The sequence below is a fragment of the Pseudorasbora parva genome, chromosome 13 (assembly GCF_024679245.1).
Source record: "Pseudorasbora parva isolate DD20220531a chromosome 13, ASM2467924v1, whole genome shotgun sequence".
NCBI lineage: Eukaryota > Metazoa > Chordata > Actinopteri > Cypriniformes > Gobionidae > Pseudorasbora > Pseudorasbora parva.
The window spans coordinates 26,209,482-26,267,546 of record NC_090184.1 but is presented as its reverse complement, the minus strand read 5'-3'; the positions used below and the strand labels follow the sequence as shown (position 1 = coordinate 26,267,546).

At 39.4% G+C, this 58,065-nt stretch overlaps 2 protein-coding genes and 1 long non-coding RNA gene across 8 annotated transcripts; 2 read left to right on the top strand and 1 right to left on the bottom strand.

Moving 5' to 3' along the window:
• Positions 1 to 12,295: 12,295 nt before the first annotated feature.
• On the bottom strand, positions 12,296 to 22,629 carry ddx20 (DEAD (Asp-Glu-Ala-Asp) box polypeptide 20). Its single transcript, XM_067412635.1, has 11 exons — positions 22,405 to 22,629; positions 22,112 to 22,206; positions 20,494 to 20,662; positions 19,916 to 20,039; positions 19,680 to 19,822; positions 18,723 to 18,861; positions 18,336 to 18,394; positions 15,230 to 15,312; positions 14,708 to 14,813; positions 14,242 to 14,343; positions 12,296 to 13,486 (listed from the first exon to the last, which is right to left on the bottom strand). The coding sequence occupies exons 1-11, from the start codon at positions 22,595 to 22,597 to the stop codon at positions 12,390 to 12,392; spliced, it is 2,310 nt and encodes a 769-aa protein (XP_067268736.1). The 5' UTR covers positions 22,598 to 22,629; the 3' UTR covers positions 12,296 to 12,389.
• A 10,992-nt stretch (positions 22,630 to 33,621) lies between these two features.
• Positions 33,622 to 41,208, top strand: LOC137038183 (uncharacterized). 4 transcript variants are annotated; one of them, XR_010897418.1, is made up of 14 exons: positions 33,622 to 34,170; positions 34,445 to 34,723; positions 34,809 to 34,964; positions 35,406 to 35,507; positions 35,593 to 35,868; positions 36,912 to 37,013; positions 37,105 to 37,374; positions 38,151 to 38,333; positions 38,487 to 38,581; positions 38,662 to 38,712; positions 38,968 to 39,349; positions 39,447 to 39,626; positions 40,410 to 40,555; positions 40,776 to 41,208. XR_010897418.1 is itself a non-coding variant. In XM_067412634.1 (13 exons), exons 1-13 carry the CDS (start codon positions 34,137 to 34,139, stop codon positions 40,823 to 40,825), a joined length of 2,160 nt encoding a protein of 719 aa, XP_067268735.1. In that variant the 5' UTR covers positions 33,622 to 34,136; the 3' UTR covers positions 40,826 to 41,208. The 4 variants fall into 4 exon arrangements, 3 of the variants coding, with proteins under 3 accessions (XP_067268735.1, XP_067268734.1, XP_067268732.1); XM_067412634.1 differs by lacking the exon at positions 40,410 to 40,555; XM_067412633.1 differs by lacking the exon at positions 40,776 to 41,208 and having other exon boundaries at positions 35,599 to 35,868; positions 40,410 to 40,645.
• Positions 41,209 to 42,886: 1,678 nt separating this feature from the next.
• LOC137038182 (uncharacterized) lies at positions 42,887 to 57,642 on the top strand. Of its 3 annotated transcripts, none has more exons than XR_010897416.1 (4): positions 42,887 to 43,129; positions 46,428 to 46,533; positions 46,892 to 47,052; positions 56,904 to 57,642. It is a non-coding gene; the product is annotated as an uncharacterized lncRNA (long non-coding RNA). The 3 variants fall into 3 exon arrangements; XR_010897415.1 differs by having other exon boundaries at positions 46,872 to 47,052; XR_010897417.1 differs by lacking the exon at positions 46,892 to 47,052.
• Positions 57,643 to 58,065: the final 423 nt, after the last annotated feature.

Genomic DNA, 58,065 nt, shown 5'->3' with positions numbered 1-58,065 from the left:
ACCACAGCACAATGTAATCGCCACAACACAACGAAATCACCACAGCACAATGTAATCGCCACAACACAACGAAATCACCACAGCACGACGGAATCGCCACAACACAATGGAAACGAGCCACAACACAACGAAAATCACCACAGCACGACGGAATCACCACAACACAATGGAAACGAGCCACAACACAACGAAATCACCACAGCACAACGGAATCGCCACAACACAACGAAATCACCACAGCACGGCGGAATCGCCACAACAAAACGAAATCACCACAGCACGACGGAATCGCCACAACAAAACGAAATCACCACAGCACGACGGAATCGCCACAACAAAACGAAATCACCACAGCACGACGGACTCGCCACAACACAACGAAATCACCACAGCACAACGGAATCGCCACAACACAACGAAATCACCACAGCACGGCGGAATCGCCACAACAAAACGAAATCACCACAGCACGACGGACTCGCCACAACACAACGAAATCACCACAGCACGACGGAATCGCCACAACAAAACGAAATCACCACAGCACGACGGAATCGCCACAACACAACGAAATCACCACAGCACGACGGAATCGCCACAACACAACGAAATCACCACAGCACGACGGAATCGCCACAACACAACGAAATCACCACAGCACGACGGAATCGCCACAACACAACGAAATCACCACAGCACGACGGAATCGCCACAACACAACGAAATCACCACAGCACGACGGAATCGCCACAACACAACGGAATCACCACAGCACAACGAAATCACCACAGCACGACGGAATCGCCACAACACAACGAAATCACCACAGCACGACGGAATCACCACAACACAACGAAATCACCACAGCACGATGGAATCGCCACAACACAACGGAAGCGAGCCACAACACAACGAAATCACCACAGCACAACGAAATCACCACAGCACAATGGAATTGCCACAACACAACAGAAATGCTCCCGTCCATGAGGGGTCCCTTGGAGTGCAATAAAGTTAGTTTTCCTTGCCATTGCTCTATAGATTGACCAGTCTTACAAAGATATAAACAATACGATCAGTTTTAAGTGTGGAACCATTGTATATCGACATGAAATATCAACTCAAAATCACCTATATGCATTATAGCTCCATATTTATACTCAAAAACGTTTTTACTCGCGATCACGGCGCTTGATGCCTACGGGAACGTCTGCCAATTCCACCAAGTGATTGAAACGTATAATTTTATTAAATAAATTTTGTTTTGTTTAAATGTTTTAATTCTAATGTTATGCATTGAGTCAGTTTTTTAGAATACAAAAAGGTGTGGGATTTTAACATGTCTGTTTTTTGAATGTTAAAAGTAATTTTAATTCATTCAAATTACATGTTTCACTGTATGGTGGAACTGGCAGACGTTCCCTTGGGCATCAAGCGCCATGGCAGCGTGTAAAAGCGTTTTCGAGTATAAATATGCAGCTATAATGCCTGTAGGTGATTTTGAGTTGATATTTCATGTCGATATACAATGATTACACACTTAAAAATGACTGGTGTTTACATCTTTGTAAGACTGGCCAAGACTAACTTTATTGCACTCCGAGAGCATTTCCGTTGTGTTGTGGTGATTCCGTCGTGCTGTGGCGATTTCGTTGTGTTGTGGCAATTTCGTTGTGTTGTGGTTTAATTTAGTACGGCTGCACTACTGGGCCACCGTAAGTTTTACCATGACACTTGACTGTACATCAACTAATGAGTCCAATTCCGCATCACGAAAAAGAAAAACATTTAGCTACTTATAGCGTTTAAGAACGCTTCCAATCAAGGAGGTCCATCGCTTTAATTTCTCAGGTTGACCAGTAGGCTGGTATTTAACAGTGTTTGTTTGGCAGTAGTTTGTGGATTTGTGAAAGCAACTCTCTGTGAAGCAGCAGGGACACACGTCACAACCAGTGCACACGTGCGCAGCTCGCGCAACAGCCAGTGCTACAAAACACATACACACACAGACAAATCCATAATTTCTTAACAAAAGGTTTTTGGGGGGTTCAATAATTTATTAATGTAAATTATATTATGAGCTTCAGTCAAAACTTAAATAAAATAAAATAAAAAATGTGGACACTTCGGCTAGCTGTTATCTTAAACATTAATTTTCGAATTAAAGAAACAATCAAATTATGAGCTTCAGTCAAAACTTAAATACAATAAAAATGTGGACACTTCGACAAGCTGTTATCTTAAACATTGTATTAATTTTCGAATCAAAGAAAAAAAACAAATAAATAGTAATTTTGAGTGTTCTCAAAATTTTCCGGGCTTCTCTATATCGGATAAAATGAGATCTCACTTGATTCTGGCTGCAGTCCTCCTCGCACATGGTCAGCACGAGGATAACAAACAGCGGAGCCCAAAACACAGTGGCTGTGATGATGACGTAGCCGAACCTCTTTGCCACGTGGCCCTCCAACCTCTTCTTTCCCAGCTCGCGGGCCACTGGAGTCAGAATACACACCGCACCAGCAATGTGTGGTGCGGCGTGCTGATTCCTTGTTGGTGAGAACGGATCTGAGGAGCTGTCAGGTTTGTGAGGCCGCGCGGTTGCTGAAGGAGCCACACGGTCCCATATAGGGAGGTGTCTTCTGAAGTAAGGTTTAAACTGCACACCTGTGTCAGTTATTTTGTTGGTATGCTGTCTCACAATAGAAAAGATTAGGAAATAGGGAATGATTATCAGTATCAGAGATAAACCCCAGACAGGAAGCAGCACGTACACACTAAAGGGGTCTATGCGTGGTGATCTTTGTAAATGCTGGCACATCACATAACAGGAATTATCGCACATTGTCAGCGACAAAACTGCGATAAAAATCCCACAAACCCAGATGAATTAAATCCAGATTCCTATTTTCTCATTCCTCTTCTTGAAAGGAAAGCCGATGGCCAAGAATCTCTCCAGGCTTATGAGCACGAGCGTCAGAAACTGCACACCACTGCACAAAGAGAACGTGAACTGCTGCAGGCAACACTGAAAGAGCCCAACCGAGTCTCCTACGATTAAAGACACTAAAAACACTGGAGAATCTAAAGAACATCTGAGAAGAGCCACGGCAGATAAATTCACAAGCAGTGTGTTGTTGGATGTCTGCAAACTTTTGCTTCTATGAACCGCACAGAAAACCAGCACGTTTCCTGAGGTTCCCAATAAAAACGTCAAGCTGAGGAGAAAGGAATTAAAGATCAGAAAGCGCATGCTGCTTGGCTCATTCCTGTATGTTGTAGTAGGCCTGCTCACATTGGTTATATTTCCCATCGCATAAACCTGCATGTTGCTCAATAGTTACCTTCATGTCTGACTCCTGCGTGTTCAATAATGCCGTTTAGGAGTTTAAGACCCTTCTGACTCCCCCACCCCATTCTTACTTCCCCCACCCCACCCCACTCCACTCCTATTTTCCTCATCAACCCTGACCTTTATTTTCAAGTGGACCAGCAATTATTCCATAAAGCAACAATTTGCACAAGGTCATATGAAGCAAAGGCCTTTTAGGTCAATGTCTTTATAAGCTATTATTACTCTCACAAAGAGTTTTCACAATTATTCTCCTTATTACATGGCTTACTTACTAAATTAATAAGTACACCAACAAACAAACAAACAAATATTCATTTGAGTTGAAATTCTGTTGTGAAAAGAAGAAAAAAAGCCTCTAGAAACTCACTGACTGCTTGTCAGAAACTTAATTATCAACCTGTCTGTGTTTATTTCACACATTACATATTTTCATACCAAACACATACATGAATAGAAAAGGTGATAACAGAATTCCGGACCTAAAGTGGAGTGCCGACTTGGATTGTTTCCGTCATGGAGCTGTTTAGCGGCAGAAAGTTTTGCTTTATCCACGCCTTTATCTCATCCAGGCAAGTGATCAAAGTGGATGGTGTGAGGTCAGCAGAGGGAGATGAACTTGTCCTAAGGTAAACTTGAGTGTCATCAGCATAGTGAAAAGAAATCCCATGCCGGCTGATGAGACGGCCAAGGGGGAGCTTGTAGAGGCTGAACCGGGTGGGACAGGGATGGAGCTTCTCCCACTGCAACATATTCAGTTCTCCCAGACAGATAAGAAGAGAACCAGTTGTGAACAGAGTCAGGGAGACCGATGGTGGAATGTAAACGGTGAAGGAGGATGTTATGGTCAACAGTATTGAAAGCTGCAGTTAAGTCCAGGAGGGTGAGAAGGGATGGGGAACCAGCATCTGCCGCCATCAGTAGATCGTTTTTGACCCTGACTAAAGCTGTTTCTGTGCTGTGTCCTGAGCGGAAACCAGACTGAAATTTCTCAAATAAATTGTTTTGTTCCAAATGAACCTGAAGCTGTGCAGCAAAACTTTCTCCAGCACCTTAGAGAGGTATGAAAGGTTGGAGATGGGTATGTAGTTGTCAATAACATCTGGGTCTAAAGTGTTTTTTTTTTTAAAGAAGTGGTCTGATGATAGCAGTTTTTAGTGATGAAGGAACATGGCCAGCCTGGAGGGAATGATTAATGATCTTGGTTATAAAGAGACTTAAGACATAGAGGTTAGATTTTACCAAGGCTGGGGAAAGGATCCAGTGCACAGGTGGATGGATTCATTTTTCTGATGATGTCCTCAACCTTGCACTGTGTGATGATGGAGAAGCAGGAAATATGTTGGAAGGTCCCAGGCTGTGGATCAACAGACAGGACAGACAGAGCGGAGGTGCTAGATGCAAGTGGATGTTGTCTACTGACCAATAGTAGTATTGTCATGTTGTATATGACCAATCATAATCAATTATTCCAGAGAGCCACATACTACGGCTCAAACGATCCTTATATTTTCATAAACTGGTCTAGAAAGGTAATTTAGCCTTTAGTCTCTTTGCTTGTGCTGGAGGTCTTTGATTTGATTTGGAGAGCATGAGTTTAATCACTGCTAATCAGCCCCATCATCCAGCAGGATATTCAGATTAGTGGGCGTGGCTTCCCTGATTGCAGCTATAAGAACACTTAACGTTTTATTTTTCCATGTGCAAAATCTACATTATATTCCAATAATGCTAGTTTTAAATATTTCAATATAACTGCAGTAGCTGACAAAATAACTTAAATAAGCCTATGATACTTTGAAAAAAATAACTCTTTTAGGGACAAAAAGACTGCAGAGATTCCTCCATACATAATGGATAACTCCATAAAAATATTGGATAAAGAGAAATGCTTTGTTTTAATAAGCACTTTGTTGCTGCTGGATTTCAGGCACATAAAACTATAGAAATGAGTCACATGGATTATAGAGGGAGACATTTATTGGATCTTAGTTTTAAACGGTTTACTTTGTCAGATTCAAAAAGCTCTGAAATTATTGGATGTTATTCTTAAAATTGGTTGCAGATTTTATTGCCATCGCTTTGACTTATTTTAATCTTCCTTTGCGTATAAATTAAATTACAAATCTCTGGAAATCTGCTTTTTTTTATTTCATTTTTAAAAGGAAATCCTACAAACATAACTAAAGGCTGATTTCTTAACTTTGTATTTTGTGTCAAAGTGTTTAGAAACTCTAATCAGGGAGTAGTTGTCTTCATATTTAGTTGAACATAATATTTTGTCAATCTGTCAGGTTTTAGAAAACAGCACAACTACAGTTGCAATAAATGTATTATTATAAATTTATTGCTAATTTATGTAGTTTTTCTCGGTTGCTTAAACACATTTGTCCACTCTGACATCACAATTGCAAAACAGTTAAAGGTGTACTATGTAGTATTTTTGCAGTAAAATATCCAAAAACCGCCTGGCCAGTGTTATATATTTTGTTGCGTTGAGTTGACAATATCCCAAATGTGTCCAACTATTTGCTATTTGTAAATTATGATAAAATTGCTATTTTAATCAAGGAGACGGGACGTCTGAGGGAGTCGCCTGTCAATTGCGTCATACGTTACCCTCAGTTTCCGGTTTTATTTGGCAGAAAGTCTTTACTCTTAGCAGTGTGCATCATGTCACAGCAGCCTCTGAGCGAACGTACAGAGTAACGTTATGACATAATTTTTTTAACACACTTAAATGTATCTAATATGATAAACAGAGCTGTGTTGCAACTGTCCCGTCATAATAAAAGTCCTGTTGCTCGTGAGCCGTTTGTTCGGCAACACCTGTGAGGTGAAAACCACATGTCCCAAGATTCTGAGCTCAAATTTGGCGTCATCAAACTACACCTTTGTTTTGAATAGACGCCCTCTAGTGGACGGAAAAATTACATAGTGCAGCTTTAAGCTAAATGCTGTAACATTAACAAAACATTAAAAACATGCAACATGTGCTAATTTTCCATCAAACACTACAACTTGTGGTCAAATCAATTTATTCTTTCAATCAATCATCACACAATAGACAACAAAATACAGCTATCAATATGATACTTAATCTCAAATGCTGGAAAGAAAAAAAGCAACCAAAGGAAACTTATGGGTGGAAATATCTTAAAATATAATGTTTAGATACCCAGAACTTCACATTTAGTCCATTCGCTCCTGACAATCATGCCACAGGTTCTCATCAACGGTGCATTGAATTTTCCCTTGCAATGCAGTGAGGGAAATACCTCTGTGCAATGGTGTATCCATCCCTGGCATTCCTTTGCCAAGCAAGCAGCACTCATTGCCTCCAGGACATCTGCTCATATGGCCGGTGATCACACTTTCCATCTCCAAGCAGAGAAGAACTGCAGAGAAGAAAAGGGGAGTACAGGGAGGAATTGCATCATCTTACAAGGATGTACTGCAAACCATTCGTTCACAAGACAAGTGGTGGAAGGCAACATTGTCCCAAATGATGACATACAGACAATGATGACATCATGCCAGGCCTCAACAGCCCTCTCTCTTCAAGTGGAACCAGTCTTTCATTCAGTGCATCAAGAAATGTGATGAAGTGTTCTGTATCGTGGGCCGATAGTTGGTATGTGGCAAAGGACACCATCATTGGAGATGGCAGCGGTCATGATATTGTTGCCCCTCTGACCTGACACTTCAACAGTGGCCCTCTGCCCAATGCTGTTCCTCCCACATCTCCTCACTTTACAGAGGTTGAAACTGGCTTCATCCACATAAATTAACTTGTGACATGCCCCTTCAAAAGCACATTTTATTAAGCAAATTATTTCAGTTGCATGTAACGGTATGGTAAAACAAGGTATTGCAATAACAAAACTGTACCTGCACATATTGGAATCTTACCTCCTTTACAATGTAAGTTTTTTTGGAATGGAACTCTGTAAAGCTGCTTCGTTCGGACATGGTTTTGATTAAGGACTCGATAAATAGTTGCCAAACTCACACTGTTTATATTTCTAGATACTCCATGATCCACAATTAGTCTACTGCTGCCGCAATTACTGCATTGTTTGCCACAACCATATCTACAATGGGGAATGGCAGACTCCTGTTTAACACTAAAGATCTTTCTGCGGTAGTGTGTGAATTCTATAAAGCAAAAGCAAAAAGCATTTCGATTGACATTATGAAAGTCACATAAACGGGATTGATGATACATCTGCATTACTGTAGACAGTTTGTTCTGCTACTGGAACAAGGCAATACAGCAAAGCTGAAATGCACAGTGATATACAGTAACATTGTGACTTACCTGTTCTCATTCCAAAAAAGTCTGACAATAGATGCCACAGTGCTCTTACTCAGAACGGGCTGGACCCTTTGTCCAGCCTCTCTAAAGGACAAGCCATGATTGATGACATAGTCAATAACTGTTGCTTGAAAATCATTTGAAACTTGAGCTTGATTGTGTCTTTACTGCAGCTCCTTCACCACGCATGTAAACTCCTCTTTCTCGGACCCCTCTGCCATGCCCTCTTACTCTCATTCCCGGCCTTTGGCCTGTTTGATCCATGCTCGCAAGTAGTAACACAGAGTTGGCATCGTTTATGGATGGATGAGGACTGATTGCTGATTGAAGAGTTGTGCAAACGAGTTTCACACAGGCGCATTAGATATTCATAATTCTGCAAGTAGGCCTACTTGAATAGATGTTTTCATTTCGTTCAACACAATGAATCCAAAGGAGTTTGGAGTCTTTCAATGATATCTCTGGTAACTGTTTTGACAAAAGCCCTATTCGGACGGTAATTGTTTCTCGTGGGGTCGTAAGGTATTTTATTATTTACAGGGGCCGTCCGAATCCAGAATGTCAGTGTTTTTCTCCCACCACCCGCGTAAAAATCCCTGACCCAATTACCTACTGTTTTTTGACAAACACCAAGGTCTTGTAGTAATTTAATTGCCGTCAAATTCCACATCTTTGAGTTTTCAAGAAGAGATCGCTTCAAAATTAACTGTTAATGTCCTTTTGACCACTGCAGAGCACCGTATCGTTGTGCTTTGCTGTAATTTGGATGCATTTTAAAGATCTAGCCTATATTTTTATTACTGAAATTCTGGAAAGTATTTACAAAAGTAAGCTTTTATCACCGTTCAAAAAAGAAAGAGAAGAAAAACACAAACATTTTAAATGAGCCGTTATTACGGCAGTAATTTACGTTATTTAGGTTAAATTTGCAACACTTTTTTAAATCACTTTTTATTGTTCATGTGAAATATACTGAAATCTAGACTCTTACTTCGATTGTCTAATAACATACCCGTTTTGAAAACATTAGTTCAAGGCTTAAACTAATGGTTAGTTCACCCAAAAATTAAAATTCTGTTATTTCTTTCAGGTTTCCCTGGACACACACACACCCGGCCATCCACGTGATGTAAAAGAAAACGTGATTCATCAGACCAGGCCACCTTCTCCCATTGCTCCGTGGTCCAGTTCTGATGCTCACATGCACACTGTTGCTGCTTTCGGCAGTGGAAAGGGGTCAGCGTCTATGCAGCCCCATATGCACGAACTGTGATGCACTGTGTATTCTGACCCCTTTCTATCAGAACCAGCATTAATTTCTTGAGCAATTTGAGCTAATACAGTAGTTCGTCTGTTTGATCAGACCACTCGGGCATCAATGAGCCTTGGCCGCCCATGCCACTGTTCACCACTGTGCCTTCCTTGGATCCCTTTTGATAGCAGCGCAGACTGGGTACAACCGACAAGCTTCAGTTTTGGAGATGCTCTGGCCATCTAGCCTTTGTTGTCTAGCCATCACAATTTGGCCCTTGTCAAACTCGCTCAAATCCTTATGCTTGCCCATTTTTCCTGCTTCTAACACATCAAATTTGAGGACAAAATGTTAACTTGCTGCAGCGCTGCTTAACATGCCCACCCACAGGTGCCGTGATGAAGAAATAATCATTAATTATAATAATCATGTTATTTACTTCACCTGTCAGAGGTCATGATGTTATGCCTTATCAGTGAGTGTGTATGTGTGTGTATACACACTGATAAAGCATAACATCTCAGTCATTAATCTGTGATTATATAATTAGCATCCATCAAACACAGTGAAGATTATTAAGAATAAAAGATTATAAGAAAATACTGAGTGCAACCTAATAGGTGGCGATATTCATCAAGAATGTAAATTGGCATTAAACAAAAGAAATAAGTTAATATAGCGCACCTTTTCTCATCATGCCTTTTAATGACTCATCACTCTGTTAAGAATGTATTGCGTGTTAAAGGGTTATTAGTTCACCAAAAAATGACATTTCTGTCATTAATTACTTAACCTTATGTCGCTCGACACCCGTAAGACCTCCGTTCATCTTCAGAACACAAATGAAGATATTTTTGTTGAAATCCGGTGGCTCAGAAAGGCCTTCATTGGCACCAATGTCATTTCCTCTCTCAAGACCCATAAGACGTTGTTACAAAGTCCATCTCACTACAGTGGCTCTACAATCATTTTATGAAGCAACGAGAATAGTTTTTGTTGACAAAAAACGAAATTACTTTTATAATGATGGAAAACAAAGCTTTGAACCGTTATGAATCAGTGTATCGATTCATTATTCGAATCGGCAGTCAGGTGATTTCAGAAGTTGGAGATTTGACATGCGAATCGACGCAATCCGAATCGTGAATCGATACGTTGATTCATTACGGTTCAAAGCTTTGTTTTGAAATTGCCTTGGCCCATCACTATATGTCGTTATTTAGTTGTTTTTGCGCACACAAATTATTATTGTCGCTTCATAAAATGATTGTAGAACCACTGTAGTGAGATATACAGTATTGTTCAAAATAATAGCAGTACAATGTGACTAACCAGAATAATCAAGGTTTTTAGTATATTTTTTATTGCTACGTGGCAAACAAGTTACCAGTAGGTTCAGTAGATTGTCAGAAAACAAACAAGACCCAGCATTCATGATATGCACGCTCTTAAGGCTGTGCAATTGGGCAATTAGTTGAAAGGGGTGTGTTCAAAAAAATAGCAGTGTCTACCTTTGACTGTACAAACTCAAAACTATTTTGTACAAACATTTTTTTTTTCTGGGATTTAGCAATCCTGTGAATCACTAAACTAATATTTAGTTGTATGACCACAGTTTTTTAAAACTGCTTGACATCTGTGTGGCATGGAGTCAACCAACTTGTGGCACCTCTCAGCTGTTATTCCACTCCATGATTCTTTAACAACATTCCACAATTCATTCACATTTCTTGGTTTTGCTTCAGAAACAGCATTTTTGATATCACCCCACAAGTTCTCAATTGGATTAAGGTCTGGAGATTGGGCTGGCCACTCCATAACATTAATTTTGTTGGTTTGGAACCAAGACTTTGCCCGTTTACTAGTGTGTTTTGGGTCATTGTCTTGTTGAAACAACCATTTCAAGGGCATGTCCTCTTCAGCATAGGGCAACATGACCTCTTCAAGTATTTTAACATATGCAAACTGATCCATGATCCCTGGTATGCGATAAATAGGCCCAACACCATAGTAGGAGAAACATGCCCATATCATGATGCTTGCACCTCCATGCTTCACTGTCTTCACTGTGTACTGTGGCTTGAATTCAGAGTTTGGGGGTCGTCTCACAAACTGCCTGTGGCCCTTGGACCCAAAAAGAACAATTTTACTCTCATCAGTCCACAAAATGTTCCTCCATTTCTCTTTAGGCCAGTTGATGTGTTCTTTGGCAAATTGTAACCTCTTCTGCACATGCCTTTTTTTTAACAGAGGGACTTTGCGGGGGATTCTTGAAAATAGATTAGCTTCACACAGACGTCTTCTAACTGTCACAGTACTTACAGGTAACTCCAGACTGTCTTTGATCATCCTGGAGGTGATCATTGGCTGAGCCTTTGCCATTCTGGTTATTCTTCTATCAATTTTGATGGTTGTCTTCCGTTTTCTTCCACGTCTCTCTGGTTTTGCTCTCCATTTTAAGGCATTGGAGATCATTTTAGCTGAACAGCCTATCATTTTTGCACCTCTTTATAGGTTTTCCCCTCTCTAATCAACTTTTTAATCAAAGTACGCTGTTCTTCTGAACAATGTCTTGAACGACCCATTTTCCTCAGCTTTCAAATGCATGTTCAACAAGTGTTGGCTTCATCCTTAAATAGGGGCCACCTGATTCACACCTGTTTCTTCACAAAATTGATGACCTCAGTGATTGAATGCCACACTGCTATTTTTTTGAACACACCCCTTTCAACTAATTCAACTAATTGCCCAATTGCACAGCCTTAAGAGCGTGCATATCATGAATGCTGGGTCTCATTTGTTTTCTGAGAATCTACTGAACCTACTGGTAACTTGTTTGCCACGTAGCAATAAAAAAATATACGAAAAACCTTGATTATTCTGGTTAGTCACATTGTACTGCTATTATTTTGAACAAGACTGTACTTTGTAGACATCTTTAGTACCTTTTATGGGTCTTGAGAGGGGAAATGAAGTTGGTGTCAACAGAGGCTTTTCTGAGCCATCGGATTTCAACAGAAATATCTTCATTTGTGTTCCAAAGATGAACAAATGTCTTACGGGTATCACAAATGACACGAGGCTATGTAATTAATGACAGAACTTTAATTTTTGGGTGAACTAAACCTTTAATCGTGAACATACTCTGCGTTGGCTACTCCCGGACGTGTATTTGTAACCTGCATACCCCAAGTAAGCAAGGTTTGGGTTAATAAACCAAGAGTTTAGTGGATGTTTGACAGTAAGATAACCTAGCTTTCTGGAATTACCCCCAGGTCACTTCTGAAAAAAAGAGATTTTTAATCGCAAAGTTTTTACTTGATAAAATAAAAGGACAATAAAAATATTTGCAATGATTTGACCGCACAACATCTTAAGAATTATTTTTTTATTAGAGAACTGCATGAATATGTACACAATGCAAATTGTAACCGTACAAAAGCCCAAATCCACATGCATGATAACTTTTAGTGCTTCATCATTTCATTCATGTAGACAGAATTCATACAAAACGCAGTCATCCAGTTATATGGTGAATGGTGATAATATGAATTGTAATATTCAACCCAGGCTCTGTATGAACTCCAATAATCCTGCCCCGGCACGTCGTCTTCCAGTTCAGTCTCGTCCTTTCTCCACTTCTGTCCTGCCGAGGCAGCCTTTCTGCTGGATTTGGAGGTTGGTCTGTGTTTCTTGGGATGGCTGTGGTGGCGAGCAGGATTATGGGATTGAGGTTTAGTAGGCCTTTGCTTGTTTCTGCTGGACTGCTGTAACTCTCTGGCTGAAGGTGAAGAAGATTCATTCGATTCCGGACCACTGTGTACATGTGAGACTCTGTTGACTGGAAGAGCAAATGTGTGATTTGAAGACCTGTTGGGGACAGAAGAGCTTGATTCACTTTCTACCTCCATCTCTGACTCTGAAGAGGAATCATTGGATGGCACAGAAGCAGTCTTTTGTTCAGGGGACAACACAGAATCCTCCTGGGGTGGAGGAAGATCTTGACAGGATTGTGATTCTTCTACAACATACGATTCATAAGCTTCATCATCATGGTGGTTATACAGTCCATTAGCTGCATCTTGAGTCCTGCTGAAACTGTCATACTGGTGAATGATTTCAACAGACCTTCCCAGACCTTCTGTTATGAAGGTCTCATAATCTGCCACAGCCTCGTTGAAGGTCATAACCTTTTGTGCATGCAACTTAAAGGAGGATAGTGGAGGGATTTTGGGAAGGCTGTCATTCTGCTGTCTCGGAGTAGGAGTTGAGTCATGTTGGAGGTTTGTAGCAGATGGTAATGGCTTTTGCCTCTCAGGTTTGGAAGAGTGATTTTTAGCCTTGGTTTCAGCTCCACGGTAGGACTTATCAGCTGTCGCCCTTTCTGTGATGACAGCAGAGACGTGAGGCTCTCTGGAGGGTTTAGAAGGTGTCTGTTCAGATTTAGCTTTTTTCTTCTTCTCTGGTTTGGCAATGTGAGGAATTTTGTGAGTGGGTTTTGAAGGAGGTTCAATGATCACGTCCCAGTCACAAGCCTCTTCCATGATCCCTGGAGGAATTGGATCTGTAAAAGAAACATAAAAATCGCATGTTTAACACCCTTCACTTAAAGCAATATTCCAGGTTCAAGACAAGTTATCAACAGCATTTGAGGTATAATGTTGATTGTCACAAATAATTATTACACATTTTCTTTGGAAAAATAAACTTTTTAGAGGATTTAATAAAAGCCCTTTTTATTTTGATGGTGTTGTGTTGTATTAAGTTAACTATAGCTATTTATTTTTTCACACTAAAATCCAGTTAAACACATATTGATAATGTCTTCTGGCTATATTATAGTGTGCAGTTTATATTTTTTTTATAATTGTATATACATTTTATATGTTATATATTAGTCAATGCTAAGCTGGCATTCTGGTGTAGCTCTGACGAAACTCGGAAGCACTGCACTGTATTTACACGTCAACAGCGTAGGAGACTGACACAGACGTGAAGAAATTATTGAATAAAGTTATTTTTGGCGCACAAAAAGTTGTACATTTTTTTAAATTAAATTAATTTATTAAATTAATTTTGAACCAAATGTAGTCACATGGACTATTTTAACGACATCTTTCCAACCTCTCTCCCAAGCTCTCGAACTTGTGTTCCTAAGATGAACAGAGGACTTAAGGGTTTTTGGGTTGACGTGAGGGTGAATAATGAATGATAGATTTTTAATTTGTGGGTAAACTAACCCTTTAACATACATGGAACCTGGAATATTTCTTAAACGATAGATTTTAGACTTTAGACAAAATTTTACTTCTTCTGTACCTGGTAAATGAGTGAGATTCAGAGAGCATTTCTGAGCAATGGCCATCATCTTGTTCTCCTCCTCTCCATGGCAACAGTAGGTCACAGCAACCCCAAGAGTGCCTGAAACACAATAGAGCAAGGTCACAGTCAAATGAAAGAGTGCTGATCGTGTCCATTTTTACAATTCTGATGAGGATGAAAACGGAGTTCACCCACAACAACATCACGTTTAGGTTCCAATTATGAATCCTGATTCTGGAGTGCTGCAGTCATTAAAAAGCTCTTGATGAATTTGTGTTTAGCAGCTAATTATGCAACTGATTGCTGTAGTTGCCCTTTCAGACTCTGACCCCTGCTGGACTGTCTCAGATCAGATGATTTCTGATTAAGCGCTCTCCGGTAAATGCCTAAGACACACATTAATTAAAACCACAGATGTGGCTTCACATATATTGGTGCTTAATTGTTTTATAATTGCACACACCAAACCGTCCGGCGCGACCAATACGGTGCATGTAGGTCTCCCAGTCCTGAGGAACATCCAGATTAATCACCAAGTTCACCTTCTCAGCATCAATACCACGCGACGTCTGTGGAAGAGAGACATTTAAGAAAGGAATGCTACTTGGGTATTAAACATTGGATGTTGTTATACAAATGGAGAGACTCCGGCTTTTGAGTATTGATTCCAGTGAAAAGTTCTCTGCTGTCTGGGGTCCATTTATTGGACATTCGGACAAGTTGGCTGTCAAGCCAGCCCCCAGTGACTCCTCTGAGGCTGAGGTTTATGCACCCCATCTGGACAACTTGACTGCTGCACTCTTGTATATTGGACCGAGTATTTTCATTTACTTTATTTTATTATATTTGTTTTGTGTGTGTATGAGTGTTTAGTCTGAGCCAATGCTGTTTGTTTTGTGTTTCAACTTGAAAAATCCTTAAAATAAATTTAAAAGAACATTGGGTATTTTCCTGTGTAGATGTTATAATGAGTTGTAATCCTCACCAGATCAGTGGATATTAAAACTCGACACTGATACTGCTTCAGCTTCCACATCGCCTCTAACCTCTGGTCCTGACTTAAACCACCTACATACAAAACAAACACAAAGGGTTTAAACATAACGGCTTTCATACACTTTGAAACTTCCTAAAAATAAACATTCTGATCCTAAACCTAGTGAACTGTCAATGGATGCTGCATTTGAGGTCTACATTCCCGCAATCAGTCTTTTGTGGCGTGGGAGTAAATTTTCGAAAGAAGCTAGCGTCAGTAATTCTGGTGTATTTTGGACTTGGAGCGGGCAGCTCCCGACATCCTTTCACAACAACGTATCTGCGCTTAAACTTGAAGTGAACAAAACTTCTGCAGTGATATCATTCACACAGTTCCCTGCCTTGAGCAACCTGGCAATAACATCATATGTTCTTTGCATCCCGAGAGCACCTTCAAAGAGAACATTCAGCCTTTGTGGTCGGATTTGAGGAGACACATTCTGTACTGAAACCGTTGCCAGTCAGAGTCATTCTGTTCTTGCCTGAATGTTAAAAAATATTACATTTTCCAGGATAGCAAGTAAGCCTACAGTTTTTGTTTATTTATATTTTTTGGGTGAGTGACAGATGTTATATTTGATTTTACACAGTGATTTTTTTGTTGACAAAATACCAAATAAAATGAATGTATAGCCAAACTTTATATTTGTTATCCCTAGTCACTCTCTTTCTTTAGGAGAAATTTAAATGTGAGATTCTGGAAACAAGGTCTAAATTTAGCGGGATCGGTCGGGAAGAAAATCATTCTAAGCAGCAAGCGGGTGAACACAGTGAATTTTAAGCAGGAGCAGGTGGGTGCGGAATAGAAACTTGGAGCGGGTGCAAAAAAACAGTCCCGTGCAGATCCCTACGCTGCAGTGCAAGACATTATACACATCAAAATTCAAAAAGGCAACTTAATCATGGTCCTAAGACACCTTATTTTATTCAAATTTAAGTATCATTGAATATTTCCTTTAGCCTGGATGCCAGCCGAACTCAACACTTGAGGACGGGCAGTTCGGTCTGGACTCGATCCATAGAGGAGTGATAATGCCTGAACAGAAACTGTTCGGAACAATCTATTCACCAGGGCGGGCTTTAGAGGATGATGGACAGATGATAAACAGTAACGTAATCATGCACGCCATCAAAGGCACTTGGATTATATTTGTTCAAATCCTAAACGGAGAGCTTGTTTGTATATGCATTCACCTTCACTATTTCTCTCTGAAATTATGATCATGTTGGTAAGTAACTGTGTATCCTTAAATTCTTTTCTTTTTTTACAACACCAGCAAAGGTCGTTTATTTCAGCATGTGTACAGAGTTGCCAAGTTTTTACAACAAAACCCGCCAACTACTAGCACAAAACAATAGCTTCTCAGTGGTTTTCTCTGGGAAAAAATGGCGTTTGGGGGGTAAATTGTGTGTTATTTTGGCAAGGTTGCCTGCTAAAATTCGCATTTATGCATCTATATATCACATTATAGTCGCTTCAACCCACGGACATGGAAAACAACCCGCGGAAAAAAAATGCGGACTTGGCAACACAGTGCAGTTGAGCTCTGCTGACATTTGACAACTAATGTAAGGCGTTGCTTCGTTGTTCTGATTGGTTGTAGGTCTGTCCAGTTGATGTCTTTCCTGGTTCGGTTGAAACGTGCCCCATAATCACAGCCCAATGGAGCTGTTTCAGACTCATATTCTGACTAGAATTGAGTATGACCACGTCAGGCTATATTTCCTTCACTTAGAAGGCCATTTCAGACTGCAATGTGAGGAGTTGTGAACTGGTATCATAAAATTAGAAATACTCTGAAAATATTTTCCTCAATATTGTGGCATGTTTATTTTATGCTAATATTATCTAATTTTATGAATTAGAGTATTGAAATTAATTGTGTATCTGAATTAAGGGCCATTCAACAACAGCAACAAAAATAAAAGCATGTTCAATAGACCAGGGGTTTTCAAACTTTTTGTGTGTGTGGACCACTATTTGTAATCAAAACATTTTGCCGACCACCTCATAACAGATAAAATATTTCTACACACAGTCCCGCCTGAATTAATCCGCACCTCTAAATAGGCTTACTAGCACTAAAACTATAACTAGTCATCACAGTACAACAGGCTTGTTAAAGGAAAGTTTACTGCACACAACGGCTGCAGCAGATTTTATTTATTTATTTACTCAAGCGCCCTAATGCTAAATATCTTTCGCAGTATTTTCTCTTCACCCTCCTTTTCTTTGTTTTTTTTATGATGAATCTGGCTCATACTGTAGATGCAACCGACTCACTGTCAATCTCTTCATTTTTTGTAACTTCTGCCTGTCTCTTTTCTCTTCAGAGAACCCGTTGCTATCCACCGATCCATAACATGAAGCAGTCGATTCTGTTCCCTTCCGGAATTCCTGTTCCCCCTCAATGAAGCATGTCTGTTAGCACAGTTGGGTGTAAGGAAAGCGAAAAAGGCCAAAAGTGTTGGCGCTACTTCCAAATGTCAATGGCAAACACCTGTGACCATCTAACCAAAGCCTTAGTAAACAATACATTGAAATCGAGAATACATTTTAAAATTGACAAGAAATAAGCAGGGTTAAACTGCGCTTCTAAAAACCAGTTTTCAAAAAAAAAAAAAAAAAAAAAACCTTTTTGAACATTTCGGCTTCCCGTACATCCAGTTGTGCTTCGTGCTCCCGTTATTTCTGACGGTACGCATGGCAACTCGGCAACTACGAGTGACTTGCAGTGTGTTTGCGTAAAGGGAAGAAAGAACAGAATCGACTGCTTCAAAGGCACTGAACTTGAACGTTATAGGCTATTTTAGTAACCGCACAATAACTTGACAATTTAATACAAATGTTATATCAATATAGGCCTACATATTCTTTTTACTTTTTATTTTTTTATGGGAATTTCCTGGTAAAATGATAAAAATATTTAATTTTATTTTGCCTTTCCACAGACCACCTGCATTACCCTCATGGACCACTAGTGGTCCGCAGACCGCAGTTTGAGAATGACTGCAATAGACAATAGGTTTTTAAAGAGACCCAAGGTGAAACTCACCAGAGATGCAGACCGCAGGCAAACCTTTAGAGGAGAGGATATCAGCCAGGTGCTGAGCTCTGCAGAACAAAAACTCAACTCAGTCTTTCATTACTCTCAAGAAACACTTTTGGTAATAGAAGTCTTTGAACAGTAAGAACCAGTGCTGTAAAAGTTTCAATTAATTTTCTGTTGCTCTATGAAGTTTTGCTAGTGAAAGAGTGCCATATTTAAATAGAAATGTGCATGATTGGAAGTTTTGCACAATTGGAAGTGTGTGTGTGTGTGTGTGTGTGTGTGTGTGTATATGTGTGTGTGTGTGTGTGTGTGTGTGTGTGTGTGTGTGTGTGTGTGTGTGTGTGTGTGTGTGTGTGTGTGTGTGTGTGTGTGTGTGTGTGTGGATCTTGCCTGGTGTGGAGGTTTGAGAACACCAATGCTTGGTTAAATGGGATTTTGCTGAAAAGTTCAAGAAGAGACTGAACCTTCTCCTCAAAGATCTTATGAGCCAGTGAATGAGACGGAACAATCTTATAGTACTGTTTTAGTCCTAGAGGAGAGAGTATAACACAAAAACGACACTGTTATCATGCAATTCACTCAATTCATAGATGCCACCTAAGTCACTACCAAATAGAACGCCGCCATATTTGCAACCGATCTCGCCCGGTGGCCACCCATACTGCACAATTGAATGAGAGAGAGACAGAGATACCTGGAGAAAATGTCTATTTTGGCTCCTATCCTTATTTGTTACCCTGTTTTCTTAATCTAGTTATATATAATAAAAATTGTACATAACCCCTCCCAATACAGTGGAGATCGCTTTCAAGAGTACAGATGCATATCAATATGATGTGGCTTGCGACGTGTCAGCGGAAAAATTTTCGGCTCATATTCTCACATGCAGTTACAGATGCAGCGTTTTGACTGAACCTCTTCTACTTCTGCTGTAAAAGATGAGAACACATATTTACAATTTTCTGGGTCTTAAAAGAGTCTGCGTTTGCGATATGTTATTATGTCATGCAAAACGCTAGCTCGCTGTCTGGATGCATTTAAATCTGCGTTAATGCGTTAAGAGGCAAAAAAAAAACTCCCTGCTCTCTATTCTGACCCGTTTTTGCTTACGCTGTTTACAGCTTATTAGGCATAATCTGAACGTGCATGTAAAAGCTTCCTCTTTTTAAAAGGTTCCTCTTTCGTCTGTTGTTGCAGCCAACAGCACATTATATTGCAGGCATTACTGAGACCGTCGGTCGTAAAGATGGCGGCGCAAAGCTACAGTGACGTCAAGTGACCCGAATTAATAAAGATTTAAAGGGTATTTAAACAAAAGAAACAAACTAGAAAGAACCGCAGACTAACCAAGGAGCCCAGGGTCTGTTGGGTTCAGTCGCACAAACGTCGGCTCTCTCATGTATCTTGACAGGTTTTGTGCTAAAGATTCTGGATAGGTGGCAGAGAGGGCCAACATTTGTTTATTTGCCGGAAGAGAGGAGAAGATCCAGCTAACACAGAAAACACAAAGACCAGTTAACTCTAACCAGTTGAATTACAGCACAGAAGAGTTTCTGAATCAGATTCATCAATTCAATGCTTACTTGATCTGCTCCTGAAAGCTACTGCTGCTGTCGTCCTCTAGCAGTTTATCAGCCTCATCCAAAACAAACAAGCGAACGGAGGACGTAATCAGGGCTCCCATCTCAATCAGCTGCTTAATACGACCTACAAATACAACACCACTTCATCAAGACTCCTAGACATCTAAAACATATACACTATGTTAGAGAAAGATTTTCTTACAAGGTAATTTCACAGATTTAGTAGCAAGTTTTAGCGTTAAAATGCTTTGTGAAATACTGTTAAAGCAAACATTTAGGAGTCCTAAAATTAAGACCCCATTATATTATTTAAAAAAGTTAGGAGCTACTTTTAGCCTCAAGATGTTTTGTGAATACAGCCCCAGATTTTGATATCTATCGACTGGATGGAATCAGAGTCTGTGCAAATAATACACTATTCGACGGACCAAACTCTGCAGACTGGCGAAGACCTTTGGAAAATATTGTTTACTAATCCAGATTGCAAATCGAGGCAAAAAACTGAGCAAAAGTCATGTACCACAGTGTATTCCAGACTTAACATCTCTGTCAAAAACATGTTTTTAACTAGCTCAAACCTGGTGAACCAATGGCAATGTGGCATTTCTTCAGGTGCAGTTTATCTTCACTGACAGGTCGACCGCCAATGAAAACATGACACTCCAAGCCCTCCATAGCGCTGCCTATTGCCATGACAACAGCATGAATCTGCACTGCGATTTCCCGAGTGGGGGCTAGAACCAGCACCTGATGGGACAAAAGAAGGGCACATTATAAAGAAACAAGCACGCTTTCTTTTTCAATTAAAATGAAAAGATGACATAAAAAGAAAAAATAATTTGCAATCTTTGTACTGTCTTCAACCCAAAACACTTCATTGGTTATTGGTTAACATTAGTTAACATGAACTAAAAATGAACTGCACTTATAAAGCATTTATTTATCTTTGTTAATGTTAATTTCAACATTTACTAATGCATTATTATGCACCGTGAACCAACATGAACAAACCATGAACAGCTGTATTTTTATTAACTAATGTTAACAAAGATGAACAAATAAAGTAACAAATTACTGCTTATTGTTAGTTCATGTTAGTTAATACATTAACTAATGTTAAAGCTGCAGTCCATTACTTTTTGCGCTCTAATGGTTAATAAATAGAACTGCATGCGTCTTGCGGAAGAACATTGTACCCGGAGCTACTTCGCTCTGTTTAAAGGGATAGTTCACCCCCAGTGCAGTGCACAACATGTAGGTGTCTTTGTTTCTTCAGTAGAACACAAATGAAGATTTTTAACTCCAACCATTGCTGTGTGCCAGTCATATAATGCATGTGAATGGGTAACAATTCTATGAGAGAAAAAAAAAAAAACACGCTTAGAAACATGCACAAAGAAGCCTGCGGCTCATGACGACACATTGATATTTTGACGCTCTGGCGTTGTGTAAGTGTAAAGACATCACTTCCGGTATATATGATCTGAATCATGAGTTGAATCTTGTACACAACGCCAGAGCGTGTATATTGACCTTCCCGGAAGTGAAGTGCACTGCAGGCTTTTGGATATAACGTTGTATTAGAGGTAAAAATGATATAAATAGCTTGATTTCTCACACAAACTGATCGTTTTGTGTCTTAAGGTATCAATGTGTCGTCATGACCCACAGGCCTCTTTGTGCATGTTGTCTAAACATGTTTTTTTTTATTTGCTCTAGAATTCTATAATTGTTACCCATTCACATGCATTATATGACTGGCACATAGCAACGGTTGGAGTTAAAAATCTTTATTTGTGTTCTACTGAAGAAACAAAGACACATACATGTTGGATGCACTAGGGGTAAGCAGATAAACATCAAATTTTAATTTTTGGGTGAACAATCCCTTTAATGTCTATGGCAAGTCATACAGGGACTGTGCTCCTCCGCAGCGGTTCCTATAAGACCGGTCTGAAATAGTCCCAATATAAACACTTATAAGTGTACCATAATGATTCAGGGTAAGATAAAAACACAGTTTTGAAAAAGGATTAATGTTGTACACTCACTATATCATTTTTGTAAATCTTGAACACAAAAAAAGTTACGGACAGCAGAGACCATTATTCTAAAGTTTTACCCATTTATTATAGGACAGAACATTTAGTAATATGACAAATTGTTGCATATCCAGAAAAATGCATAGAATAATACCTGTGTGGTTGTGTTTTCCAGTATAAGAGAATCCAAAGCAATGGCGGTGAACACACAGGTTTTTCCTGTGCCAGATTTGGCTTGAACAATAAGGTCTGAATAGAAGAAAACATCCACAAACAGTATTTCCTTCAAATGGGGATTGAAATGACAGGCATATCGTTTTCACTGATAAACAACATGTTTGGAATGTCATACTACACTCAATCATATATTGCATCAAAGAACAGCCTTTTTGATATTTTATTAATCACACACAAAAAAGTAGTTTTAGGCTTGTTTTGGTACTGTACCGAGTCCACATCTTCCCAGAGGGATTGCCTTTAGCTGGATGGGGGACGGTCTCTGAAAGCCAGAGGCAGATAAACCATCGAGCACAGGTTTTGAGAGGAGTAAAGAGCTGAACTCGACACCGCCGTTATTTAGAACATCATCGGTCCGAGCTCTGGATTGCAGCTCATGCGCTGCTTTCCTGGGTGCCGCCATATTTCTATTGCGACTAACGTTACGTTCTGTTCTTCTGCGCTGGATAAATGAGTTGGGCTGAGCAGTGATTAACTGCGCCCCCCTGTGGACATAAAAAGAACCGCCGCTTAAAATACCAGCGACATGCTGCAGAGGGCGACAAATACACTTATAATAATAATAATAATAATAAATTTTATTTATAATGCACTTTATATTAAACAAAATCTCAAAGTGGTACAGAATTTAAAAAACACACAAAAAAAATGAACAACAATAAATAAATAAAAACCGAAAAATAAAATAAATTAAACAAGTAGCAAGTCAATTAAAAGCTCTGCTAAAAAGGTGGGTTTTAAGACCACGCTTAAAAGTATCTATAGTCTGTGGAGTCCGCAGGTGGTCAGGGAGAGCATTCCACAGACTGGGGGCTGCACTCTATGGGGCTGCAGAGCAGAAGGCCCGATCCCCCATAGTACGGAGATTGGCTGTGGGAGTTTTGAGGCGATACAGCGAAACAGAGCGGAGGTTACGAGTGGCTGTTTGTGTGGTGAGGAGTTCCTTGAGATAGGAGGGAGCATCACCATGGATGCACTGGTGGGTAAGGAGAGAGATCTTGTACTCGATCCTGAACGACACAGGAAGCCAGTGGAGTGATTTTAGAATGGGGGTGATATGGTCGTATTTGCGCACCCCATAGACCGTAAAAAAATATGGACGACTCGACATCATCCGTTTCCGCTTGGCAGATTTGAAGCTTTCAGGCGCCCTTGCACGGCGCGGACATCTTGGGACCGAGTCTGCGCAGTAGCGATTTCGGGACCGGAGTTGCGCAGTAGAGCGCAGGAAGTAGAGCAGGAAGTACAGTCGCGATATCAAAAGCCCGCCCACACGCTCGCAGATGCAGAACAATTAATTATGTTGGTGTGAAATAAACAGTTATGGAAATGTAGAAATTAAAGCTAAAGCTCTAATCTGCTCCCAAAAATTTCGAAAAAAGTCCGTTAGTGCCTCAGTGACAACTTCACTCAGAGAAGCCGTCAGTCTCAGCTGTCAATCATGACGTCACACCCCCGTTTTTATAGCATCAAATAACTAACTCAAACTAAACTTATTTTTAAAACGAACACCTGAAATGAAATCATCGTGATGATAACTGCCTTCAGTGACATATACTAACTTTGGGGAAACATTTTTGAAGTGTAATTGTATTATTTAGTTTGCCTCGTGTCCATTAGAAATCACAGAGGGGCGGCTATACTGGGACCGGTCACCGGGGGGCGATCGAGGCGCGAAAGCTTCAGTAAATGAGAGGGAGACTGCAGGCTTGGCGCACCCCCATGAGGATCCTAGCAGCGCTATTGTGAATACACTGCAGCCTCTGGAGATTTTTGCTAGGGATGCCAATAAGGAGCGCATTGCAGTAGTCCAGCCTGGAGGAGATAAAGGCATGGACAAGCTTCTCCGCATCAGCCAGTGATAGAATGGGACGAAGTTTGGCTTTTTGACAAAAGTTTGAAACACTTGGTTAACAAATAACATAAAATAAAATCTTGTAGCAGTAGTAGTATGAAAAGATAATGCAAATTAAAGCAAACCTTAAATACCATACTAATTCGAATAAATTCCCTGCTTTGTCGTCTGAAAAACATCTCCAGTAAGTTAAACACTATTAATAAAGTTTTGTTTGAAACCTAGCTGCTTTGGTGAACACAGACATCAAGCACTGTGACACCCTCCTCATCGAATAATATATATCAGTATACTTAGTATACTATACTATAGATAGATAGATAGATAGATAGATAGATAGATAGATAGATAGATAGATAGATAGATAGATAGATAGATAGATAGATAGATGGCGCAACCCCCCTCTAACATCCAATCAGAGTGAATCTTAAGAACTGCGTTAAAGCTGTACTATTTTAGCTCTATTGTTATGCATGAACCCACCATTCATCCTGAACTGACCGCTGTTGTGAAAGCACGACTCGTTTTGTTGACGGACGACCGTTAGTTAACTTAATCCTTTTCAGGGACTTTCCCTTCAAATCACCACAGTGATTTGTCTGATGACAGAGAAATCAGGTCTGTCATCTGAATTATGTAATCAGAAGTGTGTTAGAAGCGTTAGATGCAGTGTTGCCGACTTGGCGACTTTGTCGCTATATTTAGCGGCTTTTCAGACCCCTCTAGCGACTTATTTTCAAAAAAGCGACTAGCGACAAATCTAGCGATTTTTTTGGACAAACTTCAGCTACTTTAGTTTACAAATGTCGCCAGTACTGTCCTGCGAGCGCGAGGTCTTTTTTCCCCTCTGCCGTCCTATGCTGCTGTCACACACACCTCTCTCTGCGTCTGCCCTTCAGTGAATGGCTGAGGGGAGCTGCACGCGCACACAGACAGCAGCTGACAGACGTGAATGAGCGAGCTACACATGAGCACACAAGGTTGCCATCAATTTCTCACTTAATTTTATCTGCTTCTTTTGTTTTATATTTAAATAAATTAGTTATGATGAGTTCCATCTCTTGTGCTTATCACTTCGCCAGTGGATGTGACGTCTGATTCCCGGTGTCGTGTATGGAATGTGACGTTTGATCTCCAGTGGTGTGACACGTCAGCGTGGGGTGGGGTTTGGGTCTATGTGTGATGGCTTATTAGTCTGATGATGATCACCAGTAAAGTCATGTGTTAACCAGCTCCTCGTGTCCGTGACTCATTGTGTTTATCTAAACACTGGCGTGGTGGCAGCGATTACGAATCCACTCCGTCAATGCATTCGTTGAGCTTTTGATGAACAGTTAACGCTACGAATGATTGTAAAATTAGGAGGGGAGTAACTTTGATGACAAGACACGAGTTGTAAGCATGGCAAACACACACAGAGCACCGAAGCAGTGGTGTCTTACTAAAGTTGAGACAGTGAACTCCTTTGAGAATTGGCGTCAGAATCTTGTCTACACGCTGTTATTGGACGCGGGATTTGCTCCGTTTTTAAAAGATGATGTGAAGTGGGAAAAGAGGACGCGGACGTCACCATATAGGGGTTTCACCGATGATGGTGCGGAGATTCCTGCAGCTCAGCGACGCACGCGCCAACAAAAGGTTAGCATGCTTGAGCTTATGCTGGGACAGATTGCAAATTATTGTCCAGTTATATCCCGCAACACTATTGTTAAGAATTCTACGTGCATTGATCAGATATGGCAGACAATTAGGCTACATTTTGGATTTCAGTCCACAGGCGCCCATTTCATTGACTTTACTGCAATTAAATTAGAGCCTGGTGAGGGTCCGGAGGATTTATATCAGAGATTAATGGCCTTTGTTGAAGACAATTTACTCCGTAAAGACTGTGGCATTTCTCATGGAGGGGTAGCTATTGTAGAGGATGAAGAGCTCTCTCCCACAATAGAGAATTTTATTGTTCTCACATGGCTACGACTTATACATAAAGAGCTGCCAAAACTTGTAAAGCAGAGGTATGGCACTGAATTACGATCGCGTACGCTGGCGTCTATAAAACCAGAGATATCACAGGCTCTTAGCTCATTATTGGACGAACTTCAGTCGTCAGAGGATGCCAGAGCTATGCGTACTGCTGTGTCAAGCTTTCCAAGGCAGAAACCATTGTCTATGGGTCGATTCAAGAAATCATGTCCATTATGTAAAGAGGCTCACAGACCAGATAATCATTTTCTCAGTAAGTGCTCCTATCTGCCTCCCCATGACAGAGCATTCATTGCTAAAGCACGGCAAGTGGTGGGCTCGTTAGATCACACAGGGGGAGAATCTGATGATGGCCAGGAGGACTCTGTGTATTGCCCTATGGCAGTGCAGCGTGTTCATATCATGCAGTCACCGTATCTTGACGCTTTTCATGGGTATGCCCCAGTCAAGTTGACCATTGATAGCGGGGCTACAGGAAATATGATAAGGACAGCGTGTGCCAGTAGACTGGGTCTTAAGATTACCAGTAGTACCCAGTCAGCTCACCAGGCAGATGGCTCATCCCCTTTAAAAGTAGTTGGCGAGACAAAAACCCAGTTTCATAGAGATGGACATGAGCTGTACTTTGAAGGGCTTGTGGTAGAAAATTTAGACTCTGATATCCTTGCGGGCATACCATTTATGGAATGGAATGACATCTCCCTTCACCCTGCAAAGCATCAGGTCTGTGTAGGACCTAATATGTATGAGTATGGTTCTAGACGATCAGTGGGGAATACGCACGTTGTCCGACGAGCACATGTCCTTCGTGCTACTTCATCACATACTGTGTGGCCGGGTGATTTTGTTGAGCTTGAACTGCCTGCCGAGTTGGTGAATGTGAATGAGAGGCTTGCCGTTGAGCCACACGAGGCCTTTACACAGTGGCTTGCACCAGCCTTGTATACAGGAATATCAGGTAAAATCCGAATTCCCAATTTGACTAACACACCGCAGGGCATTAAAAGAAATGACCATGTGTGTCGTATTCGTATGACATATGTCCCAGAGCCTGAGCAATCTGTACGGAGTCTGCCTGAGACCTCAAGGACAGTTACCCATAGTGCCAGAATGACATCATTTTCTGATTTTGTCTCTTTAGATCCAGATAATATAATGACTTCAAACATCAGAGAGAGATTTCGGGAAGTCCACCGAGAATTTGATGAAGTCTTCAACCCACAGTTTAAGGGTTATAATGGTGCTGTTGGGCCCTGTCAGGCTAGAGTAAATATGGGCCCTGTTCAACCACCACAGCGGAAGGGTAGAATTCCCCAGTATTCAAGAGGCCAGTTACAGGAGCTACAGGCTCAATTTGACATGTTAGAACAGATGGGAGTCTTTCAGAAACCTGAGGATGTGGGTGTTGCAGTTGAATATGTTAATCCATCCTTCCTTATTAAAAAACCTAATGGAGGGTTCCGTCTTGTGACAGCATTCACAGACGTAGGCCGCTACAGTAAGCCTCAGCCATCTCTCATGCCAAACATCGACGCTACTTTACGTCAGATCGCTCAGTGGAGATATATTATTGCAACTGACCTCACAAAGGCATTTTATCAGATACCCCTTTCAAAAGATTCCATGAAGTACTGCGGAGTAGTAACACCATTTAAAGGAATTCGTGTGTACGCTAGATGTGCAATGGGAATGCCGGGATCAGAGACTGCCCTGGAGGAGTTGACGTGTCGAGTACTCGGTGACTTTCTTCAGCAGGGAGAGGTGGTCAAAGTTGCTGATGACCTTTACTGTGGCGCTAATAGTTTTGAGGAATTGCTTGAGGTCTGGAGAAGAGTATTACTGGCTCTTCAGGCATGTGGTCTGTGCTTATCCCCTGCCAAAACAGTGGTGGCTCCCGCACAAACCAACATCCTAGGATGGGTATGGAGACAAGGCACCATCAGCGCTAGTCCACATCGCATTGCCACATTAGCCTCATGTACTCCTCCCATGTGTGTTAGAGGCTTGAGATCTTTTATTGGTGCTTATAAAGTCTTGGCACGTGTACTTAAGGGATGTGCATCAGTTCTTGCTCCCCTTGACGACATGGTCGCTGGGTGTGAGTCAAAGAGTGCAATTGTGTGGTCAGATGAACTTCTCCAGTGTTTTCACAGGGCTCAGAGGACATTATCCAGTAACTGTGCAGTGACAATACCGCGACCCGATGATCAACTTTGGATCGTTACTGACGGTGCTTTCAGGGAGCCAGGCCTTGGTGCAACTTTGTACGTAACACGGGAGGGAAAATTAATGGTAGCTGGCTACTTTAGCGCTAAACTTCGGAAAAATCAGATCAATTGGCTTCCATGTGAGATTGAAGCTCTTGCTATAGCGGCTGCATTAAAGCACTTTGGTCCATTTGTCATCCAGTCAGCAAAGAAGGCGTGTGTTCTTACTGACAGCAAACCGTGTGTACAAGCCTTTGAGAAGCTGTGCAGGGGCGAGTTCTCGGCAAGTCCACGTGTCACTACGTTCTTGTCAACTGCAAGTCGATTCCAGGTGTCTGTTCGTCACGTTGCTGGAGCTGCTATTCTTCCATCAGATCATGCTAGTCGCAATGCTGCAGCGTGCAACAGCCCAACTTGTCAAGTGTGTGGATTCGTTGAGGAGTGTACGAATATGGTTGTACGCCGGTCTGAGATTGGTGATATTTTGCAGGGAGTACAAAAAGTACCTTTTTCAAATAGAGCGTCATGGCTGTCCATACAAGCAGCGTGTTCAGATCTACGTAGAGTATGTGCACATCTTCGTCAAGGTACACGCCCCTCTAAGAAAGTAACCAATGTCAGAGATGTAAAACGATATTTGAATAATACCACTTTAGCAAAGGATGGGCTCCTAGTCGTACACCGTCATACACCACTGGTGAGGTCATCTGAGTGCATTGTCGTTCCAAGGAATGTGTTGCATGGCTTACTTATGTCATTACACATCAGGTTGAATCACCCTTCTGCCCATCAGTTGAGACTCGTGGTTAGCCGATACTTCTATGCACTGGATTTGGAGGCTGCTATTCAACATACCAATAAGGGTTGCCATCAGTGTGCTGCATTAGCAAAGTCCCCTTCGTTTGTGGTGGAACAGTCCAGTAGTGATCCGCCAGTGACTGTAGGATCTTCGTTTGCAGCGGATGTCTTAAAGCGTGAACGTCAACTCATTCTAGTGGTTCGTGAGGGTGTGACATCTTTCACAAGTGCCCTTTTAATCGCTGATGAGCGAAAGGAGACATTGCGAGATGGCATTGTAAGCCTGTGCATTGGCTTACGTCCACTTGATGGTCCGCTGGCAGTGGTCAGGACTGACCCGGCACCAGGATTTACAGCATTAATAAAGGACGAGGTGCTTGCTCGGCATAGATTGGTCGTCGAAGTGGGAGCAGCTAAAAACGTTAATAAAAACCCTGTTGCTGAAAAAGCTATTCAAGAACTGCAGGATGAGGTTTTGCGATTGGAGCCACATTGTCAGTTTATCACACCTCTTCTTTTGTCTATGGCTGTTGCTCAGCTGAACAGTCGGATTAGATCACGTGGCATGTCGGCCCGTGAGATGCTGTTCCAACGTGATCAGTTTTCTCTTAAACAGTTACCAGTCCATGATCAGGAGCTAATTACTCAACAGCATATACAACGCCTGGCAAACCATCCTCATAGCTGTAAGGCCAAAGCACCATCGAACCGATTTGCAGTTTGCACAGACGTTGGCCCAGGAGATCTGGTGTACTTGTATAGTGATCGGAATAAATCTCAGGCACGGAGTCGTTATCTGGTACTTAATACGGAAGGGACGTGGTGCAACATTCGAAAATTTACAGGATCACAGCTACGACGTGGGTCATATAGAGTTCGATTGAGCGATTGTTACAAAGTTGAGTCTAGCATTGAGAAAATAGCAGCAGTTGAGGAGGATTTGGACTCTGAGAGTGAGGAATGGGATGTGAGCTCTTCCCTACAGATTCCTGACATTCCTAGGGCAATAGCCGAACCCGCAGCGGCATCAGCACCAGCACTATCGTCTGACACTCCTACGACAGTAGATGCATCAGCACCCTTACCTGGTAGTCCGGTCAGCAGTACATGTAGTTCCCCCTGTCACAGCCCGGTGCCGACAGTCCGAAAGTCTGGACGTCTTCGCCGGCTCCCTGTTAAGCTGATGGACTACGAATTGCAGTAGGCATATAGCCTTGACTCGTATCCTTTTGGGGTGTGGGGGGGAGATTTATTTAATAAGTTTATACATGTTGTATTTAGTGTTCTTTAATAGTTGAGTACACTGTATTGTATGATTCTAACAGATGTTTCTTGTTGCCACATAGCTATCCTGGTCACCTCACTGTGATTTATAGGTCAGCAGTTACTGTAGGAGAGGTAGTGTGGTCTTATGGAAAATGGGTGGCGCCAGTGGATGTGACGTCTGATTCCCGGTGTCGTGTATGGAATGTGACGTTTGATCTCCAGTGGTGTGACACGTCAGCGTGGGGTGGGGTTTGGGTCTATGTGTGATGGCTTATTAGTCTGATGATGATCACCAGTAAAGTCATGTGTTAACCAGCTCCTCGTGTCCGTGACTCATTGTGTTTATCTAAACACTGGCGCTTATATTACTCTCTCACAGAGCTTTAGTTCATCCAGTTTCTCAATTCAGATTTTACACATTTTTTTTTTGTAATTCACTATATCATATATTGTATGACAAAAAGGTATAGGAAATGAAAACATTTATTGGACAGTCGGCTGTATTATATTATTTTAAAATATAGTAGGCTAAATGAAAAAACGTTAGGCAGGCTGAACGCAAGGACGGCGTGATGACGTCACTAATATGCTAATTAACGCATGACGTCATCTAGCGACATTTAGCGATTTTTTTTTTTTTTTTTTTTGGGCAGGCTTTAGCTACTTTCCTTGCAAAATAGTTGGCAACACTGTTTTCAAGTGCTAGGCTACTTAAGTTACGATGCTTTTGGGAAACAGACCTTAATATTAAGATCACTCGTACGATTGTTTTTACGATCAACTTAGGCTTACGATGCTTTTGGGAAACGCAGCCCTGGCTGACTGGCGGTTGTCACGACAATGATGTAGTTTAAGGCGGCACAAGTTCGCGTTCATTTACACTGAATCAAAACCGTTTCTACATCGCCTTTGGGCCGAGGTGGGTCAGACCCGGCATATTTTAAGTCTGCTTTGCGTCTTTACACAGAATTTTGAGCAGACAGAGACCCGCTTTAGAGCCGCCTTAACTCGGCTGTGTAAAGGCACCTTTAGTGCTATTATTCATTGGGATCTTGTTGTATTCATTACCAGTAAAGACACACTTGATCAATCCTTTCACAAAGGTGATGTTTAGACTTAAGATGTACAATGCTAATTATTTTGTGTTTATTTATTTTCAGAACTTCATCTCCATGAAAATCGTCAAACCCTTCAATTGAGTGCAGGAGGAGTTCAGCTTTTTGTCATTTTATCCATGTAATGTATTTGGCATTTCACACAGTGAACAGAAATGGTTCATTTTCTTTATGACAATCAGACCATTAATAGAGTGTTGGTTTTGTTGTGGTTGTTTAGGTTTTTACCATTAATCACTCTTTGCACCATTATTAAATTCCATCATGAATTTTCACTTTTTGGTTCAGGTTTCACTGATGTTTGGAAACATTTGTACACAAACCATGAAGTGTTTTCTATTGTGAAAGTCTTTTATTGTATTATATTCTCAGATCATTTTAAAGTTTATTGGTTAAATGTTTAAAATTGTTAAATAAAGACATGGTAATATTTGTTTTAAGTGTGTCAATTTGTCTTGAATTAGATTTCATTATTTTGTCATTTTATCAATAAAAACTGTCATGTTCAATTTACATTATCTAAGGGCACACAAATGCAAGTATTCTGGGATTGTGATATGATCAGAGTTTACTGGATGGAGATTCAGAAGATTATTGGTAAATCTTTTGCCCTTTCTCTGAGTATCTTTTGAACTGTAAAGCTGCGTTTTCTCTGCGTTATGATTTTCACCTAAAGTCTAATGCTTTCTTGCATAAATGTTCTCCTAGAACTTAGGAATGTATGTTGAATGCCTTTAATCTCTTGAGTTCTGTTCATTCTGGTCCTGTCGCTCATTATACCTTCAGATTGTTCACCATTGTTTAAGTTACAGTGAGATACCTGTCCCACTGTCGTGTTATTGTAAAAATATTGCAAAACAGTAACAAAAAATGGCACTTAAACATGGTATATTTTAGCAGTGAAAAAAAAAAATCAAATACATTTTATATTATTTATGTCCTTGTTCAAGCTCTTTTTCTGAACATCTGCATGATTGAAAATGTAATGTTGAGTTTCAGTTCAATAAAAAAGTGAATACCGGTAGTAAGTGACTTATATTTTAGATAGATATTAGGCATTATATTTTACCTCATGTACTGCACATGATGATTTTACATGTTTAAAGTATAAAGTATACTTTAAAAAGTATAAAACTTGCATTTCAATGAGGAAAAATTAACTGAATGCACCAAGAAAAGCTTTTGACAGAGCACAGTACCCAAGAACAATCCTTCTCAAGCCGGTCCAGGACCCAGTTGTTCAAAAGTTTGGTCTAGATTTGGAAAACCCGTGTTTTGCTATCCAGAATCAGGTAATCTTTCTTATTTTTGTGCTGGAGCTCTGCAAATCTGGATTTGTAGTGCTCCAAATGGGGTTACTTTCATAATGTAGGATGCTAGCTATAAAGAACCACTGGTATAGAAGAGTCTAAATCTATTGACTCTCTTCTTTTTAAATTTAAATGGAAAAACGAATTGGAACACAGCAGGAAATCTTCAATACAGTCATAGTCTTCTCTACAGGAGGTTTAAATGTTTAATGTTTGTTTTTTTAAATGAGTTGGTTGAAAAAGTTTAATGGGGAATTCCGTTTGTTTCTGGATTATTAGTTTGATTTTTAAGAACCTTTTATTTTTTGCTTTGATGTGACTTTTAAAATTTCAAACTTTCAAGCTATGAGTCATGGAAGCTGGTGTATTAAACAACTTTTTTGTCATATCAAATTAGCAATCTTAAATTGTTCCCAGTGTTAGTCGTAATTGTATTTTTACTAGTGATAATTCAATTGTAGAGCTCTCTGAATCCGTTCTTACCCGTAAAAATGCAATTACTATAACGCTGGGAACAATTTAAGATAAACTGGCTTGCCAAAGTAAAGGGCGAATTAAATTAATAGACTTCATAATAAGATTATGTCCACATTTTTTCCTCCCTTTTGCCGTTTTGCGCATTTTGGACAGAAGCAACGACTCAATCCAGACTGTAGGCCTAGTGGACGCGTTTGTGCAATTAATCATTTTTGTATTATTTTCGGTGGAAAAATAATTCCACCGAAAATAATTGTCTAATAATAATAATGACTGTTCAGAAACCATAAATCTCATTTAAAAAACGTAAAAATTAAATCTGTAGCTATTTAATAAAGTATTCCGATTTGATGTGTGATCACGTGCTCTACTCATGCACGTGCATTTTAGTTGCTATAACGACGCGTTATGAATTCTGAATGCATATGTACGATAGATGTGCTTGCGTGCATTTTAGTTACTATAGCGATGCGTGTTATGAATTCTGAATGAATATATACCATAGACATGCATGTGCATTTTAGTTGCTATAGCGACGCGTGTTATGAATTTTGAATGAATATATACCCACGCGAACCGATCTCTATCTGTTGGTTTGATTCACCAATTCACAAACTTGCAGAATATTTTCTGTGCTGCTGATTTTGCGATCTTGAAGGAAATTTCTGAGAGAATTATTCTTGAAGAACATCGGAAGATAATATCCTTTATAAAGTTATATTTTTGTTCATATTATCTTAGAGGATACTTTTAATTTATTGTTCTTTTCTTATTTTAGCAGGAGTTTGGAGTTTTATTTAATTTTTTTGTTTTATTTTATTATTATTTTATTTTGGGAGGAGTATTTCTAAGGAGAGTTGTAGGTTATTGTATTGTATTGTATTGTATTTTGTATTGTGTTGTGTTTTTTATTGCAGTTTGGACTCGAAGGATGTCGATGGCTCACATGATGGGTGAAAGAGGAGGTGAGTGTGCTTTTGGTTTTCACTTGTTTATGGTTTGAAGTTGTACAATGATTGACTACATTAATGTGAAGAAAATTGTGTAAGGTTAAAAATCCCCCAATGTTCTCAGCTTAGTGATCATCACATGTATTTGATTCCTTGCATATGAAATAAAACTTTTCAATTTGAGTAACGTAACTATAGTAACAGTATTTGTAATTGATCACTGACATTGTTTATTGATTATTATCGAAACATTACCAACTAATATTATGTGATGTGTGAAATATTCCAGACTCAGGCCGCTCTAGATCCAGAAGAGCTGCTTCCTCTCAGACGGCTGGTCAGGAGATTTGGAGACTCTGTTCTGATGACCGCGATCTGCTGCCAGACCTGACCCAGATCCAGGCGATTCCAAGATGTTTAGCACCTCCGTCTCTGTCTGAGTTTTCTGTTTCTGTGTCCACAGGTCAGGCGGACAGGAGAAAGATGGCGTGGCAGAGCGGCAGCCAGCAGAGCTCAGATGATGATGAACATCCCCTCAATTCAACTTCATCTAAATGCTCTTGCATGGGTCAGAATAGTATTTTAATAAATAAGTTATGGCTCCATTTCTATTTCTAATTTCAATGGCTGATTTGATGTCTAAAATTTTCCAGACTCAGGTCACTCCAGATCCAGGAGTGGATCGGACAGCTTTGATTGGTCGTGCCCTCCGCTGCCAGGTCAAGTTCCTGTCGAGCCAACGGAGACTTCTAATGGCCGAAATGTTCAGGGTGCCATGGAGGCTTCTCCCCTGAACAAGACCTCAACAGGTGAGACTGAAATAAGGCTGGCCAGTGTAAAGTGTACAGACAGAGATTTTGATAATTCATGCATAACTGCTTCAAATTTTTATCATGGTAATGTCCGTTCACATTTACTGTTGCTCAGCACAATTTTGCTGATTTTCTTAGTTTTTTTTAGAAAAGATTTGAATTGGACATTTGTCTAACTTTTTCAAACATCTAGAGAACATTTAAAAGTAAAGTTCCCATAATGAAAAAGTATAAACTACAATGTTCCTTTAACCAAGAAAAAAAAATATTTTTGAAAATGGACGTTTTAAACATTCAGGGAACATTTAATTTTAATATTAGCAATCTAAAATTGTTCTCAGTGTTACTAGTCATAATGGCCTTTTTACCAGTGAGAATTCAGTTGTAGACATTTAGCACCTCTGTCTCTGTCTGAGTTTTCTGTTTCTGTGTCCACAGGTCAGGCTGACAGGACGCTGCAGAGCGGCAGCCAACAGAGCTCAGATGATGATGAACATCCATTCTCCTCATCTTCATCTTCATCTAAATGCTCTTGCATTGGTAAGAATAGGCTTTTAATGAAGAAGTTATGGCTCCGTTTCTATTTCTGCTTTCAATGGCTGATTTGAAGTCTGAAATTTTCCAGACTCAGGCCATTTCGGATCCAGAAGAACTGCTTCCACAGATTCTTCGCTGGGCATCATGTCATCCTTGTCCCTGAGCAGCAGAGGCTCATTCAACGTCATTTGGAGGTGGAGTGGCGATGGATTGGACAGCCGAAGCGAGCAGGGCAGGTCTGACAGCTTTCATTGGTCGTGCCCTCCGCTGCCAGGTCAAGTTCCTGTCGAGCCAACGGGGACTTCTAATGGCCGAAATGTTCAGGGTGCCATGGAGGCTTCTCCCCTGAACAAGACCTCAACAGGTGAGACTGAAATAAGGCTGGCCAGTGTAAAGTGTACAGACAGAGATTTTGGTAATTCATGCATAACTGCTTCAAGTTTTTATCATGGTAATGTCCATTCACATTTACTGTTGCTCAGAAATTTTTTGCTAAAATTATTATTATTATTTTTGTTAGAAATACTTTAATTGGACATTTGTCAGAACATTCAAATATAATGTTCCATAAGGCAAAATTATAAAATAGAATGTTCCTTAAACAAAAAAATTTTTTTGAAACTGGACGTTTTGAACATTCAGGGAACATTTAGAAATAACGCTTTCCTAATTTAATGGTAATGTTAGCAACATTTTCTCAATAGAACAAAATCATTTTTTGAGCAAGTTCATAACCAGCCAGTGTTCAAAATGATCTTCTTACCGTAGTCCGATTCACAGCGGTGAGCTTGTAATAATGTTTTATAATTTGAGTGGTACTGGTGGGTTTCCGCTGGAAATTCGAGCATGTCGTTGCGTCATTACGTCACATCTGTATAAAGAAGGAGTCCGGCTAGTAGTAGTATCGCATGTGAGGATGCTGCAGGTGGCGGATCATTTATAGCCTTTACTCACAGCGGCTGGAATAATTCAACTTGTCATTTTGATGGCAGATTGTAATCCAGAAAGGTTTAATTCAGATGTATTTCTTTGATTTGATTTTAAAGAATCCATCGGAAAAGTGAAGGCAAAGTTTTGAAGTTTTATTTTATTCATTTAGCCTAAAGATAATTTGATTTGGATAATTTTGTTTTATTACCATACAATATTCCTAACACTTCTACCTCCGTAATATTTCAGTCCGGATCGACACATGACAGATTAGCTAAACTGTTAATAACTTAAATAATCTGTTAAACGTTTTTTTAAGAAAGATAGTATTTAAGATTAAATTAGCAATTTTAATATTAGCAATCTTAAATTGTTCTCAGTGTTACTAGTCATAATGGCCTTTTCACCAGTGAGAATTCAGTTGTAGACATTTAGCACCTCTGTCTCTGTCTGAGTTTTCTGTTTCTGTGTCCACAGGTCAGGCTGACAGGACGCTGCAGAGCGGCAGCCAACAGAGCTCAGATGATGATGAACATCCATTCTCCTCATCTTCATCTTCATCTAAATGCTCTTGCATTGGTAAGAATAGGCTTTTAATAAAGAAGTTATGGCTCCGTTTCTATTTCTGCTTTCAATGGCTGATTTGATGTCTGAAATTTTCCCGACTCAGGCCATTTCGGATCCAGAAGAACTGCCTCCACAGATTCTTCACTGGGCATCATGTCATCCTTGTCCCTGAGCAGCAGAGGCTCATTCAACGTCATTTGGAGGTGGAGTGGCGATGGATTGGACAGCCGAAGCGAACAGGGCAGGTCTGACAGCTTTGATTGGTCGTGCCCTCCGCTGCCCAATCCAGTTCCTGTCGAGCCAACGGGGACTTCTAATGGCCGAAATGTTCAGGGTGCCATGGAGGCTTCTCCCCTGAACAAGACCTCAACAGGTGAGACTGAAATAAGGCTGGCCAGTGTAAAGTGTACAGACAGAGATTTTGATAATTCATGCATAACTGCTTCAAGTTTTTATCATGGTAATGTCCGTTCACATTTACTGTTGCTCAGCACAACTTAGCTGAAATTTTCTTTGTTTTGTTTTTTTAACAAAAGTTTTGTTAAGAAATATTTTAATTGGACATTCGTCTAACATTTTCAGAACATTCAGAGAACATTCAAAATCTACTTCTCAATAAGCCATGAACTCAGTGGTACTTGTGCTGTCTGACACACACCCGAAACATGCGCACAGAAAGCCGCTTCTCAGACGGCAAACAATCCAGAGTAGAATTCTATTTCAAGACTTTTTGCTTTTGAATTGTCAAATACACAGAACATTGTCAAACTGGCTGTCATATTACAGAGTCGGTTATGGCATAAATAACACACAGCTATGCATTTAAAAATGAACGTTTATTTAAAAATATTGTATTTAATATAACATAAATATATTATATTTGCCATTACCAGAACTGATTTGGTCAAATGAAGCCAAAAAGATCAGATAAAGCAAGAAAAATAACTATATTGTGACCACTAATATTTGTAAAATAAGATTTTGGGACATTTATGCAGGCATTATCTAGAAGTCAGGAGGATAGCTTGGAAGTATTTCCATTACTTTGGATTTATAACATTACAGATGAGAATTTAAAAGTAAAATGTAAGTCATGTCATTATATCGTTGCTTAATTTGACGTCATTCAAATGAAAATCTTAATTTCAGAAAATCCTCCAGGATGTGGGAAATGGAAAAGAATTCGTTCTTTCTTCACGAGGGTATGGAAGGCTCTGAAGAGTCCTGTCTGCTGCTGTCTCAGTAGTGCTGTGGATGTTGTGGAGCCTTTTTCCCCTGATCCTGAGCCATCATCATCTGCGTCAGATCACTCCGCCGTCAAGCCAAATGATGGTAAATCGCTGATCATTATTTCTCCAACATCATTTTAGACAGTATTGTCATCTTGTTTTTCACTGAAAATAATGCTCATGGCTTTTGAGGAAATATTTAAAAAAAAAAAAAAAAATTGGTCATATATTTCATATTTTTCTGTTTGTTTTTCAGAGTCTTTTGAGTCTCTCTATAATGTGGGAGAGATGCTTGGATCCGGAGGATTTGGCAGCGTGTACAAGGGAACACGCAAATCTGATGGCAAAAAGGTAAATCTGACTGAATTGTTCAAACATTTTGCTCTTGAATGCATCAAAACATTTAAAACTAACTTTCTTTTTTGTTGCAGGTTGCCATCAAGCAGTTAAGCAAGATTGAAAACAATCGTTATCTTTATATTGTAAGTTGGCCAACACCTGAATATGTATTTAGTCGTTTCAGTGCAGATTACTGTAGTTAATACACCCGTAGAAAGCATTAAGTGTAAAAGTGATTGACAAATAAGCCTAGAGGCACCAAATAACTTTGAGCTGAAAAGGCTCTTTTGAACGGATCTAAAAATATACTTTTAAAAAAAGGACTTTTTCAAAGATACTTTGATATGTTTTCTTCAGATTTTTACTCAGCTAACCTTCTGATTACTTTTTTTCTCTAGCCTGGGCATCCCAAACCTCTCGTTACAGAAGTGGCGCTGCTGCTGATGATGAGGCGAAAACCCATAAGCCCGCTCATCATACAGCTATACGAGTGGTTTGAACATCCTGGAAAATTCACTCTTGTTATGGAGTTCCCCGAGCCTTGCATGAGCTTGCGGGACTACATCGTTCGTAAACCCGTCCTGTATGAACCCACAGCACGGTTCATCATGCGACAGGCTCTGCTGGCAGTACAGGTCTGCATCGAGCATGGTGTTTTTCATAATGACATTCATGCGCAGAATTTCCTCGTAAATGAAAGGACATTGGAGCTCAAGCTGATCGACTTTGGCTGCGGTCAGCTATTTAGTAATGATGGCTACGAGAGCAAAACATACATTGGTGAGCATTTTGAGAGTGTGAAAACCTGAATGTAGTGACTTATTATTATTTAATGCTTAAAAAAAAGCTCATCAATGTGCAAATTTCTTCTTTACAGGACTGCCGTATTACTATCCACCTGAAATCTTAACAGAACCTCGTTTCCACGCCATACCAGCAAATGTCTGGGCTCTAGGAGTGCTGTTGTACACTATGGTGCACGTATCTCATCCTTTTGCCAATTCGAAAGAAATCAGACGAGCCAAAATTCCATTTATGTACTACAACTTATCCAAAAGTGAGTGAATCATATTGACAACATTGATAACACACACACGCACACACACACACACACACTCACACACACACACACACACACACACACACACACAAAGCAAAGGCTCTGAACAGAAACAGTTAAAGATGAAGTATGTAAGATTTTTTATATATAGCTCAACGTATAGCGAGAGTTTGGGGCGTGGCTAATGTAGCAGGCGGAGCCATGGGAAAAGAAATTTAGCTAAAGAAGCGAAAGCCAAAATTCGCTGCATTTATACCTTAAACAGGTCACAAACATGTCAAAGTGAACAAAGCATTGTGATACAAAGCACGCTTCAATAATAATAATAATAATAATAGATTTTATTTATAATGCAATTTTCATTCCGAAGAATCTCAAAGTGCAACAAAGGGAAAAAATAATTAAAAAAATGAATAACAAGTAAAAATATAGAATAATACAAACAATCAACCAACACAGAAAACTGAACAGAAACAGAGCTGATGATATATCATAGTCATGCTCCCGTTCAGAAAGATACATTTTAATAAAGACAAATGCAACACAGCTAAAAGTATTCCTAATATGTTGAACCTTAAACGAGAGCTGTGTTTGTGATGTTGGGGAAGACGTAATGATTTGACGAAAATATGATTTATTTTGTAATTTATTTTGTAGTGTCACAGAAACTACATACTTCACTTTTAAAGTAAAGCTAAAGAACATTTTACAGTATAATAATCATGTTTTAGATGCTGTTTTCAGAGATGCATGACTAACTCCTTATTAAAATTTGTACAGAATACAGGGATCTGATTAGCCAGTGCCTAGCCCGGGATCCAACTAAACGGCCGACGTTAGAGCAGATGTCACAACATAAATGGATGAGATGACCTACTGTAGATTGGAGAAGTTCAGGAGATTCACTCGATCAGTGATTTCAGCAGGTGTGAGGAAGTGTAACAGACAGAGTAGGATTATTATCAGTTGTCTTATTTCACAGTTGCGTTCTTGTTATAGTCAAGTCACCTTCATTTATAAAGTGCTTTATACAATACAGATCATTTCAAAGCGGCTTTACTGTAATAAACAGGAAAATATACAGTAATAAACTCTAAAAATCATTCATGAGTTGATTTGTTCATATAATCTTTGTATCTTGAATAGGAAACAACATACTTGCTGTCCTTGGTGGAGGGCTTGAGCTCGAGACTTGAGCCGAAGCCTGATGTCCAACCCCAACCTGACTGGGAACTCAGAGCCTGTCCACGTCTGAGCAAGAACACGAGAGACTGCAAGACTGGGAAGAAGTCATCAATCATCACAGCCACATTTGCTTTGATTTTAAACATCAAGACAAGTCATCTTTATTTATATAGCGCCTTATATACGACCGATCTTTACTCACAGCAGCTGGAATATTTTGAACTTGTCATTTTACCTTGTCGTTTGACTGGATTGTTTGCTTTATTTCTTATATAGCTTCTTATACCTTTATAATGGCTATTTGATCTTACATAAACTGACATTTAAGACTCAGTTGTTGCTTTTTTATGTCATATTTAATTTATTGCATTGATATATGCACACTTATTGTCTGAACCACATATTAATATTTCAAATATTTTTTAATAAAAAAAAAGTAAACAAAAAGCGGCAGCGTTGTTTTTTATATTTTGTTTTGTTAAAAATATACATGCAGTGAAGATAATAAAGGTACGCTTTACCTGAACCACATCTGTGTGGTTATTAATATGTTTAAGATTGTTTTAAATGAAAATGAAAAGAGGCAGAGTGGTGTTTTATCACTGCAGTTTAAATTACACTCAGGGACATCTTTTGGGATTTCCGCCAGGATTTGGCCCACCCAAATTGAAAAGCTTCCCATACACACATACAGTGGTCTAGGTTCAAAATGTTGGTGTTATTTTACAGGAAACCCTTTGAAGTTACATAAAACACGGCTAAAAGTCATAAACATGGAAGTATATGTTGTCTAAGCTGTAATAACCCCCCAAAAAGTAGGCGCTTTTTGATTTTTTCCCCCATAAATTCATTTTTGAAAGTGTGTAACTCAGGCCCTGTGTGCTCTAGGAACCTGCAGACAGTTTGGGCTATTTCCACTAAATTCCAGAAAATAGAGGAAAAAAGAAGTTTGTCTGTGTCATGTTGTATGCAAGATTTATTCAAATAGATCTGAAGGGATGACCCCCTTTTCCGCCCTCCCCCGACCCCTCCACCACCATATATAGTGATATAAATGCAATATCCCAGTGTCATTAAATTAATTATATATGCTGGAAGCAGCCCAAACTGTCTGCAGGGTCCTAGAGCACACAGGGCTTGAGTTACACACTTTCAAAAATGTATTCATATAAAAAAAATCTAAAAGCACTTAATTTTCGGGGGGTTATAACAGCTTTCAACATATACTTACATATTTATGACTTTTAGCAGTGTTTTATGTAACTTTAAAGGGTTTCCTGTAAAATGACACCAACATTTTGAACCTTGACCACTGTATGTGTGTATGGGAGGCTTTTCAATTTGGGTAGGCTAAATCCAGCCGGAAATGGTACCAGTGTAATTTAGTGTACATTACTTTGTGTAAAACAAATGTCAAAGTGATGCATATCTCCAGAAAGTAGAGACTCTAAGCTTACAAATCATCTTGACATCATAGCTCTTCCACAGACATTTAAAATGGAAAGTATATGTCATTCCCGTCCCTGTACAGGGTCCACGGAGTTTAAGAGGTTAAATTACACATTCGGGACCCGCAGAGCGATTCTATTGGCTGAAAGAAATTTTAATAGGTAATCTGTTCAGAGCCTGATAACAATTCTTACAAAATCGCGTTTTGATTTTTGCTGTTTAAATTGTGTTAAAATAGTCTTTAATGATAAGATATATAAGCATATCTCGTATATAATCTATTTATTTTGTGCACCTGTTCTGTTGCTGGGTTTTTTTATTTATTCTTTATTATTTACATTACGTTACTATGTCATGATTTTGTACTGGTAACGTACTTAGTGCATCAGTCAAAATAATTAGCAATCAATTACATATTTCAAATAAATGTTTTGCGTGTGTATGTGTGTAGTATGGCAATGAATTCATAGTTTATTTTTAAACAATTGCTTGTCCAGAACCATGTATAACAACTTTTGATCAGCGATTTAAAACCTCTACCAGCGGACACAATTTCATAGGCAGACAGGGATTAGTCATGACACCGGATTAGAGCGAGCTGAGAGTGACGCGATGAAGAACGCGCTACAGCACGCAACAGTTTCGGAACCACGTCGTCCACATAACCGGAAGTGAGCAGCGCTACCCATACACGTGATTTTCTTTCGTTAAATATAAGCTTTTTACGGCGGTTTTCACAAGGATATTAATTGGAACGATGTCTACAATATTTAACAAGAATACTTTTTAATAAAGTCACCATACTTTTCTTTTCATATCCTTGAAACACGCATTTAAGCCAATAAGACAATTTCTGTCCTGATGTGGTGAGTGAATTCACGTTTTATCATGAAAGCTAAACATACTTTTTTTTTTTGCATTTGTCAAAATATATTATTTGTCGTAATATTAAACAATTATTAATTAATAAAACGTATTAATTTCGTTTTCATGGATGACAAGACTAATCCTATCAAGTCTTTCTGCAGAAATGCCATGATATGGGCATAAGAGTCACAAGTTCAGCCATTTAAATGTTTTAAACCTATTATTTTCCCTATATGTTTTCGTGCAGAAAAACATGTTTCACTTGTTCAAGGCCTTATAATAAATGGTTATTTTTATTTGACATTTGAACATTTTAAATGTCACATTCTTTGTGTCTAAGTATTATGTGTAACAACATGAACGTGAAAGAAATAATATGACTGAATATACAGTCAAATGGGAAACACTTTACAACATGTTACACATTCATTAATATATTTTTAAAATAATAAAAAATTGTATGGTTGAAGTAATAGTAAACTACAGTTTTTGTGTCCATTAACATTAAATCTCCTCATACTATGTCTCGTCATACTATGTCCTAGTATTATTTTTAACATGAATGTGAAGGAAATACATACATAGGCTACACTACCGGTCAAAAGTTTCAGACCAGTAGCATTTTTAAATGTTTTTAAAGAAGGCTCTTCTGCTCACCTAGGCTGCATTTATTTGATCCAAACAACTTGTTTTTCAAACTCCCTCTGCACACGATTGGATAGCGCTAAAACCAACCAGAGCAACGAAGGTGAAACGGAGCTTGTTGATAGATTAAACATTCACCATATCCAGTCGGCCAAACTCCGAACACATCTTCCCTTTTTAAGAATGACTTCAGTGCTGTTCTTTATTCTTTTCTCAGAGAAAACTTTAACTCCAAGTCTTCCAGAGTCGCGGTCAAAGATGATTCGAAAGACCGCCGTTCGGATGTTTCTGTGATAACTAGAAGCACCCAAGCACAACTTGGCCGTCGTCACTATGTTAAGCCCCGCCCACCGACTCTATACACAATGTGATTGGCCCGACCAGAGTTTGGTGTTTACAGCTCAGAAGTGTATTGAGAGTTGTTAGACGACACTCGCGGGCAGATTAGATTTGCTGCCACTAGGGTGCGTCTAGATTTCTTGGCTAGAAAAAATTGGTACTGTAATGACTTTCAATGGACTGTAGAGCGGTGTATCCCCTCTCCCCCTCCCCCTGACTCGAGGTTGTCAGATAAGCTGCAGGATCCAGCAGGAACGTTTGTAGCTGCAGATGTGGTAACTAGAGCAGATCTGGCAACCCAGATGCTGAAACACCACTGACTTCGTGATTGGTAGATAGGTGGAGGGCGGAGCTTCAAGGCCAAAACACAACATGTCAACATCAACATCAGTTGAGGGCTGCAACAACAACTTTTAAATGACAATATCCTGGCCGGACTACTGTTGTCAGTGATATAAGTATTTGAAATTAACATGATTTCTTAATGTCTAGTGACATATCAGAGCCATTTTATGATTAATTGAAATACATTTATTACATACAGTTCCTTTAAAATTTTGACAGCAGGGTTTTTTATCCCCGCCCACGGACCGACGAATTGACAGAGTTTTTTTAAGAAAATTATTGTAAGAATAGAGTGATGCAGGTATGACGTCACTTTGCAGGGAACTAGCATTACACTTGTAAAACTCTATACAATCCAAATAGGATTTTCCTGTAGGCTTTTGGTCTGATACTTACAGGTTTTTTTCCATCAAGCTAATTATTACAGATGAACACAATTTTTATTAATTTTGAAGCCTAAATACAGTTTAAAAAAGAAGAAGTAAAAAGCTAAAAGTAGGCTATAAACGGACTACACCACGGTCGCTCAACTTCAGCGTCATCATCACTAAGCTTCTGACATCTCTCAGGTTTTATTCAAAAACATTTTCCCAGAATGTTTGAGTTAGAATAGTTTATTAGAGCACAATTATGAGCATAATGAGGCTGTAAACTGATCTTACCTTTTGGGCGTGATGACGTTTAATCTCCTCGACAGCCTCTGTAGTCCCATTTAGCCACCTGTTAGCAGCCGCCAGACACGGAACAGCTTAAAAAAATCACGAGCGGGGTAATACTGATGTATTTTATGTTGTAGAGTAAAAATTGAAAGTGTCTTTCACAGCTTGTTCACCACAGACCTTATTTCAGCCATTTAAACACAATCCCGTTCAAAAAACCTATTGAATTTGGGACGAGGGGACCAGAAGTGCTAAAATGTTAACTCGCTTCTATTTTGGCCTACGAGGTGATGTCATACCTGCAGCACTCTATAGGTTTATCCCTGAAAAATGTTATCATACTTTTCATATATGTGCACTTTTCAAATACTTTTCATACAGCATTATGATAAAATGGAATACTATGGCAACAGCTTTCTTGCCTGTACGTAGGGATGGGTATCGTTAAGGTTTTAACAGTATTACTACCCTTACCAATACTGCTCATCGATCCGGTACTTTAGCGGTATTCTTATCGGTTATTTTTGTTATACTTTTTTATAATAAACAGAAAAATTAAGAACATAGTTAACAATTAAGAACATAGTTAATCTGAAAATGTAAAATATCTAGGCTATAGCAAAATAAACAACAATGTTTGAACAATACTAATATAAAACATCCATTTTTTTGTGTTTCATATGTATACAATAAGAAGAAGAACAAAGTACAAACAAATGGTAAAATACATACAATAAATAGACAATAAAAGAAACAAATGAAATACAGTGCTTAAATCTCAGGAAGGTCTAACATTACTGTTCAGGTAATGGCCTACAAAATACATCTAATAAAGTTATCAAATATAAAATAACACTAGTTTTCACTGTACAGATTAATAAATTCATAAATATATATATATATATATATATATATAAAAACAAATTTTAACCGTGTATGTCACTGAGTTTCTTTGTATGAGCTGTGTTCATGTGTTGTATTTTCTCCTCGAGAGGCTACTAAAAGTTTGCTCAAAAGTATTTCCTTCTCGAGCAAGGCAGAATTTGACTTAGTAGGAGCAGATCGGGAGTTGCTTTGGACGGCAACATGCTTAGTGCATTATGGGTGTTGAAGTTTTCTGACTTGTTTGCCTAAAAGCCTTTCTACTGCATAGGCAGCCAACTTTTATTTAAATCCCATTTTGCCAGCAGTGAATTACCCCTTTGAATACGCTTCACTTGGTTTGATCAAATGGGTTGTGGATGTCATTTCATGTTGAGCTTGATTTAATTGGGCCTTTTTTATCGTTTTTTTATTGTGTTTTTTTCAGGGAAAGGTGGAGCTGACTTTGGAGATTGTGAATGAGAAGCGGATGAGAGACCTGCTGGAAAAGGCAGAGATGAGCCCAATATGAATCCAAAACTCCATCCTCCCAAGTAATCGAACTCTCGCTTAAATAAGTTTATTTTTCTGTGTGTTAACAGAAGATGATTACAAGATTTGTTTCTCTTTTAAACCTCTCAGGCGACCTGAAACCTCTTTCTTTTGGTTCACAAGTCCATGCAAGACGTGCAAATTCATAGTGTGGCGCAAATTTAAGTGGCTGTTCATCGGCCTGGTTGTGCTAGTCTTAAGGCATCTTTACACAGAAACCGATTCTGCAGGAGCATAAAATCACAAAAATTTGCATTTACACAGACCGTTTAATCCTTCTCTGAAGCGGCATAAATGCATTTACGGCATTGAAGGAATTTTCCGTATTTGTGTTTTACAGGTCTTTTTCCATATTTTTAGCATAGACAGTAAAAGAAATGGACCGAGCGTTCCCATTGACGTCAACGGCGAAAGAATGAAGTCAACCTAGGGGCACTCACTTCCTGATGGCTGAGCGAACTGCGCAGGCTCAGACTGAGCTTGACGACGTAGATGTGACGTGAGCCTCCTGTCTGACAGCTGTAGGTCTTCTAGTAGATGTGGAAAGTGAAATCTGAATCGCGTTGTTTAAATATTTTCTCCCGTTGCTTTTGGCTCACTATGGGCTTCTCCCCATTCTTCCCCCTTGACTTTATCAGACTTTATGTCTCCACGTCCCCCCGACTGTCTCATAGACAGTAAAAGATTGCCTGCGAGCGTCTCCTCAGGTCTATACGGTAATTTCTCAACTGTGCGACAGAGTCGCGTTGGTTATGACGCAATCGTTAGCCTATTTTTACAAAAACAGCTTCTGCGGGGCGATAGTGTAAGATACAAGGTAACGGAACCTTTTATACATTGTCGTGTTTCTTTAGAAATAAACAATGGACAAATGGAGTCTTTAAACGCCTCAGATGTAAAGTTATTCACTGTCAAAGTGACTCAAAAATGAATGGGAGTCAATGGGATGCTAACAGCAGGTGATGGCTTGGTTAGCAATGGCAGCCCCTATGGGTGGAACGCTTTCCGAGTGCTAGATTACCCCCTTGATTTTTAGTTGCGTTGCATTGTGGGAGCAAGAACCTCAGTCAGCGGGGCAAACAAATTTCTTTACACACACTTATCGCCATTACATGCATGGATCAACATCACTTTCAGTCAGATTTCGGAGTAGGATAAACCTCCCGCTTCTGAGGTAAACATTAAGAATTGTATTTTGTTTCTTTTGTCACATAAATAGGTGCTATCTGACTCGTCTGTCAGACCCGTCACGTTAACCGTTTTGTATTGTAAGGGTGGATCGCCTACGGTGGTTCTGACTGCAGGGTTGCCGAACGACTAAAGAAATGTTATCAGCGTGATGGTAGAAAACTGTACATTTCTTGTCTATAACCACCCACTGCAACTTATACCAACGACGGAAATAAGCGCAGTTACAATAGCAAAATATGTGGGAGAGCGTTGCTTTAATGTGACTATATTGTATTGCAATAGGGAGCACTTCAAAGTCAATACCAAACCAAAACTAGTTAGCAAATCATTTATAATTGAAAGAATTTAATGACAAAATCCGGTTATGGTTACACTTAAAATAGTTACAAAATAGATGAATGAGATGATCAAACTTATACCATTAATCGTACCCAGCATGTGTAGAATGTTACCTGAGAAATAGGGAGAGATAGGGAGAGATAGAAAGATAGAAAGAGAGAGAAAAGAGAAGAGCCAAAGAAGGCCCTAGAAGAGACAGCCAGAGAAAAAGAGAAGACCTTCAGAGGAAGAAGACCCAGAGAAAAGAAAGACCTCGAGCAACAGTTGCAATCTTCTTTTATACATCCCTTGACCATGTGACTGAAACCCTGAGACATTCAAACTGACCAGTCAGACCAGACTTCCCCCACTGTACTACAGGTGTGGCACCATTTGGCCTACAGGCCCTCAACATCTCTTTGTCTTTAGGAATCCCAAACAGCCCCACTGATAAGAGAGAGGGGTGTGAAACACAGTAAAACAAATGTCTTTGTTCAAAGAAAAATATCAAATATCTTTGAATATTTTAGATTCTTTCAGTCCTCCCATGGCACCTTTGGCCACGCTCATAAAGTGTCCAGAGGTGACACAGAACACAAAGACATTCTTCCAGTTGTGTGTAGATGTCATCTTCAGACTTGTCGTCCAGAAATGTTCCAAAAGCAGTTTGCCAGTTCGGTCTTTGTTCTCATTGCAGTCCTGCAAAGGGAAGGCTCCATCAAATGGTGTTGCATCCTTCTTTGATATGCAAAACGTCCATTGAATACCTCACACCTCGAGAGAACAGTCACTGAAGGTTAGAGCAAACGCTTGTCCCTCTTTCTGAGGACACAGGATGTGATCTTGTCCAGCAGGTATCCTGTGATTAAAAGAACATATAGCACCACAAAGAGCAAAAGCATACATGGCATTTGTCATTGGTGAGAAGTTTGATATGGTCAGATTCAAATGGTCTCTGGCAATAAGCCATTAAATCGATATACTTAATAAAGTGGTCAAGGTTGAGAATAAAAGAAGATCTCACAAGCTCTTACATTGTTTCTGGAAACATTAAAAATAATTTACATTATAACAAAACAACAATCATTGCTGGTTTTAAACCCTTTTTTCATGAAGAGTATCAACAAAGTATTCAGTGTAACCAAATACAGAGATTCAATTGAATGGATGTCCTAAAACATTGTTCCAAATCAAGTGGACAAAATTCAAATAATCAAATAAGTTCAAAATCAAAAACATTGTTGCAAGTCAAATGGACGAAATACAAATAATCAAATACGTTTCAGAAATGTTTCAAATCAAATTCATTGTTACAATACAATGATAAAATAAATGTTTGCACTTAGGTAGAGAAATTAGAGAAATACTAACGTAAATTTATATATTTAACTTGGTGAGACAAATAATAACTAACTGAATTAGTAAATCTAAAGAAAAACAAAACAAACAATAACTGGAAGAAATTCACAGTTATAATACAGTCTAGATGTAAAGAATTTGTGTGAGGCAGATATAGATTTGACTTTGTGTGTGAAGATCAAATCTATGTGAATTCATTTAGCTGTGGCTATGTGTGAATCATGCCCAAACATGGTGAGGAGGGTTTACAATTGTGATGTAAATTTGGTCCTGTTGAACAGGCAGCCAGCATGAGTGTGTGAGTGAGGTGTGGTTGGCTCAACATATCCCCCCACCAATGTTTGAGTTAGAGAGCATGATAAAGTGCAAACGTCAGAGTGACTGAATCCTGCTGTGATGAAAACATTTTCATGGTTAATACAATTGTAAATTACACTGTAGCCAAAATGGCAATTCTATGCTCCTGTACATGGTTTCACTTCAGCTATATGAAAAATAGCAGAGTTTTCCACTTAGGAGACAAACAAACTCAACATAGAAACACATGAAACTTAAAATTGCTTTACAATTCAAGTACTAAAGTTATTCCAATTTTCACAAGATACATGGTCTAGAATGCATAGCATCTACAACCTTTATCCTAAGTGTTTCATAGAACACTTACAGTAAAGCAATCATGTGTTTTAAAGAATAAACTTAACGAGTCTATGTGTATTTATTAACACAAACAACTATAATGTGTTTTCAATGCGCACAATGCGTTAATACAATTACAAATTTGAAAATACAAACAGGATCATTGCAATTTGGATGTTTAACTATTAAACTCACTGCTGTTAGGCTGCTAGCCCACTAGCCAGTGAGGTTAATAGTTGAAGGCCTTGCATGAACAATGCAGTTAACTCACTGAGAGTTTTACCTGCAAATGAGCGATAATCTTTGCCCTTAGAAAGGAATTTCCTATCTTTCTGAAAGTAAGGTGGAGGTCGACCTCGGCCCAGTGACCAGCATTTTACCTCTGAATGGCCTATTTTCTGACAGGAACTGCAAAACCTGTTCTCTTTGCCATAGGGTAGTCTGCTATGTTCTCCTGGAGTTGGAGGATTTTTATGACTCTCTAATGCTTGAACACGAAGCGTACTGGTACATGACTCTGCGCTATTGCGGTGCTGCATCACCTTAAGAACTGAAATAGGCACACTTCCTTGAGTTGCACATGCATTTTATGAACTAAACGTTTCAGATTCATTAGATTGAACATGCGTTTTAGTCCCATCGCTGTTAAGCATTTTGGAGATGGACTTTTTAGCTATTAGCTTAGCCTTGAGATCTGCAATGGTCTCCTTGTGATTTTTACACTTCTCAGTCAGGGCTAACTGATCCGCTAGTAATTTATCTAGCTGTGCTTGAAGATCTTGAATCTTTGCCTCAGACTTTTCTGCTTCAGCATTTTTAGAATGCACTTCTTTACATTTAGCCTCTAGACTTGATAATAGAAATGGTGTCACAACATTATGTAGCCTTTTACAACTTATGAAGTTTAAAGCCTCAATTATTTCACCATGTTTTGATTTCTTTTGGTGTTTGCCAATTATGTCCCACCAATTAAGCATTTTATCATCTGAACTGTTGATTCCAATATCCTCTTTCTTAAGTTTGGACAAGATAGGCTCAACTTTTTCGCTCCATAAAGCAAACAATATCTCACTTTTATCAAAAATGTTCCCTTCCATCCCGAGGTGATATTCTGAATGTACAGTAATGGGACTGTTACAGCTGTTTAAGACCTTCTTCTTGGATAAAGTTCTGTTTCATGCAATTCATAAACAATGAAAACAGACTTACCCAATCCTTAGTCAGAAGGCCAGCTTTAATCCAAACACAAGATCAATTGTGGAAAAATGTCCTCATTCTGATGAATTTCAGACAATTCACTGCAAGGGATCCCGGGTTTTCGGCACCATCTGTAAGGGTGGATCGCCTACGGTGGTTCTGACTGCAGGGTTGCCGAACGACTAAAGAAATGTTATCAGCGTGATGGTAGAAAACTGTACATTTCTTGTCTATAACCACCCACTGCAACTTATACCAACGACGGAAATAAGCGCAGTTACAATAGCAAAATATGTGGGAGAGCGTTGCTTTAATGTGACTATATTGTATTGCAATAGGGAGCACTTCAAAGTCAATACCAAACCAAAACTAGTTAGCAAATCATTTATAATTGAAAGAATTTAATGACAAAATCCGGTTATGGTTACACTTAAAATAGTTACAAAATAGATGAATGAGATGATCAAACTTATACCATTAATCGTACCCAGCATGTGTAGAATGTTACCTGAGAAATAGGGAGAGATAGGGAGAGATAGAAAGATAGAAAGAGAGAGAAAAGAGAAGAGCCAAAGAAGGCCCTAGAAGAGACAGCCAGAGAAAAAGAGAAGACCTTCAGAGGAAGAAGACCCAGAGAAAAGAAAGACCTCGAGCAACAGTTGCAATCTTCTTTTATACATCCCTTGACCATGTGACTGAAACCCTGAGACATTCAAACTGACCAGTCAGACCAGACTTCCCCCACTGTACTACAGGTGTGGCACCATTTGGCCTACAGGCCCTCAACATCTCTTTGTCTTTAGGAATCCCAAACAGCCCCACTGATAAGAGAGAGGGGTGTGAAACACAGTAAAACAAATGTCTTTGTTCAAAGAAAAATATCAAATATCTTTGAATATTTTAGATTCTTTCAGTATGTTCTCAAATTTAGCTGATATTTGTGAAGATGCTCTATGTATTTGTTACTGTTCCTGTTTTATTTATTGAATTATCAACTTATATTTGTTGTTGGTGTCGTTTAAACTTTATGTAGTATTGTTCCAAGCTAGGCATAACATTAACTTTTGTAACAACGTTAAGCAGCTGTGGAAAATGAACTAACGTTAACGTTACAATACGTTGTGGGTATTGGACAGTTAAGGCATCTTTACACAGCAAACGCGGCACCGAAACCGATTCTGCAGGAGCATAAAATCACAAAAATGTGCATTTACACAGACCGTTTAATCCTTCTCTGAAGCGGCATAAATGCATTTACACAGGAATTAAAATCGCGGGTAACAATGCGTCAACATTATTTAAAACTACAGTTTTAACAAAGTTTTATAAATTAATTTAAAACAAATAATGAAATAATGTATAAAAATAGGCCTAAAATAAAAAAACACGTGCTGTGTAGGATGCAGTATACGGAGTGTCCTCAATCAGAATGAAACGAGACGTCCTTCGTAGGACACACAGGCAGGAAGTATCACGTTGCTATGCCAACAAGTTCAGCCTCGTTGCGCTCTCACGCCATGTTTTATGAATGAAAATTATTTATAACTTGAAAATGACTATGAAATGTTTCTTGTCTTGACAGCAATGTACTGTTCTAAACGTTTAAAATGCAATAAACAGTTGTAATCCTGTTTACCAAACTATCTGTTTGAGGTAATAGAGCTTAAAAAAACAACAACAAAAAAAGCTTGAACTACTTAATTTAAACACCACACCTACGCTCGCATGTATATCTGGCGGTGGTGCCGTTTTTTCACATAATATAAAAAAAATATGACGGTTGTTAACGGAAACGCAAAGAATTGTGGGTTATCTCCAGCCGTGAAGGATACTCCTCGTGTATACTCCGAATTCCTGTGAAAGAAGGGACGCATTCGAAGGTCGCGTTTGGAGAGTCCTTCTCACTTTTTTGAAATGAGACGGCCTTATGACGTATGCACCCTTCAAATGCGACCTCCGGAGGACGCAGCCTTCTGAAATGAGACACAGCCATACAAAATGTGCAGTGCTGGGGTTCCTCCAGGACAGGTTTGGGAACCACTGGTCTAGCCTACTGTAATTCTGCAATTCGTCTATTTTAGGCTACGGTATTCTATAGTTATTTTATATTTCTTAATAAAATTGTGCTTGATTGACAATGCTATAAATAAAGTATTTTTAACATTATTACGGGTAGATTACCGCAGGATTGAAAGTGGACTTTAAAAGAAAGTCACTTTAGAGCAGTCACAACAAATGTTCAGGGGTGTCGCATCCGTGGGGGATACACCCACACTTTTTCCGGTGACAGGTTTCAACACCCGCTCTTTTTCTGCAGTTTTTCCGCAGTTTTCCACAAACGCCATTGTAATACGGTTTGTAGATGGGAAGGAAGGAGGCGGGAACCGGCGAACGTTTCAAACATTTATTAACTCAAAATAAAGAAACAAAACGAAAGTAAAACCGCGGACAGCCCCTCACGGACGACTGCCCGCAAACACACACAAAATAAAACGTGGGCAGCCCCTCACGGACGACTGCCCACAAACACATAAACAAAACATAACATAAAATTCCAGGCCTGGTCCTCTCTCATCTTCCGCTGTCCTTGCTCCTCCTTATATGCTCCCGTCACATGGCCGCGAGACGAGACCGGTGTGCCACGCAGCTGGCACTCGTGAACGTTAATCACCGGCCCGCTCTCGCGGTCCCTCGCCCCGCTGCTTGCCACACCACAGCCATACTGCAGTTGCTCCTCCGTTTCTCTGGCCGCTCTGTGTCTGCGCTCGCTGCGGCTGCTTCCCCTCCCTTTACATAATAGATATTTTATAGCTTAATGCTCTTTAAATATGTTGTTGCATTGTGAAAAGTCTCGGTGCATAGGACGGACCTGTCCGCGGTCGTTCTCCGTGGTTCTGACCAAAGAAGAGCGCGGACTCTCCATTATAGCATCAGGCTGCACAGCCTATCTCTCTGAGCCCATAGACTGTAAAAGTGGTCAGGAATGTAATATTTCCCCAAAACAAAGTTTAGTTCTCTGCTCGTATAACATGAGCCCGAATATTGGACAATTCTGTTTAATTGTGAACAGAAAAACGTTACACACGTCAATCCATACCGACGATTTTGGTTCGCTTCTTATTTATTAAATAGGCCTATATAGCCTACAGACAGTTAGGCTATTTAATTAAAAAATAATGTTATAGGCTAATATTTAAACATAGCCTAACTATGACATTATTGGCTACGTTTTCTTTAACCCTTTGTCCAACGAAATTAAGCGCCGGCGCATTTTGTTCCTTTAGGACAGCGGGAACAACTCGCTCTGTAATTTTTTGCCATAGGCTACAGATAGCCTAGGTGCAATACATAGCCTAATTATAGACTATAAACTTTCTACTTTTATGTCACAATAACAACAAAGGCCGTGGATGCTGGGAACATATTGTTTATGCACTTCAAAAGTTACAAATGCTGTCTTAATTCATTTTTTTATTTTTTTTTATTAAACTTTTATTAAAATTGTTATTAAAAACGATAAACTGCAAAAGGTTTGCTTCAAATTGTATGTGCGCTGATTTGTGGAGAAAAAGAAAAAAGATTATGACGGAAGAAATTGTTAAAGAGACAGAGGGAGCCAGGATTGTGTTCTGCACACTGTGTGATTGTCACTCGCGTGCTAGAGCACCAACAAAAATGATACCTTTCAAAAAGACGAAATCAATATCCTTCTAGAGGAGGTGGAGCGGGAAAAGATATTATTTTCAACAGATTTAAAGGGCATCGTACAAACAAAGAGAAACAAAACATCTGGGAGGACATTGTTACCAAATTAAAAGTTATAAGTTAAATTATTAGTTCAAAGATCGGGTAAAGAGGTCTGCAAGAAATGGCAGGAGTTTGCAAGCCAAAGGAAGAGGGCACTGCAGCATTATCACGATGCACTTGAGTAAAGTTAAAGGTGTAATCTGCCGGTTGTCCTGTAGGTGACCTCATAACTCTCTCTTCTTAGAGCTTTACAATTACTCCAGAGCACTCGTAGATCTACGATCATTTTCAAGTGCTACTTAAGTTACGATTAGGGCCGGGACTCGATTAAAAAAATTAATCTAATTAATTAGAGGCTTTGTAATGAATTAATCGAAATTAATCGCATTTTAATCGCATAAAATTTTTTGACCTGAGAACAGTGAGAAGTAATTTTTCACATGGATTTTAGTATACCATTGAATAATGACTGAATACATAAGCTTAATCAACAAAATATTGTTTATTTATTTCAGTCCAGCAGACCAGCGCAATGTTTGCCATTAAGTGTAGCAAAAGCATATTTGTGATATTTGAGGCTCGATGTGCTGCGGTGATACGCAAATTCCTTGTTGTATAGCTTGCACACAACCATGCTCTTGTCGACGCTTATATCCTTTCGTTTTTTAAAACAAAATTTCCCATCCACGGGGCCAAGCAAAGCGGTCTCATCAGCTTCTTCGTTCATGTTCACTGTGGTTTGTTGTTGTCGTGACTCATGCGCGTTAGTTGGTGTTTCAGTATAATCAGTCCGTCGAATCTCATTCATTGAAAAACGTTCCGCGGTGCAAAAATAAGTGTGGTTAAAATTGTTATTTATTTTTTTGCGTAATTAATTAATGCGTTAAAGTCCCGTAATTAATTAATCTTAATTAACGCGTTAAAGTCCCGGCCCTAGTTACGATGCTTTTGGGAAACAGACCTTAATATTAAGATCACTCGTACGATTGTTTTTACGATCAACTTATGGGTCCTGCACACTGTGTGATTTTTCAAAATCCTTTGCGAATGTCCCTTGTCAGACTGTACGAACATGATCGCCATGTCACACTGTAAGATCTCAGTTGACACTAATGTCAGACTGCACGATAGTGAAGGCACGCTAAAAACAGACGCGTGCAAGAAACTCACCCGGAGTTTTATATCATCAATGAATGACTCGTTTGGTGACGGTGAGCTGCATTACACGCGGGACTGAAATGCTGGCTACAAAGAAATCTCTAGTACTCGTTTTGGTCATAGTTTGTCTTGAAAAACTGAGATATTTGACTGTCGTCTTAGGAGAAGTCACACTGCAGGATTGTGTGCCAAATCTTCTGACACTGCCAGAATTTCGTCTGAGGTAAAATTTGATCGCAGTGCTCATTAATCGGCTGCCGGTGAACATGTCAAACTAACGACCAAAGACTTCAGATTTTAGCCTAGGATCAGAGGAATCTTTTAGGATTTGCTAAATTTGTCTCAGACGGCCAAATCGTGGCCAAAATCGCACAGTGTGCACCCGGATTTAGGCTTACGATGCTTTTGGGAAACGCAGCCCTGGCTGACTGGCGGTTGTCACGACAATGATGTAGTTTAAGGCGGCACAAGTTCGCGTTCATTTACACTGAATCAAAACCGTTTCTACATCGCCTTTGGGCCGAGGTGGGTCAGACCCGGCATATTTTAAGTCTGCTTTGCGTCTTTACACAGAATTTTGAGCAGACAGAGACCCGCTTTAGAGCCGCCTTAACTCGGCTGTGTAAAGGCACCTTTAGTGCTATTATTCATTGGGATCTTGTTGTATTCATTACCAGTAAAGACACACTTGATCAATCCTTTCACAAAGGTGATGTTTAGACTTAAGATGTACAATGCTAATTATTTTGTGTTTATTTATTTTCAGAACTTCATCTCCATGAAAATCGTCAAACCCTTCAATTGAGTGCAGGAGGAGTTCAGCTTTTTGTCATTTTATCCATGTAATGTATTTGGCATTTCACACAGTGAACAGAAATGGTTCATTTTCTTTATGACAATCAGACCATTAATAGAGTGTTGGTTTTGTTGTGGTTGTTTAGGTTTTTACCATTAATCACTCTTTGCACCATTATTAAATTCCATCATGAATTTTCACTTTTTGGTTCAGGTTTCACTGATGTTTGGAAACATTTGTACACAAACCATGAAGTGTTTTCTATTGTGAAAGTCTTTTATTGTATTATATTCTCAGATCATTTTAAAGTTTATTGGTTAAATGTTTAAAATTGTTAAATAAAGACATGGTAATATTTGTTTTAAGTGTGTCAATTTGTCTTGAATTAGATTTCATTATTTTGTCATTTTATCAATAAAAACTGTCATGTTCAATTTACATTATCTAAGGGCACACAAATGCAAGTATTCTGGGATTGTGATATGATCAGAGTTTACTGGATGGAGATTCAGAAGATTATTGGTAAATCTTTTGCCCTTTCTCTGAGTATCTTTTGAACTGTAAAGCTGCGTTTTCTCTGCGTTATGATTTTCACCTAAAGTCTAATGCTTTCTTGCATAAATGTTCTCCTAGAACTTAGGAATGTATGTTGAATGCCTTTAATCTCTTGAGTTCTGTTCATTCTGGTCCTGTCGCTCATTATACCTTCAGATTGTTCACCATTGTATAAGTTACAGTGAGATACCTGTCCCACTGTCGTGTTATTGTAAAAATATTGCAAAACAGTAACAAAAAATGGCACTTAAACATGGTATATTTTAGCAGTGAAAAAAAAAAATCAAATACATTTTATATTATTTATGTCCTTGTTCAAGCTCTTTTTCTGAACATCTGCATGATTGAAAATGTAATGTTGAGTTTCAGTTCAATAAAAAAGTGAATACCGGTAGTAAGTGACTTATATTTTAGATAGATATTAGGCATTATATTTTACCTCATGTACTGCACATGATGATTTTACATGTTTAAAGTATAAAGTATACTTTAAAAAGTATAAAACTTGCATTTCAATGAGGAAAAATTAACTGAATGCACCAAGAAAAGCTTTTGACAGAGCACAGTACCCAAGAAC

Bases quoted from the DNA above. Each gene is read 5' to 3' on its own strand.
- ddx20 (XM_067412635.1), bottom strand. From the start codon at position 22,597: ATGGCGGCACCCAGGAAAGCAGCGCATGAGCTGCAATCCAGAGCTCGG. The intron at 19,823-19,915 runs GTAAGCATTGAA...TTTCTGTGTTAG, and splicing joins AGCTTTCAGGAGCAGATCAA to CTGGATCTTCTCCTCTCTTC. The intron at 13,487-14,241 runs GTACAGAAGAAG...TTTCTTTTACAG, and splicing joins GAATCTCACTCATTTACCAG to ATCCAATTCCTCCAGGGATC.
- LOC137038183 (XM_067412631.1), top strand. From the start codon at position 34,137: ATGTCGATGGCTCACATGATGGGTGAAAGAGGAG. The intron at 34,171-34,444 runs GTGAGTGTGCTT...GAAATATTCCAG, and splicing joins CATGATGGGTGAAAGAGGAG to ACTCAGGCCGCTCTAGATCC. The intron at 34,965-35,405 runs GTGAGACTGAAA...CTGTGTCCACAG, and splicing joins CCTGAACAAGACCTCAACAG to GTCAGGCTGACAGGACGCTG.